Source organism: Oncorhynchus masou, chromosome 6, assembly GCF_036934945.1.
Source record: "Oncorhynchus masou masou isolate Uvic2021 chromosome 6, UVic_Omas_1.1, whole genome shotgun sequence".
In the NCBI taxonomy this organism is placed as follows: domain Eukaryota; kingdom Metazoa; phylum Chordata; class Actinopteri; order Salmoniformes; family Salmonidae; genus Oncorhynchus; species Oncorhynchus masou.
In genome coordinates this window covers 50297932-50369061 of record NC_088217.1, presented here as the reverse complement: position 1 = coordinate 50369061, position 71130 = coordinate 50297932, and the positions used below count along the sequence as shown (strand labels likewise).

Here is a 71130-nt window from a genome sequence, read left to right as displayed (position 1 = left end):
TCTCTTCTGAGATCCACTTCATTACCCAGACTAATATGGAGAAAAAAATGTTTATTCAAATGAGCTTAGATGAAAATGCATCAGAAAAATGATCTGCTTACAAAAATAAATTACATTTAAATTAATTGCAAAATAAATGACTCTTTGGGTGAACGGCCAAAGGGTTAAACGAAGGTTTAAACTGGAGTTATTTATTTAATCATTTATTTACTTATATATGTATTTATTCACGCCATCCATTAGTCACCTAGTGTCATCAGTTTGTGTCCATGGAAACCGTGTAGTTACATTTTATGGAGAGCAACATTATAATGAGACCTTTTGTGAGCGATTGATTGGTGGTTGCTAAGAAGAGATTGCACATTGTGATCACTTGATTGGCCACTGCTAAGAGGAAAGACTTTCTATTAGCAATTGATTGGCTGTTGTAATTTTCCACCTGAAGGAGTACCAGCCAGACACCGCAATTGTGTGACTTTAGTTGAAGCCACCTTCGTGTGTGTGTTTCTACAGATTGACATGGACTATTGACTATGAAACAGCTAGTGCCAATCCCTATCATCTCCTCCCTCCCTGAACTAATCGAAAAAGACGGCCCAGAACTAGACACAAAAGGAAATGGACACTTACCTTCAAGGCGCCGTTCGACCATGAACCTCTCAACGAATGGACATCTGACTCTTCGCCGCTCCCCGACCGCTGTCCCTCTCTGCTGATTGCCTGTGCCTGTGGGAAAACTACTCTGTTACATTGCTCTCTATAGCACTACTAAAGGAAAGTGCTTATTATGTCTAATGTGTGAGTGTGATTCCAAGTTGTAGATCAGCACATGCTTTAATTGTATGTTTGTTGTCCTCCGCGTCTACAGAGGACACGGCCGACGCAGCTGTGAAAAGCTATCTACGCAACAACTTGGACTCCTGGCCCGGAGTCAAATGAAGTCCAATCAAATGTTACTTGTGCGGAATGCAACTGGTGTAGACTTAACCTTGACATGCTTGCAAGCCCTTCCCAACTATGCAGAGTTTAAAAAATAAAATGGTAACACGAGACATAAAATACACAAGAATGGAGCTGCAGTATATACCGGAAGTACCAGCAGCAGATCAATGTGCAGAGGTATGAGGTCATTTGAGATAGATATGTACATGAAAGCAGGGTTAAAGGGACTAGGCATCCAGATACATAATTATAAGAGTAAAATAAAGAACAGAATAGCAGCAGCAAATGATGAGTGGAAAAGTGTGTGTAACGTGTTTGTTGTGTGTTTCGTGTGTGTGCATATGTTGTGTGTATGTTTGGCATGGGCGTGTCAATATAGTGTGTTTGAGTGTGTGTACAGTGGGGCAAAAAAGTATTTAGTCAGCCACCAATTGTGCAAGTTCTCCCACTTAAAAAGATGAGAGAGGCCTGTAATTTTCATCATGGGTACACTTCAACTATGACAGACAAAATGAGAAAAAAAATCCAGAAAATCACATTGTAGGATTTTTAATGAATGTATTTGCAAATTATGGTTGCAAATTACGGGGAGTTGGCTCTGGTCTGAAACCTGGCTCTGCCAACCACCCCTGTGTGCTCCCCCCAAATTATTTTGGGGCTGCCTATCGTGCTTGGTTGCGAACCCGGGAGTCGCCGTTGATCCTCCTTCGCTGCCTCCGCCTGCTTCCATGGCAGGGTCTTGTGCCATAAACTCGTCCCATGTCCATGATGTCCTCCACTCCCTTTTCTCCCGGGCCCTGGATCCCTGCTCCCCCTGGCCACGCTGCTTGGTCCTTTGGTGGTGGGATCTTCTGTATTGCACGTCGTTGGAAGGAGTAGACCAAGGTGCAGCGTGGTAGGCATACATCTTTTTTAAATTGATGACACCGAAAAAACAACAAATACAAAATGAAATGCACAGTTCTGTAGGGCTGGAAAGCAACGGTCAAAAACAAGATCCCACAAACTAAGGTGGGAAAAAGGCTGCCTAAGTATGATCCCCAATCAGAGACAACGATAGACAGCTGCCTCTGATTGGAAACCATACCAGGCCAAACAAAGAAATAGGAAAATAAAGAGAGAATTAAAAGGATCTCTAAGGTCAGGGCGTGACACAGTTGTTATTTATAAAATAAAATAAACAACTTGGGTAGAGCTGAGTGGGGACAGTAGAGCCCATCCATTGACTGCCAAATTAGCCATTGAGTACCATACCAGCCAGCGACTAACGAATCTCTGCTCACGAAGTAGAGCCATATGAACCCTGCTTGGGTAGAGCTGAACGAATGAACGAACATCAACCAACGCTCTGTGAGTGAACTAACTGCTGTGTTAGTTTTTTTCCTGTGGTCATAGTATAGCTTGTGGTCCTAACTCATAGTCTCCTTAAACAGTTCTAACTGGGCACTTAGTAGTTTTAAAACCCTTTCCTGCAGGCAAATGACCTCTGGTGGACTCATGGGTGGAATGTTATTAATATTCTTTCTAATTTCATAATCAACTTTTTCATTTTTTACACAGAAAATCCAGTGTTTCTATGTCAAAAGATTTTGCTATGTTTCAGTCTGCTGTAATCTATATAAAGTGTAATATTGGGATGCAAACTCAAAATAAAAAAGTAAACTCTATATCTGACATGGTACAGTTGTCTTCTTTTTTTAAAGCCCATAACCATGTGTGTGAGGAGTATACTTTCGTTTTAAAGTAGATTTGTTTAAGACTACCAAGAAACTTCGTGTGACCCTGATTTAGCCCACTGCAGTAAAGGGTGAGACAGAACTAATCAAACAAATGCTTTTTAAGATATTGTCACTATTGTACAATCTGAACTTGTTATAAAGAACCTTTGAGTGTACTTTCCCTGTATCTGTGGTTGTTTGCGGTGGGATCTTAAAATTAGTAGTCGGCAGGATCCCACCTGCAAACACAAAGCTTGGACATTTGAACTATTCAAAAGTCAGTGACACCCCCGGGCTGTAGATAACCATATTTATACAGCACAGGTAGTCATGCCATGGTTCATGGTAGCCACTTGGGTCCCCTAGTTTGGAGACGAGCAAAAATGGTGGTTCGCAAATGACACTGACTCTTGCTAAAGTAGACTGTCATTCTGCCTTATATTTATATTATCAGCAGGTTTATTATATTACTTATCAGCATGTCTTATTATTTGACCATCAACCCCTAATTTACAAGTGCCTTTCACTCATGTGTGCTGTGTTATGCGATTGCCTTCACTTAGCTCCTTACATTCTCACGTGTGAAATTCAATTGAATTGCATGAACTATTTGCTCACTTTGGACGGTGTGCTGTGATTCTACAGATTGCCATGGACTTTTGACTATGAGACAGCTGTTGCCAATCCCTATTACCTCCTCCCTCCCCGAACTAATTGCTAAACACGCTCCAGAACTAGACACAAAAGGAAATGGACACTTACCTTCGAGGGCGCCGTTCGACCGGGAACCTCTGCACAGACAGACATCTGACTCCTCGCTGCACCTCGACCCCTGTCTCTCTCAGCTGATCGCCTGTGGGAAAAAGACTCCATTACAACGCTCTCTGTAGAACTCTAAAAGCAAAGTGCTTATTTCAAACGTGTGCTTGTGACTCCCATTGTAGATCAGTACATATTGTAATTGTATGTTTGTTGTCCCCCCATGGCTACAGACATGGGGGACACGCCCAACGCAGCTGCGAGAGGCTATCTCCGATACAACACAGCCGGCACGGCTTGGAGTGGGGGGGAAGAGAGCTCAGCAGCTTACCATGGACTACCAAACTAGTCATCGACTACCGTAACAGCCAGAGGTTAACAAATCCCAGCTCGGGAAGAAGAGCCAAATGAACCCTCCTCGGGTAGAGCCAAATGAATGAACGAACCCTGCTGGGGTAGGGCAATATGAACAAACATCAACCAACTCTCTGTGAGTGAAGCAGCTGCTGTGTTTGTTTTGCCCTGTGTCATAGTGTATGCTCATTGTCCTAACTCCTTGTCTCCTTAAAAATGTCTAACTGGGTACTTAGTCGTATTAAACAGAACCAATCAAACAAATCATTTTTTAAGATATTGTCACTATTGTAAAACCTGAACTTGTAATAAAGAGCCTTTGTTTGTACTTTGCCTGTCTCTGTGGTTGCTGTGGGATCTTGGAATTCTGCTTTTGACATGTGTGTGTGTGTGTGTGTGGTTTTCACTGTGCTCTAATGGGGTCTGGCAGGGCGGAGGGGTTGAACAGAGCTGCTCATCGGAGGATAAGTCACATGTGACAGTCTGTCAGGACACCTCTCATCAGGACACATACTGCAGAGACAGCAAATCCTCAACACACACACACACACACACACACACACACACATATATATATATATATATATATATATACAACTAAATACACAGACAGGCACACACACAAACCCATATGCACACACCTGCACGCAAAGAGATACACACACGCTTCTCACATCAAACCCCAAAGAGGGCATTCATTTATCTTCATGAATAAAGAAAATGAATATCTTCAAACAGTCTGCATTTAGCCTTTGGGTAGATATGACACGCATAACAGCCAGATAGGATTTGTCTGCCATCCAGAGGGAGTCAGCTGTTAGAGAAACAGCTTTAGTGAAGGGAGCCCCATCTCAGAGAAATAGGACATTGTGACCTGTCCCACAACGCTCCCCCATTCCCCCACCCCCCACTCACTGTCTCTCTCGGCTCTCTAGCTCTCTGTCCTGATGTCATTTACTTATTTCATGGATATATGAGATTGGAGTGTCTGTCAGAGAACATGTTGAGTGACAGTCTCCACAACTACCTCAGCCCGTGTCAAGAAAACGTGTACTATATCAGTGTACATAGGAACAGGAGTGCACATAGGTGTTGATTTTGTAAAACAATCACAAATAGTGCATAAGCCTACTGTGCAAATACAGTATCATTTTGAATGACATTCGCACAGATCATTGGAGCCAGTGTGGTCACAGTTGGTATACATTGCAACCACATCAGACAGCTTCTGATTTTCCCTGCCCACCCGTAATGAAAATCAATGATCAATGGACAAACACATGGACTTGCTCACTTATATATGGGACAACGAATCTTCGCAGCGATACAGAGGAACATCAGATATCTATGGAGCCTGATCAGAGTCATGATTATTTTGAAAGACACGGACAGAGTGTGACAAACTGCTTATTATACCAAGAGCCCCCCCCCCACACCCCAATCTCTAGACAAAGCAGCAGTGGAGGGGAGACGAGGAAAGGGGAGATGTGACCATATAGAGGTGACAGGGCGAGACACCAAAATGAACAAACGCGGAGATGAGAGGATAGAGAGATGGAGAGCCAGGGCCCGGCTCACTGGAACTGGCAGACGGGTTAGTCAGTGGAAGAGAGAGGGCCACTTGTTTTGGGAGCTGTTTGCAGCAGGAACCAGATAAATGTTCACAGTGGCCAGTCATTATAGCTTCTCCCTGTGGCCTGCTCTATTCAGTCTTGGGGGAAGACATGATGAGAAAATATAATAGCCACAAGTTGCATTGGCATTGTTCTTATGACTGTTATAACATGAAGTAGTTCTCGTCTGTTTACTTATTATTGTGTAATTACACAATATAATGTGTGTTTAAAGTCAGTGGTGTCTAGAAGCACAGTCCTGATGATTCTAAAGGTTCCTAGTTGAGCACAGTATCCATATATGGGAAAAGGATTGTGTGGAATCGGCAGCCTTTGGTTATCTCTCTCCTACTTTGATAAAATACCTTATATCTGTTCCTCATTTCCCCCAATCCAGTCTGCTGTGATAAAGAGGGAAGTGGGAAACAGTGGGCCTTATGGGAGCCTGTTTCTCCACACCGCCCATCCTCCAGGGAGCAAGCTGAATTACAGCCAACCACAGCGCTTCGGAGCAGCAGCTATCCGATGAGACAGTCTTACATGTTGCGTGAAAATCAACCAAGGTCATCAGGGTCGTCACATGTTCCTAAAATGAGACTCAGACTGTGGCTGTCGGTTAGTTCAATACAGTGGATAAGCACAAAAAGGTAGCACTTTAAAACTGAGGCATGAACTTACCCATACATTGTTGTGGGCCAATTATCTTTAGTAAAGAGCCACTTAACCCACTCTGTGCTGTAGTGACCAGTACTAGGTGCAGTAGATGTAAAGCCTTGTAAACTCTTGTTTAAGTTGGATTATTCCATACCACCATCTTGTGGTCACAGACCTGCAATAGAATACCCAGAGAATCCTGTAAGGACTCCAAACTCCCCCTTTGTTAACAGCTCACACACTGTGTTAAATGAGTATACAAATAACAATGTTTTTCTAAATGAGAGTGTAGGCACAAGGCATCCAAAATAGATCCACTGTGATGAGAGATTGGGGTGTTACAAGCAGCTGTGCTGAAATATTTTCAGGTCACATTCTACGGTGGTTTACATTAAAAAAAATATTGTACAGATATGCATTACCGCAAGAAGATGTTTTAATTTGGGGGTGCTGTTGACTGGGAGCGTGGGGGGGGGGGGGATTGGGGTATTGGGGTGCTGAGGAGTCTTTTTCCTCTCAATACATGAGTAATACATTTCCTACTTTGTAAATTAAAAAATAAAACAAACTTGGTTTATTTGTTCAAATACACTGCCGGTCAAAAGTTTTAGAACACCCACTCATTCAAGGGTTTTTCTTTATTTTTACTATTTTCTACATTGTAGAATATTAATGAAGACATAAAAACTATGAAATAACACATATGGAATCATGTAGTAACCAAGAAAGTGTTAAACAAATCAAAATACATTTTATATTTGAGATTCTTCAAATAGTCACCCTTTGCCTTGATCACAGCGTTGCACACTCTTGGCATTCTCTCAACCCGCTTCATGAGGTAGTCACCTGGAATGCATTTCAATTAACAGTTGTGCCTTGGTAAAAGTTAATTTTAACAATCAGTTGTGTTTGTTACAAGGTGGGGGGGGGGGTATATAGAAGGCCAAGTCCATATTATGGCAAGAACAACTCAAATAAGCAAAGAGGAAAGACAGTCCATCATAACTTTAAGACATGAAGGTCAGTCAATAAGGAACATTTCAAGAACTTTGAAAGTTTATTCAAGTGCAGTGATGAAACTGGCTCTTATGAGGACCGCCACAGGAATGGAAGACCCAGAGTTACCTCTGCTGCATTGGATAAATTCATTAGAGTTACCAGCCTCGTGAGACTGTGTGAATCAGGCCTTAATGATCAAATTGCTGCAAAGAAACCACTACTAAAGGACAACAATAATAAGAAGTGACTTGCTTGGGCCAGGAAACACGAGCAATGGACATTAGGCTGGTGGAAACCTGTCCTTTGGTCTGATGAGTCCAAATTGGAGATTTGAACCGCTGTGTCTTTGTGAGACGCATAGTAGGTGAACGGATGATCTCTGCATGTGTGGTTCCCATCGTGAAGCATGGAGGAGGAGGTGTGATGGTGTGGGGGAACTTTGCAGGTGACACTGTCTGTGAGTTATTTCGAATTCAAGGCACACTTAACCAGCATGGCTACCACAGCCTTTTCCAGCGATACTCCATCCCATCTGGTTTGCTCTTAGTGGGACTATCATTTGTTTTTCAACAGGACAATGACCCAATGATGTGTCTGTTACTTGTGTCCAAACCTTTGACTGGTACTGCATGTATATCTTTTTGATTTATCAGGAAGTGCTGCAGCACCCCTACTTCCTGCGGCTCTGCAGATATGGCAGTTAACTGAAAATATGCATACATCTTTTCTTTAACATAAAAAACATCAACAATGAGGCTGAAGTATCTGGTAGACAATATATTCACCCATAGAGTATCAGTCATGAGTACATTGCATCACATTTGAGTCACGTACTGTAGACACTCACAGGGCTCTGGTAAATTGCTGAGTATAATTGTGGCCCTCAACAATCACTTCGCCATTAGCTAACAGCTGAAATTGGCAGTCACTTCTCCAGTTGGTGCGGCTCTCCTTAGTTCTAATAGGCTTAAAATCTTAAAGCCCCGAAATGAAGCATTATTTTAAGCTTATACACTGATTTTCTGTGAAGTGTTTGAAACCAGAATGAATAATCCCAGGTCAAAAACTGTAATTTAACGAAATGACATATCTACTTTTGTAAAATGGCTGGAAACAATTTTCTCAACAGTCATGTTGCTTATGCTATCAGTCCCGAGACTCCAGCAATAATTTTATTTTCATTGACCTGACTTTCATTTATCTGAATAACCAGCCCTTATATTTAGCCTCACAATGAAGTGTTTTACCATTTTACGTTCAAGACAATCAGGGCTACGAGTAGAACACAAAACAATTTGAAATAAACATTTGCATTCATGAGTTTTATTGACAAACGTCTGCAGCAGCAATACAATGGATACAAATAAATGTAGACCAATGCTGTAAGAATAGAAATTGCGGGTAATGAATACCCAACTAGTCCGTGTCAACTGTGTGGTGTTTGCTGTGAGCTTTTTACAGTATTATAGATTATTATATTGTCCTGAAAGAGATTTCCTATGATCTTCTATGTAGAAGAACCCCTTACCTTCTATTAACTCTTGTATAGCTTCTGAGTTTCATAGAGCAAACCATGTTACCTGTGCGTGTTCGTAATAGATTTTAACAGTTTCAAACCATTCGGAGTCAACAGACGTTTTCGTAAAAAGACCCGGCCCTGGCCGCTTTGGGAATGCGCCCTTGTCGCACAAACACAGCTCGAGCTCAGCCCCCGTTAATCACACAGACTAATGGTGCAGAAGAAGTAGATTCATCCAATGGTAAAACCCAGAAGTCTGTAGCTCAAACACAGCGGACTCATTGGGTTAAATGTCAAGGTCAACTGTGAATTATGTCTGGCTTTCACAATGATATACAAATTAACTGTTCATAATATCATATAATAATATATCATGACCATTTGTCCAAGGTATAATAGTAAGTACAGCATTGAAATCAGATTTGGCTAATGGAACCCATTCTCCTTTAAACAGAAGGGGATTGGCTCTTTCAGAACCCCCCCAGAGGACACAGGTACGGAAGTATCTATATCCACAGTAAAACGAGTCCAATGTCGACTTAACCTGAAAGGTCGCTCAGCAAGGAAGAAGCCACTACTCCAAAACTGCCATAAAAAAAAGCCAGACTACGGTTTGCAACTGCACATGGGGACAAATATTGTACTTTTTGGAGAAATGTCCTCTGGTCTGATGAAACAAACATAGAACTGTTTGGCTATAATGACCATCGTTATGTTAGGAGGAAAAAGGAGGAGGCTTGTAAGCCGAAGAACACCATCCCAACTGTGAAGCACCGAGGTGGCAGCATCTTGTTGTGGGGGTGTGCTTTGCTGCAGGAGGGAATGGTGCACTTCACAAAATAGATGGCATCGTGAGGTAGGAAAATTATGTGGATATATTGAAGCAACATCTCAAGACATCAGTCAGGAAGTTAAAGCTTGGTCGCAAATGGGTCTTCCAAATGGACAATGATCCCAAGCATACTTCCAAAGTTGTGGCAAAATGGCTTAAGGACAACAAAGTCAAGGCATTGGAGTGGCCATCACAAAGCCCCGACCTCAATCCCATAGAACATTTGTGGGCAGAACTGAAAAAGTGTGTGCGAGCAAGGAGGCCTACAAACCTGACTCAGTTACACCAGCTCTGTCAGGAGGAATGGGCCAAAATTCACCCAACTTATTGTGGGAAGCTTGTGGAAGGCTGACCAAAACGTTTGACCCAAGTTAAACAATTTAAAGGTAATGCTACCAAATACTAATTGAGTGTATGTAAACTTCTGACCCACTGGGAATGTGATGAAAGAAATAAAAGCTGAAATAAATAATTCTCTCTACTATTATTCTGACATTTCACATTCTTAAAATAACGTGTTGATCCTAACTGACCTAAGACAGGGAATTTTTACTTGGATTAAATGTCAGGAATTGTTCAGAACTGAGCTTAAACGCATTTGCCTAAGATGTATGTAAAATTCCCAACTTCAACAATAGTATGTCTTACATAGCACACTCCATCCTTACCTTACAGCAGTTGCTCTCTGTATCAGCTGGGTTAGGGGACTCCGTGCTATGGAGTTGGGAGGGTACAGATAAATAGTCAGCAAATGATGCCAATCATCAAGATATTTGCAGTGTATTTTTATGTATGCTGCTGGGTCTATGTGATGTCATTCTGTCAGGTGTTCCCTGTACCTGTTCATGTGGTTAGATGTCATGGAAGGTAGAATATCCAAGTAGAAATCTGGGTAGAGGGCAGAGTAGACGTTCCACAGCCAGAACAGAGCATCATTCCTCCTCAACTCTATCTGGGGACACTCCCCTGTGTAGTTATCTGTTTTGTTTTAGTAGACGTTATCGCAGGAGGGGAAACCATAGAATAGCCGCATCCCTTTGGGCCTCTCCTGGGCCCTTGGAAGTCTCTGCCATGCATGTAGGTCTGGAGGATCTCAGCGGCAGACCTGAGATGCTCCAGCAGGTTGGCATTCTGTGGCACCCCACCGTTAACTGCCTCTGCTTGGTTGTATCCAGTTTAGTCTTGTAGAAGATGGTGATGTTGTCCCCCATGATGCTCCGTTTCTAATTCTTCACTATGTTGAACACTCACAGGTCCACTCCCCATAGCGGATCTTACACTGGGCTGTAGGCGCATTCTACACAGTGAGGAAGTGCACCTGGGCCAGTGTGGGGAGTGCTCCTGCTTCATGCTCCCTGCCAAGAACAATACTGGCCACAATCACGCATAGAATCACACATAGAACTTTATAACCTTCAGAAAAAGAGAACACAAAATTATGTCATATAGTATTTTGGCAAATTGACATTATCAGAACATAATGTTCCTGATTCTGGTTCTTTCCTACTCTACTTTTTTTTTATTGTGAAGTCATAGGACTTTGAGTGTGCTACGGGAATCTAATGCAAATATGCACCGCAGAAACATTGCAGTACTACATCAAAATCATTCCAAACACCAATCAAAAAGAGGACGAGGCGGAACATTCTCTCCTACAGTGGAGATGCGTTAATGAGACAGGGACAAATGTATCTCTGAATCACCTTTGCGAATCAAATTGCTCGTGTGAAATGTTTCCTGTAGCCTAGTTACCAAGTGTAAATGAGGGGAGGGGCTGTGTATTATATAAATTATTACAAACTATTCCTCTTAGAATGGGTCTATACTTTCTAGAATTAATTCATTAATTAGATAATTAAAATATGCAGGCTGCAGCCATGAATTTACTTTTAAGCAGACCTGGCTATCTGCCATGTGTCTGAACACATAACAATTCGGAACTCTTGCTGTAGACTTCAAAGGATCCAAAATAATTTTGCCTTAAGGCAACCTATAATTATGGAAAGGAGGGCCATTAAAGTTTTATTTTACCCCAAAGCCTATAGTCCACCAATTTGGATGTAAAAACTCAGAACAGTTTTTCAAAAGATAAATACAGCGCATTCGGAAAGTTTTCAAACCCTTTGACTTTTCTATTTTGTTATGTTACAGCCTTATTCTTAAATGGATTTCAAAAAGTATTATCCTCATCAAAACACACAATACCCCATTATGACAAAGCAAAAAACAGGTTTTTAGAATGTTTTGGAAATTTATTACAAATAAAAAACAGAAATACCTTAAATTGAATTCAGGCGTATCCTCTTTCCATTGATCATCCAGTTTCTACAACTGGAGTCCACCTGTTGTAAATTTAATTGACTGGACATGATTTGGAAAGGCACATACCTGTTTATATAAGGTCCCACAGTTGACAGTACATTTCAGAGCAAAAACCAAGCCATGAGGTCGAAGGAATTGTCCGTAGAGCTCTGAGACAGGATTGTGTGGAGGCACAGATCTGGGGAAGGATACCAAACAATTTCTGCAGCATCGAAAGTCTCCAAGAACACGGTGGCCTCCATCATTCTTATAAGGAAGAGGTTTGGAACCACCAAGACTCTTCCTAGAGCTGGCTGCCCGGCCAAACTGAGCAATCAGGGGAGAAGGGCCTTAGTCAGGGAGGTGACCAAGAACCCGATGGTCACTCTGACAGAGCTCCAGAGTTCCTCTGTGGAGATTGGAGAAATTTCCAGAAGGACAACCATCTCTGCAGCTCTCCACCAATCAGGCCTTTATGGACAGATTTATGGCCACTCCTCAGTAAAAGGCACACAACAGCCCGCTTGGTAGTTTTCCAAAAGTCACCTACAGGACTCTCAGACCCTGAGAAACAAGATTCGCTGGTCTGATGAAACCAAGATTGAACTCTTTGGCCTGAATGCCAATCGTCTAGAGGAAACCTGGCACCATCCCTATGGTGAAGCATGGTGGTGGCATCATCATGCTGTGGGGATGTTTTTCAGCAGCAGCAACTGGGAGACTAGTCAGGATCGGGAGAAAGATGAATGGAGCAAAGTACAGAGAGATCCATGATGAAAACCTGCTCCAGAGCGCTCAAGACCTCAGACTGGGGAGAAGGTTCACCTTCCAACAGGACAATGACTTTAAGTACACAGCCAAGACAAAGCATGAGTGGCTTTGGGACAAGTCTCTGAATGTCCTTGAGTGGCCCAGCCAGAGTCCGGACTTGAACCCGATCAAACATCTCTGGAGAGACCTGGAAATAGCTGTGCAGCGATGCTCCCCATCCAACCTGACAGAGCTTGAGAGGATTTGTATAGAAGAATGGGAGAAACTCCACAAATACACGTGTGCCAAGCTTAGCAACATGGGGCGGCAGGGTAGCCTAGTGGTTATAGCGTTGGACTAGTAACCGGAATGTTGCAAGTTCAAATCCCAGAGCTGACATGGTAAAAATCTGTCATTCTACCCCTGAACAGGCAGTTAACCCACTGTTCCTAGGCCGTCATTGAAAATAAGAATTTCTTCTTAACTGACTTGCCTAGTTAAATAAAGGTAAGAAGGCACAAGGCTGTAATCACATCCAAAGGTGCTTCAACAAAGTACTGAGTGAATGTGATATTTCATTTTTTTTGCTTTGTCATTATGGGGTATTGTGTGTAGATAGTTTTTTTTTTCCTCATCAATTTAATACATTTTAGAATAAGGCTGTAACATAACAAAATGTGGAAAAAGTCAAGGGGTCTGAATACGTTCCCCAATGCACTGTACATCTGTGGAGATTTGCCCTGAGAGAGGTTCTATGAGGATGCACTCTTTCTACAATGTTAGGTAATGTGACTGCTTCCTGGAAACTTGTATTGCTGAAAACTTGAAATAACTTTTGGCTGGCAGCACCCAACAATTATAGGGGGAAGGGGTAGTCATTTAAGAAACATTTTGTGCCAGACAAACCTCTTAAAAGCAGCCACTCTCAAAACTCTCGTCCCCACTGACACTATGTGTAGATTCTGATTGTTGAATCCATCGGGAACCAAGGAGAGATAGATAATTGTATAACTAAGATAAACACTGATACACAAGTGATCATCACACTGACAAATCCATTTGTGGACACTGTACTGTGAAAGATAGTATTGGATGATGTTATACAACCAATGGGTCTAATCCTGGATGCTGATTGGTTAAAACCACATTCCAGCCGGTGTCAATTCGACAAGTTACCACCGGCTAAATCTATGATGTTGAAAAGTCTATTGAAATGAAATGTCTATTTGTTCTCACTGCGCAATCCACTGTCTCATCAACTCAGCCAGGCAACTTACATACTAGGACTACATCTACACATTATCTCCCATTTCCTTCACACTAGCGTTTGGTTTTCAACAACAGAGATTTGTAGTAAACTTGCTGTCGGTCTCTCCGACATTTGCAACATTATTGAAATTCGATCTCCAGCTGTCCTATGGTAATTAACGTGTCGATAGCCGGGACGAGACCGACAGGCTGAAATGTCAATAGAAAAACAGGAAATACAGCTAGTTTGCTGTCATTCCATTTTCAGTTTGAAGTGATTGTGTTAGCTGTGTAGTTGGCTGTCTCATTTGAACAGTGGCCTGGTGGCAGAGAAAATGTTCAATGCCATGCGAAATCGCACATAATTAGTTCATTGCTATGGATGTATCCCCCCAACAATCACTAGAAAACAGCTTTAACAAACGTAAATGCAGCCACTTTGCTGATATTCTGGCTACACTGTTTGACGTGACTGTGTTAGCCAAAGTTGGCAAGCAAGGGATAAGAATGATGCCAGAAAGAACGAACGACCAGGCGGCTTGGGAAGCAACCATACCTTTGTGTCGGGACTATATCTTGTGGAAGGATGAAATAGTATGAATAAATTCATCAAAATTACGTTTTTAATTAAAATATGTCACTCATTATTTGAATATGTTGGTAACCCGTTGTATAAAAGTGATAATACCCTCGAAGCTGGTGTTTGGAAGATATATTGGCACGGTTTGCAGGCCCTTGATGGAACAACACCTGTGCCAATATATCCTCCAAACACAGGCTTCTCTGGCAGTATCACTTAATTACAGCTTTGATTTATTTTGAGTGTTTGAAACATTGTACACAGTAAGAGAGAAGCACAATTTTAGAGCGAAAATAGTAGTCTTGTTTTTGCCATAAAATAAAAGCTTTTTAACAAACGTGAAAATACATGAATATAAATATTGAAACCTAAAGATAAAAATGTCAGAGGTCAGGCGATAAGAACTATTTTGTGCTCTTCCAAAAATCAAGTGCATCGGCCCCATTTTGGCTCACACATAACACAAAACCGTACATACAATCAGAAAACAACACACATTTCCACACAAAAACATCAACTTTGGGATCATGAGAAAATGACACCTTGAAAGAGGGGGGAGGGGTTGAGAGAGATATATCGTGGGAAGGAGACTGAGAAAGAGATCAATGTAAACAAAGTTATTTCCGGCGAGCCCTCCAATGTATGGGAAACAAATCAACACACAAACAACCACATAACTCAGTGTTCCACATAGATCCACCAACCTTACAGCAATCTGGACTACAGTGAATACATTTGCCCCAACGTGTATTTATATAATGTTTGTGCATGTGTAGATAATGTCATGTGTATACCAGTACACATCCAATTATTTTAATGTAGCTGTATGCCTGTGGATGTACTGTTTGCACTCAGAGCAGGAGTGTGATGAGTAGCAGGATCAAACAGTGCACCCATGACGCCATGATTGGAGCTGCAACGCCTCGTTGTTGTTGGGGGTCTCTCTGGCCACAGCCCTCTCCCTGGTAGCCACTATAGCACTGGCACTGAAACTCCCTCTGAAAGCCCAGTATGTCGTCTTCCCCAAGCTGACCTTGAACCTTGAGTTTTCCATTTGCTAGGGGCTCTATTCTGTGGGTGCGGGTGCTGAGATGCAGGTAGGCATCAGTGTCAGGGTGTTTACGCAGGCAGCGTCCAAGGGAATCGCACAGCGTCTGGCTGCACAGCTCTGCTGCCGTGGTAACGTTGAGCAGGTACCGGCCCAGCGGACCCCGTAAGTACTCATTCAGACTAGAGCAACTGGCCTGGAGAGACACACACACACACAGAGTTTAAAGGGTGGCTGAACTTCCTGTTTTGGTCTCGTTTCAGATTTAGTTCATTAAGAAATGACTGAATTCAAATGTGAGTTGGTTTCGGGGTATGGTTTGATGTGTGTGTCTCTTGTGTGTGTTCACAGTTGGGAAGAGTTAGCCCAATTATTTAGCCAATTAGCTTCAGCCAGCTGGTGTGCAACCGTGGCAATTATGGTTTGACTTTGGATAGCCTATCTCCGGAGCTAGCTAGGGACAATATTTGAGACAATATAAATGAGACAATATTTTCATGTTGTACACTTTTTAGTTTTCTCATGAAATGCTTTCAATATTTGAATATTAATTTCTACAATTTATAGTTGTTTTGAGGTTCTGGACCTACTGGAATGTTTACATATTGTCCCATGTAAATTGTGTAATTTACCAATGGTTCCTAACTAGTTCCATAGAGATATCCAAAGTCAACCCAAATTCACCACAGGCCTTACGATCGGGTCGCATGCAGTTGCACTCCAAATTGATGATTACTTATGTACCACCAGCTGTGGGCAGGATTGAAACAAACCCAACCTTAATTTACATTGTGATGCAGTCATGACCACAAGTCTCACAAAACTGTTTTGGTTGAGACTAACTTTATGACCAAAATGATCCTATTTACCCTTTGTAATCAATTTTGACAGTGGAATAAATGTTTCGGACTCATATCGATGCCACATCGTCTGTTTTCTAATTGAGAAGTTGTTTCTTTTGGGGCAGTTGCTCTTTAAAGGTAGATTTACATCAATGTCATTCCTGCGTCTCCTCAATTTAAATTAATCTTAAGATCCACTACAAACACTTTCAAATCATAAGAACAAATGGGATATGAAGAGGGGCTGCTACAAAAAGCACAACTGATAATCAAGTGGATGAATGAGTGTGACGTGACTGACTATGACTCCGTGACTTGCAGCGAGGTCCTGTGAGTTGGTCATTCGGTGATCACATGTGATTTGTTGTGATTTTACGGGACTTGTGTAATTGCGCGGACACTTGCCTTGCTGCTGGCATAAGCGTGATCTCCCCAGAGGATGATGCCTGCGGCCCCAAGAGCCACACTCTCCCCGATGGTGGAGACCAGGTCCGTCTGCAGGGAGAATCACTCAAAATCTTGACCAAAGAAGACGTACAGATTCATCACAAAGCACACAGATTGCCCAAGTCAGCACAAATCGGCCAATGAAAATACAACCAAAATGACACCACAATTGTTCAGTGTTGTTCAATTGTTGTGTGTGAGTGAGGGGGGTGGGGGCACTGAACTATATAGACTTTGTGTATGTAACCACCTCTTATCTGCTCAACGCCCTCATAAGGAAATGCACTACGGGGTGTTAGCGAGTAACATGACCAACACCCATCCTGCTCACACATACACACACAAAAGACAGGGAGTATTTGGGGTATGTGCTGATAGAGCAGGAAAGGGCTGCAGCCACAGATAAGGACAGAGGGTCATGGTCATGGGTAGAGAGAGAGAGCTTGATCTGTGAATCAGGGTGTATCAACACAGCACACACACACACACACACACACACACAGAGAGAAAAAAAGAGTGGTTATAAAACACACCCATTGATTAAACAGAGAGTATTGCACTCTGATATGGAGCATTATTCTACTAAAAAGAATTAATAGAAATCTCAAAACATTTAAGTGAATTGAAATCATCATTCACATCTTAATGAAGATTGTATTAGGGTAGGTTTATAGTCTAGATATCTTTCACATCAACTCCCAGACTTCTTTGCACCATTTTCTTGTTTTAAAAATGGACGGAGAGCCAGGGGCACACTCCAATACTCACACATTGTTAACAAAAGATGCATTTGTGTTTAGTGAGTCCGCATGACCATAGACAGTAGGGATGACCATGTGTTCTCTTGATAAGTGCATGAATTTCACAATTTTCCTCTACTTTGGGTTGTCAGAGAAAATGTATTGAGTAAAAAGTACAATATTTTCTTCAGGAATGTAGTGAAGTAAAAATAGAAATTGTCAAAAGTGTAAATAGTAAGGTAAAGTACAGATACCTCAACAAACTACTTAAGTAGTACTCTAAATTATTTTTTCACTTAAGTACTTTACACCACTGTCAAATGGTCTATAAATTCTCCTGGTTAGTACTATGTGACGGTCAGAGAAACGTCTCTTCACCTCTGTCAGCAGCTCCAGTACGTTGGCATAGGTGGGCCGGGCGTACACAAAGACAGGACGTGCCAGCCCGTCTCCCCCTGACGCCAGACGCATCCCCTCCTTCACCCGGTTCCGGACAAACTGCCGCCCCGAGTGCGAAGAGCGCAGCACCGTGCCCATGTAGACCGAGGGGAAGAGGGCTGTGCTCTCCACCCACAGCCATTTGAGCATTTCATTCCGGGCCACCTCCACGTCAGGGCAGCGGCCCGTGTAGTTCTCCAGAGTGTTCTTATAGTCGTGGTTGTAGCAGTCTGGGAACAAGTAGAACCCCCACAGCTGGTTGGGCCGCAGGCTCTTGGCCAGCCTCAGGGTCTCCACCATGAACTTCCGGGCTGACATCTCAAACTCCTGCTGGGCCACCTTAGCCACACGCTCTGCGGGCCAGGCTGGGTTCTTCTGGGCCACCAGCTGCCTTGACTGGTTGCGGTACACATTCTTGACGTCCCAGTTGCGGATCCACAGTGGTCTCCACTCCTCCCAGTCAATAACTGCCAGTCCCTTGGCCCCTGCTTCGCGTATGTAATACTGAATACCCTCCGGCATCTTCTCCAGGTGCTGAGTGAGACTGGCAACCTGCGGGAGCCCACCGTTCATGACAGCACCATCGTGCTCCTTATAATAGGGGTACAACCCCAAACGGTCCTTGTAAAAGATGGTGAGGTTTTGGCGGACAAAGCCCTTGCTGGGCGACGCCACAATCTGGAACTGCTCCAGCTGAAAGTGAATACCGTGCCGCGGGCCGCAGTCCTCCGTCGGAGCATTCCAGGCCATGACCAGAGGCTTTTGGGGATACAGTGGCCATCTTGTGGGTTTCAGTTCCTCAGCACAGAGGTAGTCCCATAGAAGTGTCACCAACAGCAATACTTTCCAATCAGGCAGTGCAGTCCAGTACAACATGACTTTTGTGGTGAATTAATGTGTTTTTTACTCTCTGCTCTCCTGTCCTGTAAAGAGAATTGAGCGAACATCAACATGAGCACTTTGATTTCCAATCAATAGATTCAGGTATGACAGTAACTTGAATCACTCTGGTACTACACCTCTATGCCCAGAAAAGTTTCGATATAGGGCGGGCTCACTTTCACCAAACAGGTTCCAGACATACAATAGGTTTATGAACGAAGAGGGTATATAATAAAGTGTGAACAGTTCAGCTGGTTTAAAAAATAATTATATCCAGCGTGAAAGCCTCTGTGAAAAATGCATTAAGATCAAGCATCCTAATCTATATGACAACCCTGGAAACAATACCACCTCTCATGAAGATGATCAACTGAATATTGAGTTCAAGTTATAGGCTACTGAAAGTAATGAGTTTAGTGGGGAAACAGTTTTAGCAGCAGTATACTTGAAGCAGCAGTATAAGCTTGTGTTGGCAAACACACCCTTACACGTTTGATGTGTGCGTGTGTGTGTGTGTGTGTGTGTGTGTGTGTGTGTGTGTGTGTGTGTGTGTGTGTGTGTGTGTGTGTGTGTATAACACCCACCTTTTGCCCATGAGTAAGTTTTCATTCGTGGAAAAGAAAATAGAAAAACATATCTTACCTTGTACAGCAGAATGAGGAAGCATACCCAAATACTAGAGACCCCTATATTCCAATTAAGCCACGTTTGTCTTTCAAGATGGAGAAAGGTGATTGAAACAAACTTCTCCCAATAACTTCCTGGTTAAGTGATCCCTGCAACAATAGGTAAAAACACTGGTACTTCATTGGTCACTGGAATGTATTATTACTGTACTTTTCAACTTGAACCGACAGTGAATGTACCGTACCCCCTGTACTGGTGTCAGTTCAGTTGCACCCAACGCCTATTCCTACCCTAGTGGGTTAATTATAAAACAAATCCTCCCTAGTGCGAGTCCGGACTCCTTCAGGATGTTCCATTCAACATAAAAAAAGGGGGGAGTGGCGAAATAAAATGTACTTTGTAGGCGCGTCAAAGTGGTTCTCAATATTGTATTACACCAAAATCATTGTATGAACCTTCGGCTATAGACTAAATATGTAAAATGTTGTTTATTTTCTGTTTTTAGCTGAATATGCAGTAGTTTGTTTAATTAGTCAGTTACACATTTAGAATGAGTCAGTCCAAAAAGTTTGCTACTGGTCATTGAAAACAGATGAATGTTGCAATATCTAGATTTAGGAACCGTTGACAGCATAGAGGCAACATACATACTGGGAAGTGAAAGGGGATACCTAGTCAGTTGTACAATTGAATGCATTCAACTAAAATGTGTCTTCCGCATTTAACCCAACCCCTCTGAATCAGAGAGGTGCGGGGGTCTGCCTATCGATATGAGCATGCCATGACATGCCCATCCTAAAAATAAAAAATAAACAGTATAAATGAACGTGGTCTTGTAGTTCAGATTATTAAACTATAAATTTGCAAGCAGTTAAATGACAAGCACAAACATTTCAACCAGTGTTAGTTTATAAATATGTATTCAACAGTTATATGTCTATCTATAAACTAATAATTAAACAGTTGAAACCTCTTAAAACCCCTTTATAAATCATTTTTAGTAGGCTCCACCATAATGTCAAGTGTTAACAAACAGCCTATAGTTTAACTCCATGTAAGCATTGTATATCTAGGACCAGTAGCATTTCAACTCTGTCCAAACAAAGGCATCTGGCATGCAGACTTCACTGCTCGTGGTACATGATGGCAGCCATTGGCACTGGCGCAATGACCCAAACAAGTACCACATGTTGTCATGCTGCCAACGTCATGGATAGATTCAGAGCATGCTGTAGTTGAAAGCTTTGAAATGAATAGTTAGAAGGAAAGGCCAACAAAACATAAACCTAAAGGGTACATGTGACGTGGAGGATCTGAGGGCACATAATCCACAAAAATCCCTGGAAGTGAGGCCGCATCCTGTGAGGGTCACTCAGTTGACTCTGTTCTGCTGTTTGTTCTCCGAGCTCTGCTGACTCACCTGCGTGTGTCTGAATGAGACAGTGAGATTGTGAATTCCAAGCCACCACCTCGCCCTGCCAAATCACTCGGAGGGCCCTCCGTTGTCACATGTTGCTGACAAAATTCCGAAGGTGACTTCTAGAGAGTGGAGATGGAATCAATGAGCCTATCAACTTTGGAACACACTCCTGACATGAACGATGCAATTCATGTTCCACTTTTAAAGCAGCAATATGTGAATTATAGATCTGTAATTCTCATTGAAAGCAATCTAAGTGGTATATCTGTTATATGTGCGCAATGTCTATGCTTCCCATTGTTACGTTTCGTTTTTGCGTCTTCCACTTTAGTTTTTTACACCAGCTTCAGACAGCTTAAAATACAATATTTTTGGTTATTGAAAATATATTTCACATCGGTTTAAATGGTACACTGATTCTCTTCCACAAAATGAAATTAGGCAAACTATTAGAATTGTTGCACCCTTTAAATAATAAAACGAGCATGAAATTCAAATGAACAACCCCCCCCCCTGTCATTTTACAATATATAAACACCAGTAACTGATCAACATTTAATTTGGGAGGTATTTCATGTTACATTTGTCAAGTCTAGACATCAGACATAAACAAATGCACGTGTCATAATTAGGCATGCCTCTCCATTCTTTTGTATGAAATTGTGAAAATTCCAAACATATCGCAGTGCGTGTTGGGATAGCACTTCGCTCTGAATCCTGCAGTCTTGGTCGAAGTGGCTGTGGGTCTAATTAGCCCTCTACACCGTCAATAACTTTCACTCCCCCAGCTTCGAGACACGTGCAAATCGAGGACTGAGCTAAATTAGGTGATTCTGTCGGAGTGAGGGAAGAGATGTGTGGTTTCCCTCCATCTTGTGTGCTTCCCTTTGACCCATATCTCTTGGACATTACATCATCAACCTTCAGGTACGACTAGGAAACGATAACAATGTGGGGAACTGGAAACACACACTATCACCTCAACCACAGTCACTTTAGAAGAGGGACCATAGGGCTGTACTGTATAATTGTATCTAACCCACACAGATTACAATTTGAATTGCAGATCATGAGAAACTGCTTTATAAAATGATATTTAATCTCAGATGTATGAAAATCTATTTTTACTCAAACAAACCCATTCATTCACTTACTTTACACAAACTGCCTATAGCAGTCCAAAGTGTGCCAGATCAAGGTCTCACTTGGGAAAGCATTCTTAACTCAATAGGACTTCCTGGTTAAAGAAAATATGATGTAACAGCGCATGTTTTATGTGCATATTTACATCCACACCCATACATACACCCTCACACACCTTTTTCCATCACATATTGTACATTACTCACCGTTCTCTCTTCTGCTCTAACACTTCCTTATATTGTTATGCATGCTTGCTCCATCGGTGAAGCTTAAACACAAAAACACACCTTGTCCATTTATGGTCATATACAAGCCTCACCCATTTTAGAGTAACTTATCTTCAGATGAAGTCGCTCAGCAGAACAAAGGAAGCAAGGAGGAAATACCTAAAAAAAAGTGTCTGACCTCTAGCCCAGAAACACAATTACAGGGGCCAGACATGCCTGTTGCCTACCGTATGCTATTGGAGAGCAATAAAACAACACTGAAACTGACCATATAATCTCGTATGTAATACTGAATAATATAATAATATAATGCTCGTGGACCATTAGATACTGTGCAAATGGATTACCATGTCTATAAATAAATGACTGGATCATAAAGAAAACTAGACATGTCATAAGTCATGTGTCATAATGATTCAAATTGGCAACATTGATGATTGACCCAAAAACGTTAAGAGAATCAAACATTTAAGACCCACATGTACAAGAGCATTGCACCCTAGTGATAAAACAGAGGTACAGCAGAAAAACAAGATTCACCAAAAACAGCTTTACAGGATTGTGATAACTACACATGGAAAAGGGCTTTTGAATAGACCAGTAAATTATGTTAGTCTGAGTCATGAAAACCTCATTACTGTGACCACATTGTTATGGAACAACACTCTTCATCAGAATGTGAAACATATGTGGACTGGATAATGAAGGGGAATGCCTCAATACAGTCTTTCAGCCTGGTAAACCATTTATTCAAGTATTTCCAACTCAGACAGCTTTTGTATTTTTTTTTTGTTTACATTAAAAAAAGTTGACTAGTGCAGGTCTAGCCTCCAATCATAGAGGCAGACTTAGATATGATAACATTACAACATGAAAATGGTCAACATATACAGTACAGTGGGAATTCCTAAACCTTCCCCTGATCTTGCTACCTTTCTTTCACACACACACACACACACTTCTCTACATCACAGAAGGCAGAACGTTTAACTCTATCTACTCCTCCTCCCCTTTCTTTTTGTCCGCCACATAACTCAGGTGGTCTGTCGACAGCTTCTGAGTGGAGTCAGACATCCCACCCATTCTCTCAGAGAAACACTAGCATTCAGGATGGAGCGGTTGTAGTGATGTGTCTTTTCTGCGTTAGACCACCCCCCCCCCAGTGGGATTCACACCTCAAAGAGGATGACAGGGAAATCTACATGGATCCGGGGGTGGTTTAGCTTCACAATTCCCTGCAAACAGATAACAATATCCACTCTATTAATTATAAACAACACCCATGGGTAACTGGAAACATTTACAGCACTGTCAGTCTGAGACTTTCACAAGTGTACATCCAATCAGCTCACCTGAGGTATGAGGTTCTTCTGAATCCTCTTCAGCTTGGACCTCTTCCGGCCATTTTTTGTCACTACAGTCTCTTCATAGAACTCATGAGCCAGGTCCCCATCCTCATCATAGTAGAGAGAGCTATCAACATAAATAAAAAAATGAGCGAAATGGAAAGCGTTTGACTCATTTAAGGATCTACCCTGTGGTTGGGAGATATATACATATATTTTACCTTTATTTAACAAGGCAAGTCAGTTAAGAACAAGTTCTTATTTTCAATGACGGCCTAGGAACATTGGGTTAACAGTCTTGTTCAGGGGCAGAACGACAGATTTTTACCTCGTCAGCTCGGGGATTCAATCTTGCAAACATTAGGTTACTAGTCCAACGCTCTAACCACTAGGCATACATTTTATTGCATTTACCACACAGTATTACCTCCTCCTTGTGAAAATAAATGGGGTTGCTTTTCTGGTCCCTTTGAGCCGGGCAACAGAGTGATCTTCTTGCCCCTCACTGCCCGAATCCCCTCCAGCTCCCGAACCAGCAAATGGCCAAGCACCTTTCACCTTGGATCCACTGCCTCCCATCTTCAGTGGTGGGACATTATCCCTTGTCACAGAAAACTCCTAGGCAACGATTATATGAGCTGGCCAACCAGTCAGTTTTCTACTGGTTTGGATCTGAAAGCAAGAAGCCATATGTACTGTTGCTTTAGCTAGCCTAATAATGCTACCACACTGACCAAACAATATCTAGCTACTATGCAAGCTATTAAATAGATAGGTTACCTAGCTAGCTCCAGAAGGTAACTTAGCTAACTACGTCAGCAAACGAGGTTGCTCTAGATGGCTAACGTCAAGTAGCTTGCTAGCTAACACTGTTCACTGCAGTTAGTTAAGTTTGATAAATATTGCAAATATATTTAGTAGAGCTTTCAAACTGCTAACGTTAACCAAAGCTAGCTAGCTATCCCTACAGTCCACTGGCTGTTAGCTAAACTTCGCCCGCATAATAAACCGTTAGCTAGCAAGCTAAACTAGCTTACGTTAGCTAGCTCAATTTGCCAGCTAACCATTTATAGTGACAGCATTTATAGAAACATATTTATTATTTTAGCGACGTGGCTTCTATCCAGGGTTCAGTGCTCACTTGGATTCCTCCCTCCTTTGCGTAACGTTACGGTAGTGTTTTCTCAAATATAGCCAATTTGTCTAGCTAGCTAGCCACAGATCCCAAACGACAAGTACACACTGCGACTCTGGTCCGAAAGAACGGAAACGGTTGGTCAGCTCACCTTGCACATGAGTCACAGCAATAATGTAGCTAGCAGTACTGCACACCACTGTGATGTTTATATATATATATATATATATATCGGTATCAGTGGCACACCATCCCAAGGACATTAATAATAGGTACTTTGTGTTAACTCCTATATACAGTTCTTGACTTGGACTGAAATAAGTGCCTGCACCCATTTTGGGTGCCGGTACTTTTTACATTTAAGTGCAGGAGCACCACAATACTTTTGAGCTAATATTCTATAAAGAGGAACAGGAGCTCAAGTAGTATAACATTTTAGATGCCGGTACTCAGCTCCAGTGAGCTCCTGCCCAAGTCAATCACTCCCTATCCATAACTGCCAAGTGGGGAAATAATTCCCATGAATAGCATTGTTTAGCTAATGAATATCATCCCAATAGCATACCCCCACTACCAAGACATGTACTTTTGTGAAGGAACTTGTTTAATGTGAACAGTGCAAATCTATTATTATTTCAACAAACACTGGACATATGTAACATAAAAATGTTGAAATTGAAAAGGGGATAGTCAAGGACAGTCAAATTATTATTGCAAGAGATATAGACATATGCTGATAATATGAGACAGATTCTCAGTTCTATTATTTTGTTGTTTTAACAGAGTTTTAGAACGTCACAAAGAACATACAAATATAGACAATACAAACGTACAAACATTCTATAAAAAGCAACAGCTTCCTGTTCAAAGTTTCAGGACAATTCCCCTATCAATTAAATCAAACTGGGGATTGTCCTCTCAATTGACAATCACAGTGCTCCCAACACACGGGGCACTCCCACTCAGCCTCATAAAGGGAAAGCAAAAAAGAGTAACATCCATCATAGTATGGATGTGCAGGAGGTATATGGAAGGCATTGGGGTCAAATGGAAACCTGGAGTACCTGGCTCATAATGTCCATCACTTATTATTCTGACTAGCATTAAGGCCTGGAGATACTGTAGCAGACGGTATCTGAATTTGTTCAACATTTGTCTGAGCTAATAGGTTGGCTTCCCTTGTATTGCTAGACAGTAAGGGAGAGAAACAGGCCTTTTGATTTGTTACCCAAAAGCTATAAATGATGGACCCTGCTGCCAGCAGGAATAACAGGTGATGAACATTACGAGTCAGGTAGCTTACCCAGGATAGTCAAATGGCACCTCCACAATGAGAGGAAGTACTGGACAAAGCCAGTCTCTCATCAGCCACAGTTTCACATACTCTCTCTCTCAACTCTCATTCTCTCTCAGGCACAACAGACTCTCTCCAGTTGTATGGCACTTCTGATTCTCTCACACTCACACGCGCTTGCCCGCTCGCTCTCATGTGCCCGCTCGCTCTCATTCGCTCTTTCATTCTCCTCCTTTGAGGGAGGTGTCGAGTTGTGTTCTCTGGGATCTTTGGATGCAGTGACTGGTCATCTTCTGATGATTGTCAGTCAGAGGTGTAGGTAGTCCCGTAGGGAAGCGGTTTCTCAGCCAGGGGTGGAACCACCAGGGGTGGGACGAGCAGCTTGGGCCTCCTGCATCCTGGTGCGGGCTAGTGCGTAGCGCTGCACTATCTGCTTGACATGCTCCTCCTCCTCACGTTGTAACATGCGAACAAAGTTCTTGAGCTCTGGCATAGAAAAGGCATCCCACTGGAAAGATAGAGGAGAGAGACGGAACATTAGTGTAAGCTGCACAATGTGAAATGACCATGTTGGTTTGAGAATGAATACCCGATGAATGCTCAATACTCACGTTGACCTCTCCAGTCTCATTCTCTTTTAACACCAAACTGAGGGCTTTGTCATTGGGTCCAGCACACAGACGCAGGTGGAGTGGACGCTCGTCGTCAGACAGCTTGCGCAGGAATTCTGAAATACAGGAAGAGGAAGGAGAGACCACAGAATTAAACAACAGTATGGCACATCTTAATATTTATCAATGAGATGCCGGTGCAGAAAAAAATAACAGCCGTGCTGCTGCAAGACCACAGAGGTGACAGAGACGGGCTTACCTTGGTCATGGCGCTTTGTGCGCTCAAACAAAGCAAACTTTCCAGGGTTGTCCACCACGGTAAACTTCTTCAACAAGGCTTCGATGACCTCACGAGCACATGTGCGGGAGCTGATATGTAGGTGTTTGGACGTATCCTTGGGCAGGTAAAAAGAGGTGCGACGCTTAACTCCCCCAGTCTTCTTGCCCGCACCAACCTGTGTTGCAGTACCCTTTCTTGGTGGGGGAACTGACACGGGTCGTAGCAGCTTGAACTGGACCTTTATGAAGCCAGTGTAGGAGCCATCTTTGTTCTGTTGAAAAGAATGAAAACATTTAGGAATTCATCCTCACAAAACGTATTGGTGTTGAATTGTGCAGTAATGGAGTTGAACAATAACAACATGGTAATGCAGACAGTGTTAGAGTAATTGCAATGTTACTACTTACTGCAATGGTATAAGAGCAATTGTTACTACTCACCAGGTTCATGAACAAGTTGCTGTTGATTTGAGCATTGTACTCCTTCACCTTCTGCTGGATCTCTGTGACTGACAGATCCTGCTGCTTCCCCCATTCAACCTGTTCATCCTGGCCAGAGAGAAGGGAGTCAATATTTCAATTAGCCACTGAATGTTTACTCATTCGTCTTCTTAAACTGACAGTGCAAGACAAAAAAGGGAAACATTGGTGTTCTACCACCGTGTGTCAGTAGAGAGCCAAGGTTGAACGGTTTGCATGTCAAATTATGACTGTAAGAAATGTGTGATGTGGGCCTATCTAAACAAACAATCCACAACATTTTGGGTCACGGAGGAGAAATTCGATTTCAGGAGACTTGGGGAGTCAGGTTCACAGGGGTCAGAGTTCAGTAGAACAGAGGACTAGATTGGGTTTGGTGAGAAAAGGAAGCACTCTAGACTGGTGTAAATCAAAATGGTCTTGAATGAGAAACAGCATTCCTACTTGTTACGGCTTACAACAAATGTTCTAAAAACAAATTACTTATATTATTTTGCAGACTGTAGCAGCCTATGCTTCACAGTGCTGACTTCCTGTAAGCTCCACACCTTCTTTCACAAAGTTATCGCTGGTTGCATCAGATTCCAAACTTCCTGTCAACGTAGCCATAGCTTCCCTAGCAGTGGACCACAACGATGTCACTGACCAATCCCAGTTCCTCAACTCCTCCTATCTCTGTGGAAGGAGGCATCATGAGGGAACTTGCAGCTGTTTGTGATGTCTGCAAAGGCTGTGGACTGCATTCCTTAAAGCTGTGTTCATGTAAAAATAGCTGCCCCCCTCAGACAACCAACCCCCCCGCTTGAGAGTCAGACACAAAGCCTTCATCTGTTTTACAGCCATATCCTGTGGAGTCAGCTGCCTAATCCTCACAGAATCTCAGCCATCTTTTAGCAATTCACATTTGGCCTCCAGCATCTACAAGTTATTTAAATGTCTCCCATGGACACAGTAACCACCACAACTATGCGCTTCCTGTGTCTAATGGTCTGTCCTCACTTCCTGTGTGAGAATGTCATTCAAGACATGTGATGCACAGAACTCTTCTTCCTGTATCAATTGAAAGGACCAGCTAGCCCAAAATGATCCTGTTGACAGTAGCTGCTTTTCAAATCAAATCCAATTTCATTGGTCACATACACATGGTTAGCAGATGTTATTGCGAGTTTAGCGAAATGCTTGTCATGGGAGGGGGGAGGATCCATAGATCAATACTCATAAATCCTCCTGGCAGGCGTTAACATCAGCACCAGCATTATCTGTCCTCTGGGACAAAGTCTCAAACTCTCATTCTACCCACAACTACATAAATCAATGTCAAGTTGTGCAAAATCAGATCAATAACCCGAATCCCAATGCAGATAGAAAGGGTGTTAAAGAGATTCTCCTGTACTTTGTATACTTTTTAGTTCGTAATTCTGAAAGTAGTGCTCACAGACCAAAAGTGGTACCCAAAAATTGGGTATGCACAAGACCAAAAATGTAAAAATGGGCTAAATTAATTCCAATCCCAATTAAAATGCCACGGCTGTTTAGCATACTGGTCGGCTGACTTTAGGACCATGCAGAGCATCACTTCAGAGAGAGAAGCTGCCAGCCTGAACACCTTTCTCTCAGAGAGCAGAAACAGTGCCAGACCGTTCATATTATACACTACATACAAAAGTATGTGGAGACCCCTTCAAATTAGTGGATTCGGCTATTTCAGCCACACCCGTTTCTAACAGGTGTATAAAATCGAGCACACAGCCATGCAATCTCCATAGACAAACATTGCCAGTAGAATGGCCTTACTGAAGAACTCAGTGACTTTCAATGTGGCACCTTTCCAACAAGTCAGTTCGGCAAATTACTGCCCTGATAAAGCTGCCCTGGTCAACTGTAAGTGCCGTTATTGTGAAGTGGAAACGTCTAGGAGCAACAGTGGCTCAGTCACGAAGTGGTAGACCACACAATCTAACAGAATGGGACTGCCGAGTGCTGAAGCGCATAGTGCGTAAAAATCATCTGTCCTCAGTTGCAACACTCACTACGGAGTTCCATACTGCCTTTGGAAGCCATATCAGCACAATAACTGTTCGTCGGGAGCTTCTTGAAATGGGTTTCCATGGCCGAGCAGCCAAACACGAGCCTAAGATCACCATGCACAACGCAAAGCATCGGCTGAGTGGTGTAAAGCTCGCCGCCATTGGACTCTGGAGCAGTGGAAACGCGTTTTCTGGAGTGATGAATCATGCTTCACCATCTGGAGATCCGCCGATTTGGTGGATGCCAGGAGAACGCTACCTGCCTGAATGCATAGTGCCAACTTTTTGATACTGTCGCAAAGCTAACTAAAAAGCAGCATTCCCCAAGAGAGGATGACTTTCACTTTAGCAATGATAAATTCATGAACTTCTTTGAGGAAAAGATGATTATTAGAAAGCAAATTACAGACTCCTCTTTAAATCTGCGTATTCCTTCAAAGCTCAGTTGTCCTGAGTCTGCACAACTCTGCCAGGACCTAGGATCAAGAGAGATGCTCAAGTGTTTTAGTACTATATCTCTTGACACAATGATGAAAATAATCATGGCCTCTAAACCTTCAGGCTGCATACTGGACCCTATTCCAACTAAACTACTGAAAGAGCTGCTTCCTGTGCTTGGCCCTCCTATGTTGAACATAATAAACGTCTCTCTATCCACCGGATGTGTACCAAACTCACTAAAAGTGGCAGTAATAAAGCCTCTCTTGAAAAAGCCAAACCTTGACCCAGAAAATATATATCGAATCTTCCATCGGCCTATATCGAATCTTCCATTCCTCTCAAAAATTTTAGAAAAGGCTGTTGCACAGCAACTCACTGCCTTCCTGAAGACAAACAATGTATACGAAATGCTTCAGTCTGGTTTTAGACCCCATCATAGCACTGAGACGGCACTTGTGAAGGTGGTAAATTACATTTTAATGGCATCGGACCGAGGCTCTGCATCTGTCCTCGTGCTCCTAGACCTTAGTGCTGCTTTTGATACCATCGATCACCACATTCTTTTGGAGAGATTGGAAACCCAAATTGATCTACATGGACAAGTTCTGGCCTGGTTTAGATCTTATCTGTCGGAAAGATATCAGTTTGTCTCTGTGAATGGTTTGTCCTCTGACAAATCAACTGTAAATTTCGGTGTTCCTCAAGGTTCCGTTTTAGGACCACTATTGTTTTCACTATATATTTTACCTCTTGGGGATGTTATTCGAAAACATAATGTTAACTTTCACTGCTATGCGGATGACACACAGCTGTACATTTCAATGAACATGGTGAAGCCCCAAAATTGCCCTTTCTAGAAGCATGTGTTTCAGACATAAGGAAGTGGATGGCTGCAAACGTTCTACTTTTAAACTCGGACAAAACAGAGATGCTTGTTCTAGGTCCCAAGAAACAAAGAGATCTTCTGTTGAATCTGACAATTAATCTTAATGGTTGTACAGTCGTCTCAAATAAAACTGTGAAGGACCTCGGCGTTACTCTGGACCCTGATCTCTCTTTTGAAGAACATATCAAGACCATTTCAAGGACAGCTTTTTTCCATCTTTCTAACATTGCAAAAATCAGAAACTTTCTGTCCAAAAATGATCCATGCTTTTGTCACTTCTAGGTTCGACTACTGCAATGCTCTACTTTCCGGCTACCCGGATAAAGCACTAAATAAACTTCAGTTAGTGCTAAATACGGCTGCTAGAATCCTGACTAGAACCAAAAAAATTGATCAAATTACTCCAGTGCTAGCCTCTCTACACTGGCTTCCTGTCAAAGCAAAGGCTGATTTCAAGGTTTTACTGCTAACCTTCAAAACATTACATGGGCTTGCTCCTACCTATCTCTCTGATTTGGTCCTGCGTTCATACCTACACGTACGCTTCGGTCACAAGACGCAGGCCTCCTAATTGTCCCTAGAATTTCTAAGCAAACAGCTGGAGGCAGGGCTTTCTCCTATAGAGCTCAATTTTTATGGAACGGTCTGCCTACCCATGTCAGAGACGCAAACTCGGTCTCAACCTTCAAGTCTTTACTGAAGACTCATCTCTTCAGTGGGTCATATGATTGAGTGTAGTCTGGCCCAGGAGTGGGAAGGTGAACGGAAAGGCTCTGGAGCAACGAACCGCCCTTGCTGTCTCCGCCTGGCCGGTTCCCCTCTTTCCACTGGGATTCTCTGCCTCTAACCCTATTACAGGGGCTGAGTCACTGGCTTACTGGGGCTCTCTCATGCCGTCCCTGGAAGGGGTGCGTCACCTGAGTGGGTTGATTCACTGATGTGGTCATCCTGTCTGGGTTGGCGCCCCCCCTTGGGTTGTGCCATGGCGGAGATCTTTGTGGGCTATACTCAGCCTTGTCTCAGGATGGTAAGTTGGTGGTTGAAGATATCCCTCTAGTGGTGTGGGGGCTGTGCTTTGGCAAAGTGGGTGGGGTTATATCCTTCCTGTTTGGCCCTGTCTGGGGGTGTCCTCGGATGGGGCCACAGTGTCTCCTGACCCCTCCTGTCTCAGCCTCCAGTATTTATGCTGCAGTAGTTTATGTGTCAGGGGGCTAGGGTCAGTTTGTTATATCTGGAGTACTTCTCCTGTCCTATTCGGTGTCCTGTGTGAATCTAAGTGTGCGTTGTCTAATTCTCTCCTTCTCTCTTTCTTTCTCTCTCTCTGAGGACCTGAGCCCTAGGACCATGCCCCCAGGACTACCTGACATGATGACTCCTTGCTGTCCCCAGTCCACCTGGCCGTCCTGCTGCTCCAGTTTCAACTGTTCTGCCTTATTATTATTCGACCATGCTGGTCATTTATGAACATTTGAACATCTTGGCCATGTTCTGTTATAATCTCCACCCGGCACAGCCAGAAGAGGACTGGCCACACCACATATGCTCTCTCTAATTCTCTCTTTCTTTCTCTCTCTCGGAGGACCTGAGCCCTAGGACCATGCCCCAGGACTACCTGACATGATGACTCCTTGCTGTCCCCAGTCCACCTGACCGTGCTGCTGCTCCAGTTTCAACTGTTCTGCCTTATTATTATTCGACCATGCTAGTCATTTATGAACATTTGAACATCTTGGCCATGTTCTGTTATAGTCTCCACCCGGCACAGCCAGAAGAGGACTGGCCACCCCACACAGCCTGGTTCCTCTTTAGGTTTCTTCCTAGGTTTTGGCCTTTCTAGGGAGTTCTTCCTAGCCACCATGCTTCTACACCTGCATTGCTTGCTGTTTGGAGTTTTCGGCTGGGTTTCTGTACAGCACTTTAAGATATCAGCTGATGTACGAAGGGCTATATAAATACATTTGATTTGAACTGTAAAGTTTGGTGGAGGAGGAATAATGGGATAATCAAAAGATGATAAGCTTCCACCGAAAGTAAATTTAATAGAATTTGCCAAAATGTGCTTTATAATTACTCATGCCTATATATAAATAAATACAAATCATTCAAAACACTACACCAGAGAGCATAATGTGGCCAGAGAGGATCATTAGCTTCTTTTAAAAATTAGCTGTGGATTGTTTGAAGCACTTGGTCAGCGCGCGGCGAATAGACTACCAGATAGCTGACTGTTGAGTTGCATCGGTTAGTGAAAAGCAGTTAAATAGGCCTATCGCAGTATTTCAAAATATGATTGTAGAAAAACATAGTTTAGAACGCGAATGACTATTGCGGAAAAGAGAAGACAAAGAAAAGATTGATCTGTCTCTAGTCATCAAAATTCTCAACTCCCAATGGAGCGAACAGTAGCCTCTTCTTATTGGCACCCGTGGAGAACATCCCCATATGCCCGGTGAGTGTGTGCATAGTCATTGGCTTTATCATTGGATCAGTACCACTGTTCATTTTGGGGGGGGGGGGGGGGGGAAGTAATGCGATTATTAAAGGCCACATTTTTCCAGTGCAAAGAAAGGATTAGGCCTACTCTATGTCACTACACACTCAGGCATGCATTGTTCCGTACGGTCTGTTTTGCTAACAGTGACTGAGTTATATTACTGGCCTAAATTATGACTATGCAATCTACTCGTCACAGGAATATTTGCCTCTTTTACATTAGTCTGCAGAGTTGTAGACTTGAGTCACACGACGTTAAGTTACAAACTTGATGACTTGAAACTCAACTTGATAGAAAATAAAAACAACTTGAGACTTGACTGACTTGAGACCTATGACTTTAAATTATCTGGCCATGTTTTGTAACGGTTTTGTCACTCATTTTGTGGCGCCGAGTCCGTTGGATTACTCTCCACACGGCCAGCGACAGTAGCCGCAACATGGTGCCTTGCAACAACAAATGAACCACAAGTGAAACGCACACTCGGCCCTCTGATTGGACCAGCAAACCTACAATCAAATTGCTTGAAATGTATAATTTACTTATGAGATAAGGAAATGTGTTTTAATAAATGATTAGAATATTACATAAGTCTGAAACCATGTGATTGTATGAAATTGATGTGAATCATTCGATTATTATAATGCATGTATGTGAGAGTAGGTCGATTATTATGATACTGTACTGTGTAATATATCCTGGAGTGTAGTTCTTAGTCAGAATCAACGTTAACAATGCGTCTAGTATTTTGATAACAGACTATCTGTCTGAGCCAGATTCGGGGCGACCTTGGCTGGGACACTGAGAACTTCCTTAGTCCCAGGCCTCTCCTTATCTTAGGGGAGGGCAGGAAGACGCTATTCTCACGGACTCCCCTAGTCTTGATTGGTGGGTGGTTTGTGTGGAAGTATGTGTGTCACTACAAATTGAAGATCCTTGTACTGTGCACGTCAGAACGTTCCGTGAATAAACATTTAACTTTGGTAGACTGGGCCTCTGTCTGTTTTCGTTTCCGTCAGTATCTTACAAATCCTGATATAACAGACTGAGGGTAACATAATTGAATTGGTTAGTGAACAGGAGAATAGAATTCTCGTAACAGGTTTGCATTTGGAATATGTTTTTACAAATGAATTATTACTGTGGCGAAAACGCACCAGGGGCGTGTCTCTCCTCTTGTACTCGCCAAACTCCCGACAGTGGAGAGAACTTATTCTCTTGTTGAAATGCTTTTGTTGCTTTCTTTCACACATTTAAATGCACATGTGGTAAATCTATATTCCATCTAATCCTACAATAATTGCTGGCGTTTCATCATTCCATCCCTGTAACGTTATTTTAACACTTAAGACATTTCTTTTTCATGTTTGATAAGATACATTTTCATTTAGCCTACCATTTCTTACCCTCTGAGTGGGCGCAATGATTATTGTGCACATGAACGTTCAAGACTCACACGGTAGAAGTTCTGTTTATTTAATTCAATGTATGGTTTGCATTGTTCTTATTTCCCGGGTTATGTCGGAGGTCCGTGTGTCTGTGTCCTATGTCTCTGTCTGTCTGGTTGTGCGTAATAGAAGTGTGCAAGCTTCAGTATGCACAGAAATAGGCTATGCGGCTTACACGGCACGCTTTTGAGTCAGTACGTCGAATAAGAGAAAATTGTTGTTCCATGTACGAATGGTGATGAAATATCATTAAGTCTAATTAAGACAAATGTATGTACCAATGGATGTGGAAATTGCCTTTTACTTTGTAAACCAGTGTATTGGTTCAGGGTTTGTACAGACAGTTGCAAAATTGAGACTTAAGTACCTTTCCCAAGCACTAATATTTATTTTCAAGGCTCGCCAATTTGTAATAGGTCATATTATGCAATTGTTTCTAGTCGCCACCGGATGGCAGTATATCGCCACAACCCCGTGAAAAATAAACAAGGCAAATCCAGGGGAGCAGGCGGACATAACGAGCATACATGAATCATTCATGATTCCACTTGTTCGCAGAAGTAGGCACGATTAGAACTCAGATCAAGAAGCCTTCAGAGTGTTGATCACCGCTGGGAATGCAATAATAAGTGGGTAAAATATAATTAATCAAATAAAAAGGTGCGCAAACAGCGTTTACCCTCCACTACGTACCCGGTTGGGTCTGGCAAAACCCATTCATAAACATCAATATGCTGCCAGGCAGGATTGGATCTACATTTGCCCAGCATTTTAGCCATCGATGTGACATTTGGCGGCGTCTAAATCAGTCAGTTCTGTACCTGCATGACTGAGTGGCAGTGTGGATGGAATGAGCAAGCTAGCCTGGCAACCAGAGCACGAAACACGTGAAGAATTAAAAATCTGTAGTCTGCCTGGAAATTTGCAAGACCAATACATTTTTCAAATATTTTTCATATTAACATATTTGATCATTTTCTGTTCTCCTCTCTTTTGAAGTACTAACTTGAGAAAATGTCAGACTTTCAAGGTATTCCAGTAGTTGAATTTCAGAGTGCCAAATTCAAGTACTTTTAGCACCTTGTGCGAACCCTGTTGGTTGTAATTGCCAATTGGGTAATCGTATGGTCCTGTGTGGGGCCAAGTGCTTACATGTACCAGTTTGAGGTCCTGTTAGGCAGATTTCATTTGGTTTCTCAAGGAGAGACTGTGCAGTCTTGCCATCTACCTGTGTCCATTCAGATAGGACACGTTATGCTTAATAAAGTGGCTATTTCTTTAGGCCAATTGCCCGTGTACATTTGGTAAATGCTATATGATATGGCAATTTCAACATTGAATCACAAAGACCAGTAAAATACATCTACACTGAGCACATCAACCTGCCTTGTCTTCTGCTGATGTCATGCCCTTACCACTGCTACAAGGTCCTTATTTTACAATTACATCATCAAAATATGTTGTAGACAAAATAATGAAAGGGGCTGTCTGGTCGCCTCAATAAATAGACAAAGATTTGTAGTTGAACAAGTCATTGCATGTATAGATGTTTACTTAACTTGAGACTTAACTTGAAAAAACATGTGACTCGACTTGCTCTTAGAATGCACAACTTGGACTTGACTCGAGACTCGAACCTTGTGACTTGCATGTGACTTGAATAATAGTGACTTGGTCCCACTTCTGTTAGTATGCAAATGCGATGCATTATAAAAAAGGTGCAATTTTAAAAAGGCGCAATAAAATAAAAATTAAATGCTTCATGAAACTTGAAACTCACGCGCCGCCTATGGATGTCAGCCATATTGTGACTTAAAAGCGTATATTATGCATCCACTTCATGTTTCACTATATGCACCCTTCCACACCCTTTTTAGGTTTAACTGAACTCATACCACTGAGCACAGCTTCCAGAAAAACAGTTGCTTTCAAACTGGGATTTCGTGGCTAATTGAGGTTAAACAAGAATTATTCTGCTCATAGATTACGTATGTATAAACTACACATTGAAACATTCAGCCCAAAGCGGGAGGTTTGAAAAACGTATTATTCGCCAAAGTTCCAGACCATCTTTAAATGTCCTGCAACTAGTAAATAGGCAATAACAAAATGGAAGCCAGAACAGTCATTTTTACTGTGCTGATATTACTGTTTTGACTCAACTGTGTATAACATTATCTAATGTATTTATTCAAGATGCTGTAGAAATATTAGTAAATGAAACATGATCAAATGTTGCCATTCCCCTTATGTCTAGTAGGCTACTCATTCAAACCCTCCGGAGATGTCTGTGCAGGCTTGTGTGTGCAAGCTTTGCCAGTGTGAAGCAATGTGAGTGAAGTCATTTGTTTCTGAATGGTCCAGAGAAGAATAGTACATGACTTGTGTGAGTTGTGAAACCTGAGGGGTTATCGTGGGTGTGTTCACTAAACTCTTGAGCGGTTCTCAGCGTCGGGATATATGAGTCATCATTGTAATATGAGAGAAACACAGTAGATTCCAATTAACGTTTTAATAAGAGTGGTCATCATAGTTACTACTACATCAAAATATGACGACAACTTCAGATGACAATTTTCGCGGATACGTTATTTGAAAAAGTCGAGTTTATGCCTATATCACGTCATAACTTTATTAGAAAGTATAATATAAAGGAAGCTACACACAATATAGTCTGACCTATTATACATGAACATCAGTGAAGGCGAAGGCATGACTAGCCAACATCTTATTCAATAAGTCTTAATCAACTGTTTGACAAATTGTTCTCCTCTCACCTTCTCCTTCTTGGGTTTGTGAAGGAATGATGTGCGAGCAGTGAAGTACTGCTCGAACTCTGAATCGGAGTCCCCACTGCAGTATCCGCTGCTGGTGGAGCTGCCCCACGTCTTCTCGAAGGACAGGCTTTTATCCGAACCGCTGACCGTGTCTGTCATTATCAAACTGTTACAATGTAACCAACCGTCTGGAGCGATGTAGTGTTTAGAATTCGCCAAAATGTGTCCGGTTAAAAAAATAATCTAATTCGGTTTGGATATGAGCGCTGTAGGGGTCGTTTCCTGTTTAATAAAACGAGTTCTATCTACAAATTGTAGTATACCACTGTAATAAACGTGTAACTACAGAAACGTTAAAACAGATAGAGTGTAACGTAATAAGGACTGCTGGTATAGTAGGTATATCTCTGTAAACTTCGACAATGTTGTTCTAAAGCGCGTTTCTGTCGGTTTCCTGTTCAATCTGGCCACGTTTCGGCTTCTCACAACTAGCTGAGAACTAGATGATGGACCAGCCCCCGCATTTCCATCGCTCTCCTGGTTTTGACTAGATGGGATACAGTTTCTGTCAAATTTCACTTTTCGTAGCAGGCTAGGACAATTTACGCAGCAGGTTATGATAATTTACGCAGCAGGTTAGGATAATTAGGTTAAGGTTGGAAAAAGGGTTGGGTTATAGGGTTAGCCAAAATGCTAAAAACAACACCTTTTGACGTAAAGGTGACAAAAAATGGTATCCCTTCTAGCCCCTACCTTCCCTCCCCCGGCCCGCAGAGGCTCCGCCTAGGCGGTTGAGATTAGAAAATACACAAAACCAGCGCAACAGGCTATGATTGGGCACTGAGGGGAAATTCCAACTCCCTAATGACATCATACCACTCCCTACCCTGTCTGCCAACAAACAATAAAGGCGTTTGAGAAGATGAAAATCATGTGAGGATTCACATGTTATTAACAGAGCGTAGAGTACTCACATGATAAGAGTTTGGAGTATTCACATGGCAAATGCATGACATAAATAGACATGTAGGCTCAGGGGTTTACAAAGAACCGCACCACTTTAGAGAAAAATATATACACTACCCTACGTATTTCATTGGACCGTGTTGCTAACACTTTATTTGGCTCTATACTTCAGCATTTTTGGATTTGAGATCAAATGTTTCATATGAGGCACAGTAAAGAACGTCAACTTCTATTTGAGGGTATTTTCATAGATATCTGTAAGGAAGCATGTATCTAGTCCCCCCATTTCAAGGTGCTATTAGTATTTGGACAAATACACTTAATGTGTAGTAATGTAGTCAAATGTTTAGTATTTGTTCCCATATTCTTAGCAGGCAATGACTACATCAAGCTTTTGACTTTACAAACTTGTTGGATGCATTTGCAGTCTGTCTTGGATGTGTTTCAGATTATATTGTGCCCAATAGAAATGACTGGTCGATTTTATATTGTGTCATTTGGAGTCACTTTTATTGTAAACAAGAATAGAATATGTTTTCCGTACACTCCCGCAATAACATGGATGCTACCATGATTACAGATAATCATGAATTAATCATTAATAATGAGTGAGAAAGTTAGAGGCATAAAATTATGCCCACAAGACATGCTAACTTCTCACCATTACCAATAAAGGGGGAGGGGTAGCATTTTTTTTGGGGGGGTGATCTTTATGCCTCCAACTTTCTCACTCATCATTATTCAATATTAATTCATTAGCCATAATCATGGCAGCATTCACATTCATGTAGAAGTGTTCAGAAACATCTACTCTTATTTACAATAAAAGTGACTCCAATATGACACAATACATTATTCACCATTCAGTTCCTATTGGGCAAAACATAATCCGAAACACAATCAAAACAAACTGCAATTGCACAGTCTTGATGTAGTCATTGTGTGCTAGGAATATGGGGCCAAATACTAAACTTTTGACTACTTGAATACACTATATGGGAATTTGTCCAAATATTTATGAAAAATGTACTTTTTCAAAATGGGTGAACAAGATAAAGTGCTTTAACAATAAAACATACCCTCAAATAAAAAGGTGACATTCTATACTGTCTCATATACAACATTTGATCACAAATCCAAAATGCTGGAGTACAGGGACAAATTGACTCATTTTAGCATCACTATCCAAATAAATACAGAGGGGAGTGTAGATCCAACAAGAACAACTAAAAGTGATGCCCCATGCTACTGTATCGAAAGGAAATGGTGAGAGAGGACCAGAACTGAAAGGACCTAATGCAATATTTCCAGGGGGATGGGATAGAAAGGAAGAGGCGTGTTTACAAGTGAGTATGTAGACACCATGTCACCACAGTGTGGCCTAGAAGATAGTGGATAGATAGTGGACATGACATGGCCAGTGAATTATTCTTACAAAATATATATATATTAGCCTGTCATTATAAATAAGAATTTGTTCTTAACTGACTTGCCTAGTTAAATAAAGGTGACATAAAATGGCCGGTGAATGAGGGTGAGAGTACAGAGAACACATAATGGCATGCATGTACAGTCTGTATCGGATCATGAGGTTCTTACCACATCTGTATCGGTCTCCATGGTGTGTTCCATAACACATGTTTGTTCAACTATGGAGCTACCATCCAAACTGCAATCTAATTGGATAACAGCTCGACATCTGTAGTGACACGTGAATCTGCAATCTGTGAGAAAAGAGAGGTGAATGATAAACAGGATTTAATAGAGTAGATCATGGGTTGCAATTAAAGTTGGGGCTCGTCCACCAGGGCTCTACATTTTGTAAGGCCACGGTCTACAAATAGATCAGCCACGATGACACACAGATGTAAGGAAAGATTGACTATAAAAAAGTGGCACCCACTGGCTCAGAATCATCCATTTCGTAGTTTTGGGTCATCCCGCCCGTTCCAACCCTCCAGCTTTGGGACATTTTGGATTTCTAAATTGTCTGCTGTCCTCCACTGGCCACGGTGAGTCATTACATGTTTGACAGAGAACAAAACTTGTCACTGACGTATTTGACTTCAATTTGGTCACAAACAGGACCTAATTAGAAAAATATTGCTAGATTGTAGAGAGATGATTGTACAAATAAAACAGCTGTATATTAATGTAAGGAGATTCATGTAAAGGAGAGATTTTACCAGCATATTCCAATACGCTTCAGACATTTATCTCCCCACAAATCTAATGGTCACACATTACAAAACAAAGGATGTAGGACTGGTTATGATGAAATGCATGGTAGTGAAACATTGCCTGAATGTAATTGGTGTAATATAGCCAACTGCAGGCATAAGTTGTTGCCCAAGGGCTCTTACAGCTTAGATCTAGGTAGTTCCCTGTATGGCCAGAGGAAAGGAAGTTTATAGTGAAACTTTAAAGACTATGCAAGAGGAAAGCGGTGCTGGATACCAACAAACCGACAGCACCAATACAAAAGAGACAACAAACCACTAGAACCATCTCAACATCCTCATAAGTAGACTGCCGCCAACTGCTGATTGAATCTGTGAGTCTTGTTTTGACAAATACCCCAGAGCTAAAACTGGGTCTGGGATTTCCAGGCAAGCGGTTTGGTTGTCAGCTAGTTCTTTGCTGCTGGAAATGGTAATGTACCTATTTGCAATGACTCCCCATTAAAGCCTATTCGGGTCTAATGAATACTGTGTCCTGTGAATGGAGCAAGTGTCACAAAAAGCCCATTTAGTTCAGTTGAGAAACAATGAACCAAAGCTAAAATGGGTCTGGCTCACATGTAAACAAACACAAATATGGCCTATGCACAAACAGGCTATATAATACCTTGAAAAACATTCTCATAGCCCTAGTTAAACCTTACAACACTCAAACACATACATTTTCAGAAAAAAAGGCTACGGTTAGGGTTGTGCCCTGCATTACACAAATATCAAAATACACATTATATACCTTCAGAGGTACACATTGGATCTCACAAGGTACTGTTTGGTACCTTTTAGGGTAAATGTGCAGATAATCTAGTATAATGGTAAACATTTTTACATAATATTTGGAATATAAAGGTACGATCATAAGCTTAGTGGGGCCATAACATTACCTTAGTTATTTTTGGCCACCCGTGAGCTGAAGTTTTGTACCAGTTTAAGTGGACTGTGGTTATGTTAGTTAAAGGTTGAGTATGTCCGTTGCCACTTCTAAAGTCTTTATAAAAGGCTTACATAAGAGCATGTGACAATAAAGATCTGTAATTAATATTTTAGCTATCTTAAAGATACATTCCGGAGTATCGAAAACAACCTCGTTATTTTCTTAAACCTCCCGTTTTGGACTCGACGAGTCAGTGTATGGCTCATACATGCATAGTAAACCATCTGCAGTTGCTACATTCTAACCTGCCATTATCTAGTCCACAAGATACGTGCTCGTTCATGTCATGATCTGAAGCGAGTAGGATTGCCTGGCTACTTAGACCTTACCATGAGTTATTTTCATAAGGGAAAATACATGGAATACATCAATCAAATCCTCCCACCCTAAATTAGAAAACATAAAAATAATTTGATCTATTAGACGCCGGTTGTAGTTTAATTTCTCTTTTTCAATAACTTAGTAAGCAGAAGTAAGCAGAAAATGATGTGCGCTAAAGATGGCGTCGTAGCCTGACAAATATATTAGAAGACAATTGTCAACCTGATCAGAAACACTATTCTCCCCATCATCTCCTAAATTAAATCCCTGGTGTATTTTCTTAGTCTTTTGAGCGATATATAAAAACATTCTAAGGTTTTAACCAGGCACGAATCACGGACACAACACACATATCGGTGATGCGCTAGAGAAAGGTATATGGAAACTTTCACCCACTTCCTTTTTAGTGAAGAAAATATAGCCCAACCTTTCTGTTGTTTCAACCATCCATCCCAATCAAATAGTTTCATATGTCTTTCCACCGTTTGTCCTTATATGTGCACACAGCAGGTATTCCATGATATGTGGTATAATCTAAAACTGCAGTTGATTGCCAGCTATCATTATTCATCACGTAGACAAATACTGGCCTATATATAATCAGTAAACTATTTTAAAGGTGTAGGTCATTTGATGCAAACATATACTGTAAGTAGGTTATAACTTTTCCATTGTATAAATTACATTATCACAATCACTTGCTTGTCATACTAGTCTGTACAACAATGGGAATTAGCCACAACCAAGCACGAGGGACAGTGTTGATTGGCAGAGGGAATTATGTCCAATGAGGTTGCAAGTTTAAAGTAGGAGGTGGGATCAGATTGGCACAGCATTGTCCAATGAGGTTGTGGGGTGAGGCCAAGCATGTGCACAGCTCATGAACACCCATAGTTTTAAAAAAAGGATCTTTGTGCATGCTACAGAGGCTCGAGGACAATGACGTGGTAACAATGTACACAACTTTCGGGGACCAATTTTGGCTTGTGAGCGCTAATTTCAGAACTACTGGCTAAAAACTATACAACTGTATCGGAGAATCTCTTTAACCCAACACTGAGCGGCCTTGTCAATGGTTAAGGCGTTGGCTTGACAGTTACTGGACCCAGGTTCAAGACTTGGTTGGGGCTACCCCCAAATTTGCTACACTGGTGTCAGAAGTGGGAATGACAGAGAGAAGTGAACACATGAGGCACTTGGTATAGAGAAGAGGTAGAAGTGGCCTTGTCACTGTGGTGGTACCCTAAAAAAGTGTATATTTACCTTTTGGCTCTTTTAAAGGTACAAACTGCAAGGGTACAATTATGTACCTATAACTAATGGTACAATCAATGGACGTACATTACAGGGTACCACTACGTTGACAAGAGTTTGTACCCCTTTAAGTACAATTCTGTACCTTTATTCTGAGAGTATAGGCCTACAGACATGTATGCAGACATGCAACTGTAAAGCATGTCACGTTTGCTTAGTGAATCTCCCGATTCGGTCCATACCTGGTGCGAACCAGGGACATCTGCCTCAAACACACGTGACCGTCTTCCCTCAAGGGTCTTAGCCGATCATGCCACCTCAAAAGCTAGCTAATGAGTCGAGCGAATTAAGGCTGAGGAGTACAGTAAATTGCACGTGCTACACAATCATAAATCACGACATGCACTCACGCATACATACATGTCAGTGGAGGCTCCTCAGAGGAGGAAGGGGAGGACCATCCTTCTCAGTGAATTTCATAAAAATAGTCAACAATTAAAAAACGTTATCTTTTTTAGATAAAACTATACTAAATATATTCACGTTACCAAATAATTGATTAAAACACACTGTTTTGAAATGAAGGTCTACAGTAGCCTCAACATCACTCTGTAGTGTAGCACCAAGGTGTTGCCGGAGGACAGCTAGCTTCTGTCCTCCTCTGGGTACATTGACTTCAATACAAAACCTTGGAAGTTCATGGTTCTCACTCCCTTCCATAGAATTGCAAAGTAATTATGACAACTTCCAGAGAGTGTCCTCCAATCTATCAGAGCTCTTGCAGCATGAACTGACATGTTGTCCACCCAATCAAAATATCAGAGAATGAATCTAGTACTGAAAGCATAAGCTACAACTAGCTAGCACTGCAATGCATAAAATGTGGTGAGTAGTTGACTCAGCGAGAGAGAAACACAATAGTTGAACGGTTTTGAACAAATTAATTTCTTCCAAAATTAAGGAGAAGCAAGTGAGAGAGTTATATTTTTTAAACTTTCACTTAGCTAGCAAATGCAGCTACCTAGTTTAGTCTACTCAAACACCTGGCTCAAACAGAGAGGGATGCTATGTTAGCTAGCTGGCTATGGCTAACACTGAAACTATTCCAAATCAAGGTAAGCTTTTGGTATAAATTTATTGCTACCGGGGCCACCGGTGTAACTGCTAAACTGCACACTGTATTGAATGATTGTAGCGGGTTTACAAATGCATTAGATCTAGTAGCTTTGTTGACTATGATGTGACAATGACGTAGGCTGTGTGTAGTTATGTAGTGGTTATCGGTCATGATATGAAGGTTTGGCTTGGAAAGGTTTTTTCGCCTGGCCACAGACAGCTGTTGTGTTGTGCACTGAAGTGCACAAGCGCAGGGAAAAGGTGAGAGGAACAGAATGTGTAGATAGTTGTGAGAAGGAATTATTTATACAACGAGCAAAGTGATCATGCTGTTTTTATGTGGCTGCTATGAAAGTGAACTGTGTTTGCATGTGATCAGGGGTGTATTCATTCCACCGATTCTGATTACACCCTAGATCAGCTAGATGTTGTAAACGTTCATTCATAGGCTAGGTTGGAGCAACCTCATGATGGATACAGGGGAACATTTTAGTATCATGTAGTAGCCTAAACCTAAATCGATGTTACACTGAGCTGGGTAAAAGGAATATGAATGGCAGTCATCCAATACACTGTAATAGAAAGAAGGCCATGCTCATAAAAAAAAAATTATCCTCCTCCCTCATCTTAGAAGTCACCGACCGCCACTAATACATGCAATCATAATCATGCACTCACACACAAGTAAATCCTGTGCAGCAGGCACACTCACTGGCACAGCGCAGGCTCTGTTTGTACAGTCCCCAGATGAAGCCTCCACACAGGTCACACCAGGTGGGCTGGGCATGGCTGCAGGGCTGGAAGTCATGTCCCTCTCCCCTCTCATCTGTGAGCAGTAAGTCCAGGCTATCCCCCAGCAGTCTGATGATGCCCACCTGGCTGAGCAGCTCTGGGACCTTCCCTGGGCTGATCCGCAGAGCATTGGCCCGCTCCAGGCGAGGTGGTGAGCGAGGCACCTCGCAGCTGGTCAGCTCTATCGGGTCATGGAGCCTCAGCTCACGGAGCTCAATGAACTCACCCCAAGACATTCTGTCAGTCACAGCTTCAGTTCCTTCTTCACACAAAGGCAATCACACCTGTGACCAATTATTATTATTTTTTTTAGCTTTATTTAACCAGGTAGGCCAGTTGAGAACAAGTTCTCATTTACAACTGCAACCTGGCCAAGATTAAGCAAAGCAGTGCGACACAAACTACACAGAGTTACACATGGGATAAACAAACGTACAGTCAATAACACAATAGAAAAGTCTATGTACAGTGTGTGCAAATGTAGTAAGATTAGGGAGGTAAGGCAATAAATAGGCCATAGTGGCGAAATGCACAACCTCAATCTAAGATCACCCATAATGAAGCACCAACTCAAGGACATAGACCTTCACTACAGTACAGTTTTAGCCGTAAATTGTGGAGAGAACCTCCCATACAGCTATGTATTCCTTCACTATTATTAAAACCATGGTTTGAACAAAATACTTTAGCCTATTGTGTACTGAGTATGAATGAATGAAGTTTGTTTCTCGACATCAATTGTCAGTTTTCCTCAAAATACACCAATAAAGTGGTCTACTCGGCAATAAAAATAGAACTTTTGAGTTTATTAAACCAATCTGTGCTTCAGAATATATTTGTTTCATTCATTTTCTAAACGGGACGTTTTTTTGTTTGTTGAAGGAGCCCCTTTGCCATTTACTATCTCCAAGGCAATTCAAAGTAAACTTTCATCCTATCAAATGTAAAATTACATGGTTTTAAAGTCTATGATTGGAATAGGTCACCAACATTCAAGGCTTTAAACATATCGTGATAATAATTGTAAACTGCAGGCAGGTTGTTGAGCATCCCAGAATGATTGATGATGCGGGTTAACATAGAAGCACGAGAATTGCACCGACTCGAGCCTATTTCATAATTATGACTGGTTTAGTTTATGTTAATAATAATTCGATAGAAAAGTGCTATATGTTATTTAAGTATAACAACTTACCAAAACAGGGATCCACCCCTGCAGCAATCGATGCTTCATCCCCAACGTTCTTCTATTTTACAACATTTCCATAGAAGTTATTACGAATAACGGAGCGGAGGTGTACAGCTTCGCATCTGGAAACAACGTATCATCGGCTACATAACGGAAATACCACTCTTCCGAAAAACACGACTATCAGCAGCATGTTTACTTTGTAATCGTTTCGTCACCCAATTCTGACACTCCAACATATGATGCAGCAGTAACAATTTAATAACAGAAAGAAAAGGAAGTGAAGAGCAGCCTACTGTTCTTGACATGCGGAATTCTTTCACATAGGGGGTGCTTCTGAGTCTTGGACAGTAGAGCAGGAGTGAGGGGTGTGAGAAATCCCCACCCCAATGACATTCAAATAAAAACGACCTTACGGGATAATCATTTGCGTAATCATCCATTGACGGCTTATGCAATTAACGGTTTGTGAACTTCGTGAACAACTGGGTGTGAGTTAAAGACATGGCAGGCACACCTTTTTAAAAGTGGTGTGCAAAGTCTAAACAATCAAGTGGATAAAGTTACTTTGAAATACAACCCCGTGAAATTGATACCTTGCTGTTACCCGAACAACAGGCAGATTCTGATCCCAGGATCACTGACCAAGATGATGAGTCAAAACACCTGTAGCCGGGTATTCTTGTACTTACACATTGTTTCTCTCAATATATATATAACAGAAGCATAGAAAGCATTAAAAAAAGCCCAAAAAAGCTACAACAGAGGAGAGACGATTATTAAAAGTCTTGAGTTCTGCCCCCTCCCAAATTCAACCTGTGAGTTCCACTCAGTATCAGGTCTGAGATCAAAGGGATAACAAAAGCTGAGCAGTTCATTACTTAAATTAACCCTTCTAATCACAAGTTAGATTATCATTGTAATTCATAAAATCTAGAAGTTGGAATTGAATCGAGACAAACCTCAAAATGTTTACATTAAACAGTCCAAAACCAACTGCATTCAAATCCCATCCCAAATGGCATTTAGGTAGAGAACTGTCCATTGACTTAGCCCCTTCTCTCTCCCATCACTCAGTCCAATATGTCAGTTATGTCTGCCTCTCTCTCTGTAGGCGTTACGGCCAGGTCCTTCTGGAGCTTCTCTGTGCCGTCGGCCATCAGCTGGCAGGCAACCTTGTGTTTGGACCAATGCTTCACCTGGCATTCCCTAAAAGGACAGAGCAACAACACGTATAATCTCATTCAGCTGAACAATGTAGAACCTCCTGAACCAAGGGGTGGTAATAAAACCAATGGCCTTTTCATAGTCTTTTGAGTACATCTTTTGTTGCAAGACTAGTAAGAGATTCACAATAAAAGTGGCAGCACCATCCTCTTGATATTTACTTAAGGAGGTGCATTTCCCTGTATGGTGTTTCACTGTAACCAGTCTTACCTCTGGCAGTACCATTCTCCCTGGCAGCGGGAGCATCTCTTAGAAGCCTCGGCCCCACAGGCTCCACACTTGGGCTTCTCAGGGATCAAACTCTCCATCACATCCAGGTTATAGGTCTGGGCCAGTCTAGACAAAGATGATTTAAAAACAGTATAGATTGTAACAGAGACAGAAAGGTTCACATTCGTATGTCTCAACCCCATCCAATGTTAAATTCACCCTTAATGATTTTGGTCTCATTCAGTCTCTTTACTAATAACACCAGGCTGAGCATTACCTGAGTGCTTGCTGTCTCAGGTCCTTCTCTGAGGGGTTGAACGTTTCCTTCACTTGGTACTTGGCAATGGCCTTCCACTTCCCTGTATTGTCCCGCATAATGTTGTTCCACATCTCTGGAATCTACCAGTAAAAGGACGGTATTTATTTGTATGACAGCAATTCATTGTGTTCCTGTGTGCGCATGTTCCTGTGTATGCGCGTGCGCGTGCGTGTTCCTTGTGTGAGTGTGTTCCTCACCTGTTCCAAGATGAGGTCTTTCTTTGGAGGGGCAGGGTCTGTGACAGTGAGGTGACTGAGGAAGCGCTGGAGCTCTACCAGGTTGGGCAGCTGGTCAACTAACACCTCCGTCAGGAAACCTCGTAACTACACACAGAATATAATGGGTGATTTTCTGACATTTCATAGTTCAAGTTTCAGTTTGAGTTGGACTTTTATTGTACTCTGGTCTGCATGGTGGTCTGTTTGATAGACCACCTACGCTATCCTGCACAGAGTTCTTAGAGATCATAATGCTATCCTCACATATAGTCAAGGAGATACAATCATGGTAATAACAGTAATAGGAAACACCTCAGTCAAAACAGCAGCTGGAAACCTCATCTATCTCCTAATCGGAGGGGAGATCAGATACGATTTGAGTCACTGACGTGTATCTTCCTGTCCGGGTTGACGCGCCCATCGGGTTTGTGCCGTGGGGGAGATATTCGTGGGCTATACTATACAGTGTCTTCCGACCCCTCCTGTCTCAGCCCCCAGTATTTATGCTGCAGTAGTTTATGTGTCAGGGGGCTAGGGTCAGTCTGTTATATCTGGAGTATTTATCCTGTCTTATCTGGTGTCCTGTGTGAATTTAAGTATGCTCCCTCTAATTCTCTCCCTTTCCCTCTCCCTCCCGGAGGACCTGAGCCCTGGGACCATGCTTCAGGACTACTTGGCCTGATGACTCCTTGCTGTCCCCAGTCCACCTGGTCGTGCTGCTGCACCAGTTTCAACTGTTCTGCCTGCGGCTATGGATCTCTCACTCTCTCTACTGCAACGGCTGTCTCTAACTCTGAATGTTCGGGTATGAAAAGCCAACTGCCATTTACTCCTGAGGTGCTGACCTGTTGCACCATCTACAACCACTGTGATTATTATTATTTGACCCTGCTGGTCTATGAATGTTTGAACATCTTGGCCATGTACTGTTATAATCTCCACCCAGCACAGTCAGAAGAGGACTGGCCACCCCTTAGAGCCTGGTTCCCGTCTAAGTTTCTTCCTAGATTCCCGCCTTTCTAGGGAGGTTTTCCTTGCCCCTGTGCTTCTACATCTGCATTGCTTGCTGTTTGGGGTTTTAGGCTGGGTTTCTGTATAGCACTTTGTGACATCGGCTGATGTAAAAAGGGCTTTATAAATACATTTGATTGATTGATTGATTAAAGGATAATGATCTGGCCCAGACATTTTTCCTGAGCTATAGATTTGACCATTAGGTTTTAGAAGCCACTATAGTCAGACGTGCCAGTACTGGCTGAGGATACTGTACCTTTAAGAGCTGGTTCTTGTTGAAGTTATTGAAGTCATATTTCCTTTGGCAGTCTTCCTTCAGCACCAGGTTGTACAGAGCAATCCAGACTTGGCCGTCCAATTTAGTCATCTTTAGACGGTCTTCAGATGGAACTTTCTGCCATTTTCCATTCATGTACTTCTCCATCGCGCCTGTAGAGGGAGACAAAGGATAGGTATTGAGGGATAGGTTGGGCTTCTTACTTCATTTTACATTTTAGTAGACACTCTTATCCAGACCAACTCACAGCAGTGAGTGAATACATTCTCATACTGGTCACCAGTGGGAATCCAACCCACAACCCTGGCATTGCAAGCGCCATGCTCTACCAACTGAGCCACACAGGACTTATCATCATAATGGTTAAAAGGTTTTAAAAACATTTTTTTTTTAAATGCAACAGTTGGACAATGAATGAAGACATTCCAAACATTTAAAATGTTTATAATCCGCAGATACTGACTGAATTATAGTGCATAAACATTTTACTGGCATGGACAAATAATGAAATGGAGTTCAGTGATTTTGGTGCGAATTATTTCTTAGAATGCACTCATATACACAGTACCAATGAGTAGGTATGTCCAAACTTTTGACTGGTACTGTACATTTAATTATTGTATTAGGTATTTTTTAAATATTTTGTGTTAAAATAAATAAAAGTATATGTGCCTCATTTGCATAAACACCTGGTGTGAATTTAGCGTATATGAGTAAATTAACATAAAGGGGAGGACCAGAGCTGCAACCACCAAACACTTGCTCTGTCTACCCTACCAGCACACCTGCTCCGTCTACCCTACCAGCACTCACCTGCTCCGTCTACCCTACTCTACCCTACCAGCACTCACCTGCACTGTCTAGACTGCTTCATTGTTGTCTAGTGCTCTTGCATAATTCAACAAGTGTGTCAATAGCAAGATATACACTCAAGATTAAAATTCAACATACTTGGCTCTAGATTATACAAAACATACACTATTTGCGAAATCAGACATAATATCACTATAATCCAAGTGTTCATTTTCTGAAGTTGCTTTCATTTCAGCGCATCTATTTATTAAAAATGGCAACTGTATTCAATTATTATTCAACTCCACAAAAAAATTAACACTCATCAAAATAAAGTTAACTTTCTTCTCTTTTTTGTGAAGCAAGTGTCAAGACGGTGTGTTGAAACCAAGACTAAGCTTTAGCGTTCTTATAGATTCAACAGAAATCCAATGTCTCCCATTGAGACATTTCAGCCATTACCGGGGTGTGTTTGACAGGTCATTACAAACATTTAAGAGCCAAGTGGATTTTGCACCCCTCAAACACAGGAAATAGATGGCTGAAAAATACAGATCCTCAGGTGGGCGGGGCCTGTCCATTACTACTACTACACTGTAACAACTAGGCTATGTAGGTAAAAAGATGGCTATTGTTTTGATATAATCATATTATCCCATAGATGGGGTTATGTGGAAATTGTCTGATCCATTTTGTCCATTTGCATGAATACACGTTCAGTGACCAACCTGCAGAATAGCGACTCCAGGGGCTGTGCTGTACCAGCTGTACCAGCACACAGGGCAGGTTATGGGTGCACAGCATCCTATTGATCACACTGATACTGTGTGCGAGAGAGAAATCACAAACAATACATTTCACCACATGACAGAATTTCTTGTTTTTTTCGATAGCATGTAAGGTATTTGAAAAATGATATGTGAATGCTAAATCTCCCACCTGTCAGTATGGTCAGTGATGTAGCGCAGGACAGACAGAGCCTTGAGGGAAATTTCAAACTCTAATGCCGCATTCTGACCCTGCAAATCCTGCATCAGACACACAGCACAACAGAACATTTACAATCCACACCACTGACCAAAGTAAATCCACCATCCTGACTTGCAATGGCCTGACTCTAATGTTGTAGCTGGAACCCAGACAGCTCCTGTAAAGAGGAATCCACCCTGTACCTGTATAGAGGATGAGTCTCCACTCTCTGTGTGACTGAGTCGGTCTTTTGTTGGGGTGTCATCCCTGGATGCTCTGCTGGCCAGAAGGGCTAGTTTGCGGTGGCAGTAGTCCACCAGGTCCAGGACTGAGTCATCTGCTGCCTCACAGGAGTCCTGTAACCAACACATACAGACAATAAATGTATTTAGGACATACTGTAGCTTATGTGATGTCTGAAACAGACACTGCATACATTGTGCTGGTACTGAGGCAAGTGTTCAAATAAGTTCTCACCTTGTGAAACATAATTGTCTCAAGTAGGTTGATGATTGTAGCCTCATGGTGAATCTGTAGATGAGAAGGGAGAGGCTGAAATGAGATGGAAACTTCTAGGGGGTGTACAGTAGGGTGACCATTGTGCGGGACAGTCCCACATTTTGGCCCTTTGTCCCACGACCAAACAAATATGTCCCACATTTTAGTAACAACTTAAAACACCACTCAATTCATCCCATATTTCAGTCAGACTTCCTATTCATTTGATGAGAATTGTCTTTTGCAATCACATTGTAAAACAGTTAGGAAGGGAGATTTATCTCGGGATTGTTTGAAGCAGCAGTGAAAATGTTGAATGAGCAACCAATGAGCATGTAGTCTCATAATTCTAATGAAATTACCTTATATATTTCAGTCTAATAAGGCTATTTACTTACTTTTGTAAGACTTCGTTAGAAGCACCCTTTTTGTAAGTAGTTAAACTTGAAGAAGAGGACAGTTAGCTGGAATTTAGCCAGAAAGAATGACAAATGTGATTGGTTGAGGATATGACATTGGCCTACATCAAGATATAGGCTATATCATGTGGTAAACACTTCTCCAATGGTTGTTGAGATCTAATATTCTTCGCAGCTCAAGATGAGACGAAGGCCAATGTCATATTGTCAACCAATTACATGTCAAATCCTTTCGGCCTAAATTCTAGCTAAACTTGAAGAGACCGCTCGGTGCAGTGGGATTTTGGTGCTGCACATTTTTTTATTCTTCTAGGCTACACTGTTCTGCAAAATCCTCCCATTGTCCAGATTTATACCTGTACAGTGCATTCGGAAAGTACTCAGATCCCTTGACTTTCCACATTTTGTTATGTTACAGCCTTATTCTAAAATGTATTAAATAATTTTTTCCCTCATCAATCTACACACAATACCCCCTAACGACAAAGCGAAAACAGGTTATTAGGCATTTTTACAAATGTATATATATTTTTTAAACAGAAACACCTTATTTACATAAGTATTCAGAACCATTTACTCAGTACTTTGTTGAAAAACCTTTGGCAGCGATGGGGTCTGAATATTTTTGTCAGAGCGGATGGAATATACATCATTTCATACCTTATTTACTGTACATTGAGACACGATCACATCTCTTTTTTATTCGTGGGAATACTTGAGAACAGATTTCCTAAATTAAACAAATGTTTTGCTGAATTCCTGGACATTTTTTAAATATATATATTTATTTATTTTCTCTCTTTTTTTCTTCTTTTACGCAAAACGAAATATCTCCCCTCTTACACCCCCCTTGGTATTTGCACTCACCACCATGTACAGAGGAAAGGTGCTCTTCGGATTGAAGTCTTGGAGTTGACAGAAAATAGGAAACACCTTCTGTTTCCAAAGCTCTACCAGAATCATCTCATGGACCAGGGTGGGAATCTAGGGTGAAAAGAGGGGTTCAATCAATTACCTGTTTACATGTGCAGTAACCTGTGCAGTAACCTGTGCAGTAACCTGTGCAGTAACCTGTGCAGTATCTTTTGGTCCATAAAAAAAACGGAGACGACATAACACACCTGTACAGGTGATAGCTAACCTAGCGTTATAGAAGACGGTTATTACCTTTCCCAGTGACACAAGGAGCTCCTTGACGAACTCGTCCTGAGTGGCTGTGGATGAAGCGTTCAATATCGCCTGCATGTTGAGTTTCTCTATGTACTCATGTTGTTTGAACCACCTGTCAATCAAATAAACAGCAATGAATGGAATACCGCAGCCACGAATCTGAAAAAGCGCGAGATAGACTGCCACTTTTGTCTAGCTGGCATTATCACCAGAGATGGTCTTTGCTATTAGCTAGCTAGCTAGTACAGTAAGTTATCTAGCTAGCTAACGTTAGCTCCTACTAGCAAGACATACTGTACCTTGGAGAACCAATGTCCCTGAGTGAGAATGTTTCCAGATTTTGGACATATCCTTCTGCCTCTCCGGGAAAAAGAACATAGGTTTCCATATTCTCGACAATAAATGTTTGTACAAAAAAAGGCTGAGTTGAGAGAAAGTGTGGAGACTGAGGCAGCTTGACGCGCTAACTCATTTTAAGTGCTGATACCAAAAAGGTTGACATGGTTACTGGATACATACGCATGCGCATTACAGACAGCATGACCGCAAGCGACAGAGCGGTACAAAAAGATCCCCGAGGTAAGCCTACGCAGAGAGGAAGAGGCGAAGGTGGGCAATAATCATCTTTAGACTAGGTGAGGTGTGCAAGATCAACAGTCAGACAGTGGGTGACGACGACAATTGCATCTTTATTATTGCAAGGAGTGTGTATATAAAGTAGAGGTTTTGCACAATTAATAAATAAGTATACTGTTCCTTGTTTTGTGGCCTTTATGAATTCTTCCATTCATTGTTCTGAATGAAACTATCCCACAACAATGATTGCTTCAAGAGTCTGGATGGAAAAACCTGAAGATAAGTGAGTTTGGTGACATATTGGTAGTATAAAAATACCTACATGTCTTAGCCTTTGAATACGCAGATATTTTCCAGAAGATTTCCAGTGATAGGAAGAAGTCACTTTATGGCATCTTTGGCCTCGGTTACTTCACTTTGTCTCTCCTGGACAGCAGCCCTTCGTGTGCATCAGATGGGAGACGAGCAAGAGGCTCATGTTTTCGTACAATGGGACCTCATGTGGCTCTCTCTGTCTTTGTTTGAGAGGGGGCTTGCTCTATCTGCATCAAAGTCAGTGTGGTTGCTGATTAAGCCAGGGTATCACTTCCAGCACACAATGATGTTTGGGTCATTCTCCAAACGCTCGTCCAGCTCTTTGTAGCTCATTCCTGCAGAGACAGTAAAGGGTACTGCCATGAGAGACCACAGAGTATAGACATATTTATCAAAATACTTATCCAGTCCTCTGTAATGATTCGTCCTCCTAGACACACTCGTCATCACTATAAAACCGCTCATCTTGTGTCCAGCCTTCAGAAACACCTTCAAAATGTACCTGTCTTGCAGCAGATTTCATCATCACTGTGGCAACCAGTGTAAAGGCGTGGTGGACGGCTCCTTTCGTCTCGGGTCACCTTAACAGGATACTTCTGCAGCCGGCGAATTGGAGCCTTCATCAGCCTATACTGGATCAGCATCCTGTTGAGCATCACATGATATCAACAACACTATTCTGTACATTTCTCTGCATAAATATGCATATCATACTTCATGTTCCATGTCACCCACATAAACATCATGAGATAACATGGAGGATTGATGGCTCACCTCTCATCTACCCTCTGCACCTGCTGCGAGTAGCGGGAGCAAAGATCGCGAACTGTGGTGCCTGGAGTCAGACCGCAGTACAGCTGGAACACATCCCTTAAACAGGCTCTCTTCTGTCCTGAAAGACAAACAGCATAAGTTATCATACACTGACTGTAACAAATCCAAACTCTTTCTGACTACAACTTCCTAAACTGATTGTAACCTTGCTTGGTGACATAGCTGAGACACTCCGCCTGAATGGACCTGTCATCTATCAGGCTCTGGACTTTAGGGGTCGTGCAGTACACGTTGGAGTACTGGAGAGAAAGCATACTAGGTGTCTACAGGACTGTACACACAAACACATTTCACATGAAGAAGACACATTATGTAAAGAAGGTATCATTGCTGAGGGTTTTAATACCTGAAAAATTGACACCAAGGTTACAACGCCATAATACCTGTAAAGAGAAAACAAAAGACAACTTGTAGAATCTATTCCATGGTTTCATAAGGAAATGTTTCATTTTCTGTTGCATCATATTACCAGTTTCAAACTACTCACAGTAAATTATGTACGGCGATCCGGACTAGAATAAGTTCAACATCCGCTTCTGCAGATAACTTCTGGATATGCCTGAACCCATCAACGTAGGCCAGGATATCCAATAAAATTCAACAAATTTTTAACTACATATTCATCAGTGCTTTAATCGGAGACAGTTTCATGATGACATTACACTAAGTTATGACAGACCGTTGTTTCTCTGAAACACTTGATGTGAGGTCAGCCACACTCGTTACTGTAGGTATGCTCTCAGGTTAGACCATGACTCTCAGTTCCTTTACACATAAAAGTTAATGGACGAAGGCGTCGACTGTAGGGGGAGTGTTGTTCAGAGCGCGATGCTCATAAGCATAAGGACCTTATCTTTCGTATCAGCGTGAAATAATTGTAAAATAACAAAATGTTAAATTGATACACACCTTTGTAAGGAAAGGGTTCCCACACGGCCATATTTCAATTTTACAGCCCTTGTTTACGGGGGAAGAAAAGCGTAAGAAAGAGTGCTAATTAGCCATCTGTATCTCCTAACACCTGTGTGTAAACGGAGAACAGACGCCGCAAACATGCTGTCACTGAAAAATACTGTCGGCTACAAATGTGTTAAAAACGGTTGAAACAGTGTACAGTAAGTGTGTATTTTGCATTTGTGAAATTATTTAGAAGTGATATGAAAGTAGAGGGATTTATGTTTCTAGAACCGTACCTCAATTGAGAATCGATTCACGTTTTGATGGAGTATTTGGCTGTTTTGCCTTCCAGAGCCAATTCGCCCTTCAAACAGAGCCTGTAAGGTCCTTGGAATAAGAAGTAACGTTAGGCTCCTTTAGTCCAATATTGGGCTAGCTTTCACTATGGATGGGTGTATCTGTGTGAGCTGCTATCAGTGTGGTGGTAGGCCAACCAGTTGAGTGGTGAGATCCCACTGGGATTTGATGAAGTGGTCCTTGCACTGAGTGAAGACAGGCACGTCGTACTCCTGCACGATCAGAGGGTCCCTGCGCTGCTCAATCAGCTTTCGGTTGATTGTAATTGGACTCCTCTGAAATAAGAGGGAGGGAAGAAGCATGTGTGAGACTGAGATATCAGGGTTTGACCTTTAAACGATTGTCTCACAAATTGCAAATGCAAACACATACCGATGGGTAAGGTGCAGGCTCCGGTAGCATTGAGCTCCTCTAACAACATGGACATAATGGGTAGCAGTTTCTGTTTGCTCTCCTCATTCGTTATGAGCCCACTCTCCAGCTGCAAAATAAATAGAAACATCAATACTTTGTTCTATATATATCCTATATGACATTCAGACCTAATAATGTTTTGAAAATAGCACTAGCCTCCAAGGAGACACTTAACCTCCAGTGTTGTGAGGTACCCAGAGAGCTTCTTGACAATTGGCTCAAGGGCACAGGTCTCGGTCCATGAGTCACACACAAGTCCGAGGTTAAAGAGTAGAGCATTGCGGCTGTACTTCTTGTGCTCAATGCACACTGGACAACCAATTCACTTCTTCTCCACGGCTGTTCTACACCAATCAACAAGGAGAGATAAGAGACCTTAATCATAAAACAACAGTGCAGGAACAACAAGGATACAAAAGAAGCAGAGTGGGTCAAAAATAAGACATGCGCTTAAAACTGGTCCATTTATGAGGAAATAATATAATTGTACATAGATAGTTATGAGTTCAAATGAAATTTTATTTGTCACATACACATGGTTAGCAGATGTTAATGTGAGTGTAGCGAAATGCTTGTGCTTCTAGTTCCGACAATGCAGTAATAACCAACGAGTAATCTAACCTAACAATTCCACAACTACCTTATACACACAAGTGTAAAGGGATAATGATTATGTACATAAAGATATATGAATGGGTGATGGTAAGACGCAGTAGATGGTATTGAGTACAGTATATACATATGAGATGAGTAATGTAGGGTATGTAAACATAAAAGTGGCATTGTTTAAAGTGGCTAGTGATACATGTATTACATAAAGATGGCAAGATGCAGTAGATGGTATAGAGTACAGTATATACATACAGTGGGGCAAAAAAGTATTTAGTCAGCCACCAATTGTGCAAGTTCTCCCACCTGAGAGAGGCCTGTAATTTTCATCATAGGTACTCTTTCACCTACGACAGACAAAATGAGAAAGAAATCCAGAAAATCACATTGTAGGATTTTTAATGAATTTATTTGCAAATTATGGTGGAAAATAAGTACAGTGTCATGGAGGGCAGGTAGTTTGCCCCCGGTGATGCGTTGTGCCGTCCTCACTACCCTCTGGAGAGCCTTACAGTTGTGGGCAGAGCAGTTGCCGTACCAGGCGGTGATACAGCCCGACAGGATGCTCTCGATTGTGCATCTGTAAAAGTTTGTGAGTGCTTTTGGTGACAAGCCAAATTTCTTCAGCCTCCTGAGGTTGAAGAGGCGCTGCTGCGCCTTCTTCACCACGCTGTCTGTTCTGTTTGTTCAGCAGTTGGTTTGGCTGGTTTGGTAATGATGTACACCTGTACTGTGTCAAAGAGCTCCCGGGATATGTACTCCTCTGGAACATGGGGAGGATAGAACACAGCACAAAGATGTGACTGAGTTCAAAGTGGCTGAACACTCATTGTAAAACCTGTCAACAAAACATACTGCACAGTGTACAGCTACCACCCGGAAATGTCCGAACAACCTTAACCAGAGAGGACGAGAGACCGAACTCGATGGAAAATCTGTCTCTCTCCAGAAGGTGGCGATTTTTTCCCCCATTGTTTCAACCACCAAGCAAGGAGTTTTTGTATTTTATTTATAACAAATCAATACAGAAAATACATGGGGGAATAAGTATATATAAATAATATACAAAGGACAATTGGGCTAGGGGATAGAATATCACATTACACAAGGACCTTAAGGGACATACATACACGTATAATTCAAACAGCTTTTTTGTTAGTAGGGTATTTAATTGTCTTAAAATCTAGTTCCATTTCTTTTTATAAGAACGTGGTGTTTTGTTTGTAAATTTACATTTGGGAATATGATATTTGGCAAAAAGAATAATGAAATGAATTACATAAAATTGTTTCAACGTATTTCTATCATAGGTAAAGGATCCAAGCAGTACATCTCTCCACAATAGTGTAAAATCTTCATAAATGTGTTAAATTATAAATATACCAAAGTTTCCTTACATGAATGCAATGCCAAAAAATATGCAACACCGTTTCTGGGTGGTCATTACAAAAGGTACAATTTGAGTTTGTTTTTCTTAAACTTCTTCATATAGTGGTTCCAGGATAATATTTGTGAATAATTTTAAAGGAAGCCTCCTCAATTTAGTTAACAAGTAGGTATGTGTGTGGCAAAATTCTAACTTTTTTCCAACAGATATTATCAATAGAACCATTCCAATAAGGCATGACATAAGGTACAACATACTGCTGAAACAAGGTTTGTATCACTCAGTTGTTGAATGGACCAAAAGATAAACAAATCTTTCCTACTGATGAGTCAACATGGTTAACGGGAAAAAAAAATTCTGCATTTACCAGTTGGCTCACCAAAAGGATATTATTTCGGAACCAATATTCTAAAAACAAAGAAGTATTCTTATACAATATATCCCAATTTTTCCATATATTATATCTGTGTGGAGAAAAATTATGCTTATAAATTAAGGAGCATGACAAGAAAACCGGCCGATGAAAAGCAGAGTTTCACTGGAACTTTGTCAATATAATAATTGCAAACCAACATGAAGTCAAGGCCACCAAAAGAAGAGAAGACATGAGGAATAAAATTCCACATAGAAGTGGGTCATCTTAGGAATTGTTTTATCAAATTGATCATAAAGGTATTATTTAAGGTAGTAAAGTCCAGAAAATTCAGCCCACCATACTCATAACAGGTAAGACCCAAATGCAGACTGTGTTGAAGTAACAATGTTTATTACAGCAACAGGAGCAGGAAAACGGCAGATCAAGGCAAGCAGGGGTCGATAATCCAGAGTGGTGGGGCAAAGGTACAGGATGGCAGGCAGGCTTAGGCTCAGGGTTAGGTCAGGCGGAGGTCGGTAATCCAGAGTAGGGGCAAAGGTACAGGACAGCAGGCAGGCTCAGGGGGGCAGGCAGAGTGGTCAGGCAGGACGGGCTCAGAGTCGGGACAGGCAAAAGAGAGACTAGGGAAAAGCAGGAGCTGAGACAAAACTCTGGTTGATTTGACAAACAAGACAAACTGGCAACAGACAAACTTGCAACAAACAGAGAGCACAGGTATAAATACACAGGGGATAATGGGGAAGATGGGCGACACCTGGAGTGGGTGGAGACAATCACAAGGACAGGTGAAACAGATCAGGCATGCCAGCGACAGTACCCCCCTCTAGGGACGCCACCTGGCGTCCTACATGGGCGCATACCTGGTTGAGCGGGGTGCCGGCATTGGAGTTTAGAGATGAGGCCTGGGTCCAGGATGTCCCTAGGTGAGACCCAGCACCTCTCCTCCGGGCCATAACCCTCCCAGTCAACCAGGTACTGGAAACCCCTTCCCTGAGGCCGAACCTTCAGGAGACATCTCACCCTGTACGCCGTTTGGCCGTCGATGAGATGGGGAAGAGGGGTGGGCCTGGAAACAGGAGACAAAGGGCTGTGAGACATGAGTTTACATCTAGACACATGAAAAGTAGGAAGAATATGGAGGGTACGGGGCAACAAAGGACGAATAGAGGCTAATGATCTTGGAGCAGAGGGGAAAGTCTCGGCTTCTGGGGGTATAGCCGCGGGGCTATAGCGGCGTGCCAGCGCATCCGGCTTAACATCCTTGGGAAGCAGTTGGTGTTGCGGAAGCAAAGTGGCCCAGGCCTTACTGATCCCTTCCCAGAGGTCCTGGTACTCCGTGGGAATAACGGAGAGGTCCGGGGAAATTTCCAAGCCCCCAGGCAGAGCAGAGCTGATTTCAGGCAATGAGTGTGGCAGAACGGGATCCAGCCCACAATGGCACCAGTAGACCAGGTAATTGAGGGATTGTGTCGCTGGAGCGAAGAGATTCCCAATACCACAGGAACCTGCGGAGACTCAATTAGCAGGAATTGGATCGTCTCGCTGTGATTCCCTGACACTCAAAGGTTGATGGGGTGGTATGGTGGGTGACCTGGCCTATCGAACGCCCGTCCAGCACTCTGACATTCGTGGGAATGGAGAGGGGATGAGTGGGGATGCCCAGCTTGGACACCAGGATAACGTCCATAAGACTCATATTGGCCCCTGAGTCGATGAGTATCTGGAGAAACTTGGACTGGTCACCCCACAGCAGGTTGGCATGGAGAGGGGGCGAGTAGGGGGAGAAGCTAAATTGTCCTTAAGACCCACCAGAGTACTCATTCCTACCAATGAGCTAGGTCTCTTGAAGGGACAGGTAGATACATAATGACCGGCAGTACAGCAATAAAGACACCTCTTGGTGTTAAGTCTTCGTACGTTTTCGGCTGGAGACAGCCTAGCCCTGCTGAGCTGCATCGGCTCGGGAAGAGGTAAATCGGCAGTCTTCGGAGGCTCTTGGAGGAACTCGGGTATGCTCGGATCCTCTCGGGGACGTAGACACTGGGGATTTCCGGAGTCCATCAGATGCAAGGTGGGATCCTTGAGTGAGCGATTGGGACTGCAATCAGACCTCTTCTCCTTCCTACTTTCCCGTAGCCATCCATCAATCCAGATGGTCAATGTGATGAATATGAGTCGAGATCCGTCAGTAGTTCCCGGGCTGCAAGCTCATCCTTTACTTCCTCCGATACTCCGTGCAGGAACATGTCAAACAGTGCTTCCGGGTTCCAGGTACCCTCTGCTGCTAGGGTGCGGAAATCCACCGCATAGTCTGCCACACTAAGGGAGTCCTGCTGAAGCTGGAGTAACCTCCGGGCAGCCTGTCTCCTGGATACCGGAGCCTCTAAAACTTTTCTCACCTCCTCCACGAATACCTCCAGACTGAGGCAGACAGATTGTTGGCAATTGCCAAGGCGAGTGCCCTCCCGGACATCAGCGTAATGCTGTACGCTATCCTTGACCGGTCCGAGGGGAATGAAGAAGGCTGAAGCTCGAAAACGAGGGAGCACTGGGAGGGAAAGGCCCGGCAGGTTCTGGAATCTCCATCGTAGTGTTCCGGGGGAGGTAAGTGTGGTTCCCGGGAAACCGGGGTGACTGCGCTGCTACCAGCCGGGCTACTGAGGGTCTGGGAGGTTACCAGCATGGCAGGCTGTCTTGTAGGCAACCCACAGAATCGCTCCCGCAATGCGTCCAAAGCTAGGTCGTGACGTTCGCCCATGCACTGGAACCCTTCCATCAGACTGCGAAGCAACTCCTCGTGCCTGGTGGTGGCAGGCAGGGGTTGATAATCCAGAGTGGTGAGGCAAAGGTACAGGACGGCAGGCAGGCTCAGGCTCAGGGCTAGGCAGGTCTGTAATCCAGAGTAGGGGCAAAGGAACAGGACGGAAGGTAGGCTCAGGTTCAGGGGCAGGCAGAGTGGTCAGGCAAGCAGGCTCAGAGTCAGGAAAGGCAAGGGTCAAAACCAGGGGGGCAAGAAAAAGAGAGACTATGGAAAAGCAGGAGCTGAGACAAAACGCTGTTTGACTTGACAAATAAGACAAACTTGCAACAAACAGAGAACACAGGTATAAATACACAGGGGATAATGGGGAAGATGGGCGACACCTGGAGGGAGGTGGAGACAATCACAAGGACAGGTGAACCAGATCAGGGCGTGACAATTACAACAGTTTTCCTAATGTAATGGGTCTGGTTTCTCCACAGAAAGTTGAAAAGCATCTGGTCTATCTCCTTGCATATTTTACCGTCAAAATTAAAAGATAGGACTCTTCCTTTTAAAGATAAGTCCCTCTTTAGCCATTGATTTGGCTTCTTCTGGATTTTTTAATAAGAGGGTTACACTTTAATAAGCCTCTAGACTTCTGATCCTTAGTAATGGTTATGCCTAAATATGTAAGTTCTTCTTTCACTGGAATACCATAATATGAAGTTGTCACACAATCTTTGACAGCCACGAGTTCACATTTATTAATGTTAAGATATAGACCAGATGCTTTGGAAAAGGACTGTAGTATCACATTGATTGATATGAGGTTTTGGTTAACGTCTTTCAGAAAAAGTGTAGTATCGTCAGCCAGCTGGCTGATTATAATTTCTTTACCAACTATGGAAATACCTTGTACAGGTGTATTATTTAAATAATTCGTAAGAAGTTGGGTGATTAATAAAAACAGATACAGAGAGAGAGGATGACCTTGCCTATTTCCTCTCTTTAACTCAAATCTAGGTGAGGTGTCATGTTTCAGTTTGATAGAGTTGTTATCATTTGTATAGGGAGTCTTAATAGCCGTACAGAAAATAATCCCCAAAGCCAAATTTCTCAAGGGAGTGGAAGAGGAACTGATGCTCAACTGTTTCAAATGCTTTATAAAAATCAAAAAATAATATGACGCTCTCCTCGGTTATTAGGTCTGAGTAGTCAAGTATGTCTAATACTAGTCTGATATTGTTAGAAATATGTTTGTTCCTCAAAAAGCCTTTCCTTCCAGTTCTCTGCTGCCAGTGACTGGAATGAATTGTAAAAATCGCTGAAGTTGGAGACTTTTATTTCCCTCACCAACTTTAAACATCAACTATCTGAGCAGCTAACCGATCACTGCAGCTGTACATAGACCATCTGAAAATAGCCCACCCAATCTACCTACCTCATCCCATACTGTTTTTATTTTATTTACTTTTCTGCTCTTTTGCACACCAGTATCTCTACTTGCACATCATCATCTGCTCATTTATCACTGCAGTGTTAATCTGGTAAATTGTAATTATTCACTCCTATAGCCTATTTATTGCCTAACTCTTCATGCCTTTTTCACACACTGTATACAGACTTTCTTTTCTCTACTGTGTTATTGGCTTGTTTATTTTTTACTCCATGTGTAACTCTGTGTTGTTGTCTGTGTCACACTGCTTTGCTTTATCTTGGCCAAGTCGCAGTTGCAAATGAGAACTTGTTCTCAACTAGCCTACCTGGTTAAATAAAGGTTAAATAAAAAAATGTTTAAAAAAAAGCCTCCTTCACTCATGCTGCCAAACATACCCCCGTAAAACTGACTATCCTACTGATCCTTGACTTCGGCGATGTCATTTACAAAATAACCTCCAGCAAATTGGATGTAGTCTATCACAGTGCCATCCGCTTTGTCACCAAAGCCCCTTATACCACCCACCACCTCGATCTGTATGCTCTAGTCGACTGGACCTTGCTACATATCCGTCGCCAAACCCACTGGCTCCAGGTCATCTATAAGTCTTTCCTAGGTAAAGCCCCGCCTTATCTCAGCTCACTGGTTACCATAGCAACACTCACCTGTAGCACACACTCCAGCAGGTATATTTCACTGGTCATCCCCAAAGCCAACACCTCTTTTGGCCACCTTTCCTTCCAGTTCTCTGCTGCCAATGACTGGAACAAACTGCAAAAGTCACTTATATCTCCCTCACAAACTATAAGCATCAGCTGTCAGAGCAGCTTACCGATCACAGCCCATCTGTAAATAGCCCACCAAACTACCTCAGTCCCATATTGTTATTTTTTCGCTCTTTTCCACCCCAGTATCTCTACTTGTACATCATCATCTGCACATCTATCATTCCAGAGTTAATGCTAAATTGTAATTATTTCACCACTCTGGCATATTTATTGCCTTACCTCCCTAATCTTACTACATTTGCACACGCTGTATATAGATTTTTCTATTGTGTTATTGACTGTACGTTTATCTATCCCATGTGTAACTCTGTGTTGTTGTTTTTTCGCACTGCTTTGCTTTATTTTGGCCAGGTCGCAGTTGTAAATGAGAATTTGTTCTCAACTGGACAACCTGGTTAAATAAAGATTAAATTAAAAATACAGATTTTTAAAAATGATTTCATCCAAGAATTCTTTAATTCTTTTTGCAAGTAGTGAGGCTAATATCTTATAGACAAATTGGACGCCAGTTATCGATGAGCAGCACTTCTTTTTTAGGGTTAGGTATCAGTGTTATTAACCCCTGACTCATTGTAGGAGGGAGAACATTGTTTTTAATACTCTCTAAAAAGACTTCAAGTAGGACGGGAGCTACTTGTTCAGAAAATAATTTGTAATATTCTAACGTAAATCCATCAACACCTGGGGATTTGATGGGGTCATCACATTGTTTAGATTCTGTATCACTGATAGATGGAAACATTCTTCCGTGAGTCAAAAATCATATCTGTGGATTCCTGAGAGTACGTAGAGCTATACAATTTCCTGTAAAAATTGCTACAGTATTTAGCGATGAATTTCTGGTAATCTGTAATAGTACCACCAGTGTTTATTTTATGGATAGTGTTATTTGTAGAGTGAAATTTCTCAAGTCTAAAGAAATAGGATGAATTCTGTTCACCCTCCTCCAGCCATTTTTTACTAGATCTGATAAAGGCTCCTTCTGCTTATAATTTATATATTATTTATTATCTATGTTTGCCGTTGAAGTCGGAAGTCTACATACACTTAGGTTGGAGCCATTAAAACTCGTTTTTCAACCACTCCACAAATTTCTTGTTAACAAATTATAGTTTTGGTAAGTCGGTTAGGACATCTACTTTGTGCATGACACAAGTAATTTTTCCAACAATTGTTTACAGACAGATTATTTCACTTAAAATTCAATGCATCACAATTCCAGTGGGTCAGAAGTTTACATACACTAAGTTCACTGTGCCTTTAAACAGCTTGGAAAATTCCAGAAAATTATGTCATGGCTTTAGAAACTTCTGATAGGCTAATTGACATAATTTGAGTCAATTGAAGATGTATGTACCTGTGGATGTATTTCAAGGCCTACCTTCAAACTCAGTGCCTCTTTGCTTGACATCATGGGAAAATCAAAAGAATTCAGCAAAGACCTCAGAAGAAAAATTGTAGACCTCCACAAGTCTGGTTCATCCTTGGGAGCAATTTCCAAACACCTGAAGGTACCACGTCCACCTGTCAAACAATAGTACGCAAGTATAAACACCATGGGACCACACAGCTGTCATACCGCTCAGGAAGGAGACGCGTTCTGTCTCCTAGAGATGAACGTACTTTGGTGCGAAAAGTGCAAATCAATCCCAGAACAACAGCAAAGGACCTTGTGAGGATGCTGGAGGAAACAGGTACAAAACTATCTATAACCACAGTAAATTGAGTCATATATCGACATAACCTGGAAGGACGCTCAGCAAGGAAGAAGCCACTGCTCTAAAACCGGCATAAAAAAAGCCAGATTACGGTTTGCAACTGCATATGTGGACAAAGATCATACTTTTTGGAGAAATATCCTCAGGTCTGATTAAACAAAAATAGAACTGTTTGACCATAATGACCATCGTTATGTTTGGAGGAAAAAGGGGGAGGCTTGCAAGCCGAAGAACACCAGCCCAACTGTGAAGCAAGGGGGTGGCAGCCTCATGTTGTGGGGGTGCTTTGCTGCAGGAGAGACTGGTGCACTTCACAAAATAGATGGCATCATGAGGTAGGAAAGTTATGTGGATATATTGAAGCAACATCTCAAGACATCAGTCAGGAAGTTAAAGCTTGGTCGCAAATGGGTCTTCCAAATGGACAATGATGCCAAGCATACTTCCAAAGTTGTGGCAAAATGGCTTAAGGACAACAAAGTCAAGGCATTGGAGTGGCATTCACAAAGCCCTGACCTCAATCCTATAGAACATTTGTGGGCATATCTTAAAACGTGTGTGCGAGCTAGGAGGCCTACAAACCTGACTCAGTTACGCCAGCTCTGTCAGGAGGAATGGGCCAAAATTCACCCAACTTATTGTGGGAAGCTTGTGGAAGGCTACCCAAAACGTTTGACCCAAGTTAAACAATTTAAAGGCAATGCTACCAAATATATTTATTGAGTGTATGTAAACTTCTGACCCACTGGGAATGTGATGAAAGAAATTAAAGCTGAAATAAATCATTCTCTTTACTATTATTCTGACAGGGAATTTTTACTCGGATTAAATGTCAGGAATTGTGAAAAACTGAGTTTAAATGTATTTGGCTAAGGTAAACTTCCTACTTCAACTGTATTTTTCAGTTTATTTTGTAACTCAATCAGTTCCAATCAGTTTATCCTCCCCCGAGAGGCCGGCTGGGGACCTCTGAGAAAGGGAAGTTAACTTAATAATAACCTTTTACTCCTCAGCTCTTCTGGTCTTAGCAAAATTACTATCATATTTTTGAAGGTATTTGGACACCTCAAATTTAAAGAACTCCAGGTTCTTGCAATAAGACTTTTCTTCACAAGCCCTTTCCTAAAAGTGTGAGAGCAGATCTTTAACCTCAAACTTAACTATATCATTATTTAATAACAAGCTATTGAGCTTCCAGTAGGATGCTCTACCCAGGTTAGTATCAGGGGTAAATATTTTGATATAAATGTAAATGGCCCTATGGTCTGTGAGGGGAGTAGTACAAATATTTGTAGTAATACACTATCAATACATTTGGATATAAGCCAAAAATCTATTCTGGATCAGTTTATCCATATATTTGCCATTATCTCACGCTATCGATGAGACATGATGGAGTTCCCCAACATCATTTCTAATGCTAAGTTTCAACTGTTCTACCTTATTATTATTCGACCATGCTGGTCATTTATGAACATTTGAACATCTTGGCCATGTTCTGTTATAATCTCCACCCGGCACAGCCGGAAGAGGACTGGCCACCCCACATATGCTCTCTCTAATTCTCTTTCTTTCTCTCTCTCGGAGGACCTGAGCCCTAGGACCATGCCCAAGGACTACCTGACATGATGACTCCTTGCTGTCCCCAGTCCACATGGCCGTGCTGCTGCTCCAGTTTCAACTCTTCTGCCTTATTATTATTCGACCATGCTGGTCATTTATGAACATTTGAACATCTTGGCCTTGTTCTGTTATAATCTCTACCCGGCACAGCCAGAAGAGGACTGGCCACCCCACATAGCCTGGTTCCTCTCTAGGTTTCTTCCTAGGTTTTGGCCTTTCTAGGGAGTTTTTCCTAACCACCGTGCTTCTACACCTGCATTGCTTGCTGTTTGGGGTTTTAGGCTGGGTTTCTGTACAGCACTTTGAGATATCAGCTGATGTACGAAGGGCTATATAAATAAATTTGATTTGATTTGATTTAATGGTTATGTTCCAGGACACGCCAAACAATCGATGGAGGTCAGATGTGGGAAATAAAATCTAGCAAATGTAAAATAAATGCTGATGGATGTGATGCAATCTGCTTCTTGAAAATATAAGTGAATTTAACTAGATTCTAATGTTATGGATCGACATGATATGGTGAACTTTTATAATGAACAAATCTGATGCATTTTCATTCTAAAAAAGTTAATGATGCCCTGAAATGAAAGGAAGGGGGAGGGGAAAGGGGGATTCCTAGTCAGTTGTACAACTGAATGCCTTCAACTGAAATGAATAACCCTAGTGAACGATTAAACGTCCCTACCCCGTTGAAGTTTCAATTTAAAAGGGTTGGGGTTAGGTAAGGGTTATGGTCAAAAAAAGAAAGTAAACTTGAAAGGTTTGGTACAGTGTACCAACAATAGACATAGTGGGGGTAGGCCTACGCCATACTGGTAAAACAGGAGCCTATCACAATAAATAAAACATTGATTTCAAGAAAACTGTAGACTATTACACTATTTAGTGTGGACCTTACAGTGAAATGCTTACTTACAAGCCCTTAACCAACAATGCAGTTTAGAGAAAAATACCTCAAAAAATAAGAAATAAAATTAACAAATAATTAAAGAGCAGCAGTAAAATAACAATAGTGAGGCTACATACAAGGGGTACTGGTACAGAGTCATTTCCTTTGTCTTGATCACATTGAGGGAGAGGTTGTTGTCCTTGCACCACACGGTCAGGTCTCTGACCTCCTCCCTATAGGCTGTCTTGTCGTTGTCGGTGATCAGGCCTACCACTGTTGTGTCATCGGCAAACTTAATGATGGTGTTGGAGTCATGCCTGACGGTGCAGTCATGAGTGAACAGGGAGTACAGGATGGGACTGAGCATGCACCCCTGAGGTTCCCCCATGTTGAGGATCAGCGTGGCGGAGGTGTTGTTACCTACCCTTACCACCTGGGAGCGGCCCATCAGGATGTCCAGGATCCATTTGCAGAGGGAGGTGTTTAGTCCCAGGGTCCTTAGCTTAGTGATGAGCTTTGAGGGCACTATGGTGTTGAACACTGAGCTTTAGTCAATGAATAGCATTCTCACATAGGTGTTCCTTTTGTCCAGGTGTGAAAGTGCAGTGTGGAGTGCAATAGTGATTGCATCATCTGTGGATGGTATGCAAATTGGAGTGGATCTAGGGTTTATGGGATTTTTGAGTTTGACACCGTTCCATGAATTCCATTCCAGCTATTACAATGAGCCCATCCTCCTATACCTCCTCCCACCAGCCTCCTGTGGGATGGAGACACATTTATTTTGACATTGTTAAGAAAATCTGCCATGTTGATCTGAGCCTTGAAAACCACATTAGTGTATGACTTTCGGCTGATATACCTCCCCAACATCACTCCTTGACTTTCATCTACGGTCGGTGGCTTTAGACCAGGGTTCTCCAACCCTGTTCCCGGAGAGCAACCGTACTGTAGGTTTTCACTACAACCCTAATCTAGCACACCAGATTCTAATAATTAGCTGGTTGCCACGCCCTGACCTTAGATATCTCTATCTCTTTTTGTATGTCTATGTTGGCCTGATATGGTTCCCAATCAGAGACAGCTGTTTATCATTGTCTCTGACTGGGGATCATATTTAGGTAGCCATTTTCCTCATTTGTGTTGTGGGGTCTTGTCTATGTAAGGTTGCCTTAGTGCACATCAGTAGCGTCACGTTTCATTTGGTTTGGTTGTTTGTTGTTTTGTTAGTTTCGATTTATTAAAATGATGTGGAACTCTACTCATGCTGCGCCTTGGTCTCACTCATACGACGATCGTGACAGAAGACCCCACCACCAACGGACCAAGCAGCATGTTCAAGAGGAGCAGGGATCCTGGGCCTGGGAGAAAAGTGAGTGGAGGACATCCTGGACCTGGGAGGAGGTAATGGCAGAGGACAAGACCCTGCCATGGAAGCAGGCGGAGGCAGCGAAAGAGGAACAGCGACGAGGAGTCAAGGCAATGACGGAAGCATGAAAGGCAACCCCAAAATATTTTTGGGGGGGAGGCACACAGGGAGATTGGCAGAGGTAGGGTTTAGACCTGAGCCAACTCCCCATGCTTACCGTGGGGAGCGTGGGACTGGTCAGTCATCGTGTTATGTAGTGATGCGCACGGTGTCTCCAGTGCGCATTCATAGCCCGGTGCGCTCTATTCCAGAATTTGCCTCGCTAGAGTGGGCATCCAGCCAGAACGGGTTGTGCCGGCTCAGCGCTCCTGGTCTCCAGTACACCTCTTTGAACCAGGATATCCTGCGCCAACTATACGTGCTGTATCCCCAGTACGTCTTCACAGCCCAGTGCGTCCTGTACCAGCGCACCGCACTTATCGAGCTAAAGTGAACATCTGGCCAGGACGCGTTGTGCCAGCTCTACCCTCCAGACCTCCAGTGCGCCTCCACAGTCCAGTACGTCCTGTGCCTCTTCCTCGCACTCGCCCTGAGATGCGTCACCAGCCCAGTACCACCAGTGCCGGCACCACGCATCAGGCCTCCAGTGTGCCTCCACAGTCCATTACGCTCTGTGCCTGTTCCCCTCACTCGCCCTGAGGTGCGTGTCACCAGCCCGGTACCACCAGTGCCGGCACCACGCATCATACCTCCAGTGCGCCTCCACAGTCCAGTACGTCACGTGTCTCCTCCCCGCATTCGCCCTGAGGTGCGTGTCTTTAGCCCGGTGCCACCTGTACTGATCCCACGCATCAGGCCTCCAGTGCGCCTCCACAGTCCATAGCTTCCGGCGACAGTTCCCAGCCCAGAGCTTCCGGCGACATTTCCCAGTCCGGAACCTCTAACGACGGTCCCCAGTCCGGGACCTCCAATGACGGTCCACAGACCGGAACCTCCAGCGATGGTCCGAAGTCCGGAACCTCCGGTGACGGTCTACAGTCCAGGGCCTCCGGCGACGGTCCCCATTCCGGGGCCTCCGGCGACTGTCCCCAGTCCGAGGCCTCCGGCGCTGGTCCCCAGTCCGTGGTCTCCGGTGACGAGCTGCAGTCTAGAGTCTTCAGCGACTAGCAGCAGTCTAGAGTCTTCGGCGACGAGCTGCATTCCAGAGCCTCCGGCGACGATCCGCAGTCCAGAGCCTCTGGCAATGATCCACAGTCCGGATCCACAGAAGCGGAGGGATCAGCGTAAGGAGGAGGGGCTACGTTCAGAACCGGAGCTGCCACCGAGGGTATATGCCCACCCGGACCCTCCCCTTTAGGTTCAGGTTTGCGGCCAGGAGTCCGCACCTTTGGGGGGGGACTGTCACGCCCTGACCTTAGATATCTCTGTTTTTCTATATATTTTGGTTAGGTCAGGGTGTGACTGCCTCCAGCAATTCCCGGATGAAATTGTCCATGACTGTTGCTTCAGGGGTCGAGAGGGAGTACAGACGACCCCGCGGAGGGGCGGGGTCGGAGTACTATGGCACAGTC

General features: G+C 42.5%; 4 protein-coding genes and 1 long non-coding RNA gene across 9 annotated transcripts in view; all 5 read right to left on the bottom strand.

Annotated features, from left to right (window-relative positions):
* The window catches only part of LOC135542223 (uncharacterized), a 6917-nt gene extending 2227 nt beyond the window's left edge, over nt 1–4690 (bottom strand). The window contains exons 1-2 of the long non-coding RNA XR_010456034.1: nt 3423–4690; nt 631–726 (exon numbers count right to left, since the gene is read on the bottom strand). This is a non-coding gene — a long non-coding RNA (uncharacterized LOC135542223). The remainder of the gene's footprint in view (nt 1–630; nt 727–3422) is intronic.
* Nucleotides 4691–14342: 9652 nt separating this feature from the next.
* Nucleotides 14343–22705, bottom strand: LOC135542219 (hyaluronidase-2-like). 2 transcript variants are annotated; one of them, XM_064969017.1, is made up of 6 exons: nt 22063–22705; nt 20714–20832; nt 19309–19442; nt 17725–18707; nt 16565–16654; nt 14343–15513 (listed from the first exon to the last, which is right to left on the bottom strand). In XM_064969017.1, exons 4-6 carry the CDS (start codon nt 18658–18660, stop codon nt 15121–15123), a joined length of 1419 nt encoding a protein of 472 aa, XP_064825089.1. In that variant the 5' UTR covers nt 18661–18707; nt 19309–19442; nt 20714–20832; nt 22063–22705; the 3' UTR covers nt 14343–15120. The 2 variants fall into 2 exon arrangements, with proteins under 2 accessions (XP_064825089.1, XP_064825090.1); XM_064969018.1 differs by lacking the exon at nt 19309–19442.
* Nucleotides 22706–23025: 320 nt separating this feature from the next.
* On the bottom strand, nt 23026–24693 carry LOC135542222 (tumor suppressor candidate 2-like). 2 transcript variants are annotated; one of them, XM_064969024.1, is made up of 4 exons: nt 24571–24693; nt 23857–24101; nt 23436–23556; nt 23026–23318 (listed from the first exon to the last, which is right to left on the bottom strand). In XM_064969024.1, exons 2-4 carry the CDS (start codon nt 24006–24008, stop codon nt 23253–23255), a joined length of 339 nt encoding a protein of 112 aa, XP_064825096.1. In that variant the 5' UTR covers nt 24009–24101; nt 24571–24693; the 3' UTR covers nt 23026–23252. The 2 variants fall into 2 exon arrangements, with proteins under 2 accessions (XP_064825096.1, XP_064825097.1); XM_064969025.1 differs by lacking the exon at nt 24571–24693 and having other exon boundaries at nt 23857–24558.
* Nucleotides 24694–24798: 105 nt separating this feature from the next.
* On the bottom strand, nt 24799–46257 carry LOC135542221 (ras association domain-containing protein 1-like). Of its 3 annotated transcripts, XM_064969020.1 has the most exons (7): nt 46117–46257; nt 44842–45205; nt 39867–39991; nt 27190–27297; nt 26729–27020; nt 26470–26585; nt 24799–26366 (listed from the first exon to the last, which is right to left on the bottom strand). In XM_064969020.1, exons 2-7 carry the CDS (start codon nt 45155–45157, stop codon nt 26202–26204), a joined length of 1122 nt encoding a protein of 373 aa, XP_064825092.1. In that variant the 5' UTR covers nt 45158–45205; nt 46117–46257; the 3' UTR covers nt 24799–26201. The 3 variants fall into 3 exon arrangements, with proteins under 3 accessions (XP_064825092.1, XP_064825095.1, XP_064825094.1); XM_064969023.1 differs by lacking the exons at nt 44842–45205; nt 46117–46257 and adding an exon at nt 40171–44788 and having other exon boundaries at nt 25132–26366; XM_064969022.1 differs by lacking the exons at nt 39867–39991; nt 44842–45205; nt 46117–46257 and adding an exon at nt 37302–38015 and having other exon boundaries at nt 25132–26366.
* A 95-nt stretch (nt 46258–46352) lies between these two features.
* On the bottom strand, nt 46353–53822 carry zmynd10 (zinc finger, MYND-type containing 10). Its single transcript, XM_064969019.1, has 12 exons — nt 53523–53822; nt 53221–53335; nt 52921–53037; nt 51614–51667; nt 51340–51492; nt 51107–51195; nt 50896–50990; nt 49355–49527; nt 48064–48189; nt 47825–47946; nt 47548–47673; nt 46353–47319 (listed from the first exon to the last, which is right to left on the bottom strand). The coding sequence occupies exons 1-12, from the start codon at nt 53609–53611 to the stop codon at nt 47184–47186; spliced, it is 1395 nt and encodes a 464-aa protein (XP_064825091.1). The 5' UTR covers nt 53612–53822; the 3' UTR covers nt 46353–47183.
* Between the last annotated feature and the right edge of the window lie 17308 nt (nt 53823–71130).

Coding starts and splice junctions, on each gene's coding strand:
- zmynd10 (XM_064969019.1), bottom strand. CDS start 53,611: ATGGAAACCTATGTTCTTTTTCCCGGAGAGGCAGAAGGATATGTCCAA. Junction 48,190..49,354: donor ACAAGAACCAGCTCTTAAAG/GTACAGTATCCT, acceptor TTCTGTGTGTAG/TTACGAGGTTTCCTGACGGA. Junction 47,320..47,547: donor GGAGAATGGTACTGCCAGAG/GTAAGACTGGTT, acceptor CTGTCCTTTTAG/GGAATGCCAGGTGAAGCATT.
- LOC135542221 (XM_064969020.1), bottom strand. CDS start 45,157: ATGTCTTGGGGTGAGTTCATTGAGCTCCGTGAGCTGAGGCTCCATGAC. Junction 39,992..44,841: donor ACAGAGCCTGCGCTGTGCCA/GTGAGTGTGCCT, acceptor CTTTTCTCACAG/ATTGCAGATTCACGTGTCAC. Junction 26,367..26,469: donor ATGAGACTGGAGAGGTCAAC/GTGAGTATTGAG, acceptor CTATCTTTCCAG/TGGGATGCCTTTTCTATGCC.
- LOC135542222 (XM_064969024.1), bottom strand. CDS start 24,008: ATGGGAGGCAGTGGATCCAAGGTGAAAGGTGCTTGGCCATTTGCTGGT. Junction 23,557..23,856: donor TTTATTTTCACAAGGAGGAG/GTAATACTGTGT, acceptor TTATGTTGATAG/CTCTCTCTACTATGATGAGG. Junction 23,319..23,435: donor AGAAGAACCTCATACCTCAG/GTGAGCTGATTG, acceptor ATCTGTTTGCAG/GGAATTGTGAAGCTAAACCA.
- LOC135542219 (XM_064969017.1), bottom strand. CDS start 18,660: ATGTTGTACTGGACTGCACTGCCTGATTGGAAAGTATTGCTGTTGGTG. Junction 16,655..17,724: donor TACTGGAGCTGCTGACAGAG/GTGAAGAGACGT, acceptor TTCTCCCTGCAG/ACGGACCTGGTCTCCACCAT. Junction 15,514..16,564: donor ACGCTTATGCCAGCAGCAAG/GCAAGTGTCCGC, acceptor GTGTCTCTCCAG/GCCAGTTGCTCTAGTCTGAA.